Here is a 72,089-nt window from a genome sequence, read left to right on the forward strand (position 1 = left end):
AAGGTTAAGTGACTTGCTCAGAGTCACATAGCTAGTAAATTAACTCAAAATCTAGCCTGGCACTCTATCCACTGCTCCACCTAGCTGCAATTTTTTTTAGCGAACTGGTGCTCAAAAAATATATGCACACCGACTACAACATTACAAAAACAAGTCAGAATGGAGACAAAGAAAAATCCCATCAAATAGAACAGTCAATATTAGTAACATTGTCAAAATTAAAGGACACATCCCATCTTTCTGCTCACAATCAATTAACTCTTTTCACGAATGCATTTTGCATGTGGGAGAAGGTAGTTTGGGTGTTTGTTAAGAAGTAAATCAATAAATGTTTAAATTTTTAAAATTGAAAAATAAAACAATTATCAAGAATTCTTGTTCTGCTAAATAAAAGGTGGTGAATTCTTAAGGAAAAAAATATACACATATATACATATGTTTATGTGTGTGTGTGTGTACATGTATGTGTGCGCGCGTGTGTGTGTGTGTGTGTGTGTGTGTGTAAAACTGGGCTGCCCCAGGAAATCGTGAATTCTCTGCCCCTGGAGAGGTTTAAATAGAAGCTGAGAGCTTGTTAGAGCTGCTGTAAAATGGAATGGACCACCCCCATTGAGGGTGAAGTTGTTTATTTTCTTTTCTGCTCTGATAATCTTTGATTCAAAAAGATGCCATTTGCCAACTCTGAAAGTGGAACTATCCCTCATAACCCTCCTTGTCATGATGTACTCTTACCTGGCCTTTTCTTCAGCCCTGCTTCTGGCTGCTGGTGCCTTCTTCTCACTCCTAAATTATCTGAACACACCCCAATGAGCCCTGCTCAAAGACCCCGATTTGTGAGGAGGAACAAAGCTCCTCTTTAATATATCAGTGAGTCACTTCCTGTGAAACCAGCTTCTACATCAAAGGTTCTTAACCTGAAGTCCCTGAACTTGGTCAGATAGATAGATAGATGGGTAGATAGATAGATAGATAACTGTATTTCAACATAATTGGTTTCCTTTGTAATATGCATTTTATTTTATGCATTTAAAAGCATTACTCTGAGGAAGGGTCCTTAGGCTTTGCCAGACTTTGTCCATAATGCAGAAAAGATTAAGAACACCTGTTTAGGGTCAAATAGTTGGTCCCAGCACTTGGACTTGAGCAAACAGTACTTAATCCATTCAGATCTTCTAAACAGGAAGAGAGTGGGCTTTCTTTGAAGTAGTAAATTACCTGGCATTGGAAGTATTTGAGAAAAAGTTTGGATTACAACTTGAAAAGGATGTCATGATGAAGATTCTGCAACATAAGGGGTTGAAGTATATGACCTGTAAGGTTCAATTTCTAGTTATTTTATAGCATTAACTAAGGTAAAAGTTGGTAGAATGTGGTCTAAAGGGAATCAGGAGACCTAAGTTCTAGTCCAGGGGTGGAGAACCTGTGGTCTTGAGGCCACATGTGGCCTTCTAGGTCCTTGGGTGCAGCCTTTTGATTGAGTCCAATTTTACCGAACAAATCTTTTTATTAAGGGAATTTGTTCTGTGAAGTTTGGATTCAGTCAAAGGGCTACACTTGAGGACCTAGAAGGCCACAGGTTCCCCACCCCTGTCTAGTCCTTATACATCCCTTAACTCACTACATGACCTTGGGTAAATAGCTTAACTTCTCTAAGACTCAGTTCCCTGATTTGTAAAATAGGTGATAGAAGAAAGTGACCACTAAAGTCCTATTCAACTCTGAATTTCTAGTTTCCTCTGAAAATTGTATGGTTCCATAGGAGCCAGAACTGGAAGGGAATTCATAAAATTCACAGTGAGAAGGCCTTAGCAGCCAGAAGCAGGGCTGAAGAAAGAACCAAGTTATAGGACGGGATGACAAGGCAGGCTATGAGTTTCTATTCCAGTTTCTAAATTTGCTACAGGAATCTCTTTGAATCAGAGACTATCAGAGTTGAAGGATTAACCTCTTTGCTTTACAGATGAGGAAACTGAGGCCTGGAGAGAAGAAGCTACTTGTCGAAGAACACACAGGCTATAAGTAGCAAAGGTGAGATTTAAGCCCAGGTCCTCTGACTCCTCATCAGAACACCTGTTCAGAAACTTCCAAGTCACATGACCAACAAGATGGAAGACTGAACATTTTCTCTAGTCCTCATGAACTCACAAAACTCCTCAAAATAAGAATTAGGCACAAAAATAAAGTAACTATAGCTGTCTTCACAGAGATAATGAATTAACAGCAAAGAAGGCTAACCCCAATTGCTTCACCAAAAAAAAAAAAAAGTTTTGGGGCAGCTAGGTGGCACAGTGGATAGAGGACCAGCCCTGAAGTCAGGAGGACTTGAGTTCAAATCTAGCCTCAGGCCAAACACTTGATACTTACTAGCTGTGTAACCCTGGGCAAGTCACTTAACCCCAATTGCCTAAAGAATTAAGGTCTTTCCAAGGTCTCAGTTTGTCTAAGGCAAAGCCCATTCAGTAATTAAAGGCTAGGTAAGAATTGAGGCAAAAGATAACCTAGTTTGCATTCATAAGGAGTCAATATGGGGAAGGAAGATCCTCAGAGTTTCCTCTGTGCATCTATTCCAGAAGAGGAACTATAGGAAAGTGGAAACATGCTCTGCCTAGGGCAGCAGAGTTCTCTACTGCAGCCAGGAAAGCAAAGAAAAGAAAGCACTGGAGCAGGATTCTAGCAAGTATGGGGAGCTGCACCAGACCTGAAGGAAAGGTGACTGGTATTTAGCTGCAGCCAGTTCATCTCGCCCCCCAGAAGTCACATGGAGCAAGGACTGAAACTCCTATCAAGGTGGGAGGAGTCAGAAAATGAGCAATAGGGGAATATAAAGGGAAAAAATAAGTTATGTAAGGTCTTAGAAGGAAGAAAACTCCAGTTAAAAACCTTGAGAACAAGCAGATAAATCAACAAGGAAGATTTCAAACAGGAGGGGAAGATGGTCACCAAAAACCTAAATGAATCTAAACATCTTTAAATAAATATTGCAAGACAAATGAAATTGAGTCAATACCTGATAATATAGAGGACCTAAGAGAGCATGGAACAACAGTAAGATGTTCCTGAATAATTGAAGAAAAGAATAAAAATACTGAAAAGAGAATTTTTCTTCTGCAACCAAAAATAACTGATAGAATAGACAAACTTAAATCCATGGTGGCAAATCTCCCCAAAGAGACAAAAGGAAAAACAGTGGATGTGGAGGGAAATGTACTTAAGTAAAAGACAATCTAGAGGAAGAAAGTAAAAATGCAATAGTATAAGAACACATGCTTTCTATACAGCAAAACATGATTTTGACAACAAGATGCACAGAAACAGTTTAAGGATAACAGGTTTTCTAAAAGAACAGTTTAAAAAACCTAAAAACCAAAATGAAAGAAATAATACCGAAAAACTGCCTCAAACTTATGAATATAGAAAATAAAGTGTCAGTTGAAAGAATCCACAGATTGTATCGAGCAAGAAAAATAGCAGTACCCCTCAAACCACTAGACCTACTTCCAGCTCAGTCCTATAGTCATCATTAAGGGGAGAGAGGTCCCACCTTCTTCAACATCACCAGTAACAACAGCCAACCAAATGCCAACAGCAGATAGTCACAAGAGCACCCCTCACACCACCATTCCTGCCATTTTCTGAGGAGATGCAGGAGACAGCATTTCCAAGCAAGTCAAATCACCACCTTGACCACCATTTCTCCTCATGAGAATAGTTCAGGACCCTGAATCCAAGAGCCTTGGAAATAGAAATGCTTCCATTTCAGTTCTCTCAGCCATCATTCTAGGATGCAACCCTTCTAGAGATATAGCCTGACAACTGTTCTTGTAGCTACTGCAGCCACTGCTACTGAAGAGCCAGAAAAGAAAGCTCTTGCCACCAAAATCCTTGGCATTTCAACATCACAAACTGATATGTTAACCGAGGAAAGATCGCTAAAGAAGAGATATTAATGTCGATATTACCACACCCCATCAACTACACGCATACAAGACCTACATTTGGAGTCATCATCCATGAAAGCTGAAAACACAATCTCCTCACTGATACTTTGATCAATCATCACAGGACCCTGGAAGGCAAAGGTCCCAATGAACTGGTTCTTTACCCTTCCTGTGGCAGACAAAGTCCCAGCTCCTGCTCTTATTATCCCTATGATTCAGAGTAACCATCTGTCAAGGTGAAAATTCCCTCTACCCTGTTGCCTCACCCCATATTTTTATCCACCTCTGCCCTACCCTTCTATAGTCCATGTCTTCCTCGACTTCTCACTCCACTTTGCACCCTGGAATCCCTGCTTAATTGTTAACAAACTCCCCTTCCTCCTAGACAATTCCAGTTCACATTTTCTGTCTTATGGCAATAATGGAAACCCCTAGTTCCCTTCTGAAGACATTTCACTGAGGCATCGTGGCATGGGGAATAGAGTATTGGACTTGGGGTCAAGAAAACCCGGGTTTAAATATCACCTTGGAAACTTAATAGCTGTGGGACCCTGGACAGATCACTTAAATCTCTCTGGCCTAGTTTCCTCATATATAAAATAAGAAAGTTGGACTAGATGATCTCTGAGGTCCTAAACTCTCTGGTCACTTTTTTTTCAATACTGGGTACTCTTCTCAGCTACTTTGATAACCAGAAGTAGGTATATTCCCTGCTCTTCAGTGCCACTACCATCACTCAGCAGCCACTCCACCTAGGCCAGATCCTTTTCAAAATAATCTACCAGTCTCCTGATCATTCTTTTTCTTTTCTTTTTCAAGGAAAATGATAAGGATAATTTACATTTACAAAGCACTTTAAAGTTTGCAAAAAGCTTAACGTACATCATCACATTTGATCCTCACAGCTCAGTGATATAGATGGCATAATTATTCCCATTTTACAGATAAAGAAACTAAGGCTGAGAGAGGTTAAGTGACTTTCTTAGGGTCATATAGTTAGCAAATGGCTAGGGCAGGATTATTACTCCAGTCTTTCTGACTCTAAATTGCAGCTCTCTCAATATGAGCTATCATGTGGCTCCAGAAGTCTATTTGCATTTTAATGTATTGATCAGTTCTGCTGATTTCTTTTTGTTTTTGTTTTTTGTTTTTTTCATTTAAAAAAATACTATTTGTTTTGTTGGATAGCTCTCTAAGTGGGAGAGTACTGGGGAAAATTATGATGATGTAAAAAGAAAAGATTTCAATAAAAGTTTATTTAAAAAAAAAGTCTATCTTCAACCGATCACAGGTTCTTCTCAGAATCCACATGGCCAACTCTCCATCCTTATCCTCTTGAGGAGCTCGACTAACTCCTCAATCAATGTGTTAATGCTCTCTCCCTCCTGACATTACTTTATATTTATTGTCTCTGCATGTGTTATATCTCCCTCCACTCTCCAATAAAAGCTTCTTGAGGACAGAGTCTATATCACTTTTTAATTTGTATCCCCATCACCAAGCCCAGTACTTGGCACATAGGAGGTACTTCACAAATGTTTATTGTTCAACTGAGTTAGGGCTCCAAATGATCTTTCCCGTGTTATCTCATACTACTCTCCTTCATGTAGTCTATGCTCCAGCTAAATTAGGCTACCTACTTTGCCCCTTTCCCATCCACCATCCCAGGGATAATGAGAGTCTTTGCTGTCACTATCCCTCAGATGCACTTCCTTTCTTCCCCATCACACCCATCCATTCAATCTTCTCCCACTTCCATGGCCCAAAGCCCCATATTGTTTTAAAATCATTTCTATTTTTCAAGGTCCACTAAACATTCCTCTTCTTCTAGGAAGCCTTCTTTAAAAATCAATCCCCTTTCCTCTAGAGAGAATCGTTTCCTTTTTGAATATTCCCTAATGATTTATTTTTTCTGTGCTATGCATGTATCACATTCTAACTTAAACTACAGTTATTTAATACCTTTCCTCTCTCCCAATTAGGTCATGAGCTCCTGGAGAGCAGGTTCCATGTTTTATTCATCATTGTATATCCCAAGGGCCTCATGCATAGTAGCTACTTAATGTTTGTTTAATTGAATTTTTTATTAATTGATATAGAACTTGAGAGTCAAGAAACTTTGGCATCAATTTATCAGGTAATCCTACTATATCACCAACAACATATGCACCATAGGGTTTGAAGTTGGAAGAAATTTGGTCCAATTCCCTCATTTTTAAAATAAGGGAACTGAGGCCAAGAAAGTGCCTTGACCAAGATTGCAGGGGTAGAAAGAGATATAGGTCTCTTGAGTCAAAATTCAATGCATTTTTCCACCAAATCACAAAGTGAATAGAATGTATTCCTTCCTTACCTCTACTTTCTAGAATCCATTCCTTCATTTAAGGCACAACTAAGGTGCTATCTCCAACATGAGGCCTTTCCAGATGCCCCAATTATGAGTATTCTCTCACTGTTACAATTATCTCATATATACAGTTATCCCTTCCACATTTCAACTTGCCCCTCCCATTTCAATCTACCTCCAGTGGACATAAGAAATTTTTTGACAGTTTTGCAGAAGCCGCAAATGACATGTGAAGGCCAGCAAGCAACACAGAAAAAGTTTAGAAACTCAGAAATGCATAAAATATATGTATAGTATTGTATGACATAAACATACTTTATCATTTAATACCATAATAATTCAGATTTCTTTTATGGTATGAAGGGAGGGCCAAAATATTTTACATAGATTTTTTAAATTATGGGGGTGCTGTGCCCTAAATCCATCTGCCTCCCAAGTGGAAGGGATAACCATACTTACTTCTCTGCACACTAACTCCTCAGAGCAGAATGTAAGCTCTTTGAGAGAAGGCACTGTTTCATTTTATCTTTGTATCCTCAGCACCTAGCACAGTGCCTTGTACACAGAATATACTTAATAAATGATTGCTGGATTAAAAAATCACATCTGCCCTACCTAAGTCATAGAGTTGATATGAGGGTCAAATGGAACAATATTTGCAATCACTAAACAAAAGTAGGGTATTAGCCTGATTGTCAAGGATTGCTATGCTACTGACTCCTTCCCTGTAATAATACTTGAACAAATTAAGACTTAAAGCTCATCTTTATTCACCATACCCAGCAACAACATTCCTGCTATCGCCAGCCGTTATGTTCTCCGATCTCAGAGGATCTCAATTCTCACAGAAGCTACATTTAACAAATTACACACACACACAAAAAAAAATAGTGGCTGGAATGGCCACATGGTACAGCAGAAGAGACTGCTAGATTGGGACCTAGGTTCAAATCTTGGTTCTGACGCTTGCTACCTGTGTACCAAATCACTCAACCGCTCTGGGTATCATTTTCCTCATCTGTAAAATAGGAAGGAGTGGGGAAAGGGGAGCAGGGAGAAAGGACTAGGTAGGTGATCTCTGAAGTCCCTTCTGGCTCGAACTCTAGGCTCTTATGATTTCTGTGGCAACTAGGTGGCGCTGTAGACAGAGGAATGGCTTTGGAGTCCGGAAGACCTGCGTTCAAATCCAGTCGCAGACATGTACTAGCTGTGTAACCCAGGGCAAGTTACTTAACCTCTGTTTGCCTCAGTTTCCTCATCTGTAAAACAAGAATTACAATTGTATTTATTTCACAGGATTGTTGTGAAGATCAAATAACAGTAATGTTTATAAAATGCTTTGCAAATCTTAAAGTACTAATATAAAAGCTAACTACTATTATTACTGAGCACTTTTCACACAAAATCCCATTTGTTCTTCATAACAACCCTGTGAGGTAAGAAGTATAGGTATTATTATCCCCGTTTTACAGATGAGGAAATAATAATAATAATAGCTAATGTGTCAAGAGCACTTCAAGAGTTGCAAATCAGTTACACAGGTTATCTCATATGATTGGTCTTCAGAACAACCTTATGAAGTAGGTGCTGTCATTATCCCCATTTTGCAGATGAAGAAACTGAGGCAGGCAGGGATTAAGGGAATTGTCCAGGGTGACACAGCTAATGAGTGTTTGAGGCAAGATTGGAGTCATCCTGACTCTAAGCCCAGAAAAAGAAACTGGGAAAGGTTAAGTAATTTGCCCTGGGAGCTCATAATACTTAGAGTCAGGATTTGAACATGAATATCTAGTGATTCAAGGTCAAGCATTAAGTTCCCTGAGACCTGGGTCTATTTCATATTTTTCTTTCCCTCTTCACAACACCTAGCACAATGGAAGCAATTAATAAATATCTGTTAATTGGTCAATTAATACACCAAGTCTGCCTCTTGCTCACATGCCAGCAAAAACAAAGCTGGTTGAATTGAATGGTGTAATTTGATGGGTTTTTAAGTCTACACAGCACCCCAAAAAAATCATCTGCGCTGAATTTTTCTAGGTGCAAACACTATTGTTTTAGCCTCCTATGAACAAAACAATATTGTTCCCACCAGCTAAGAGCAAAGAGGAATGAGCTCATGAAAGTGAGTGCCAGACTAAATTACCATCCTGCGTGAAGAACAGAAAGAGTATTTATCTTTACCTTGGACCGTGCCCAAGATCAAACCCTGCTGCACCTCCATTCGGGCTTCTCTGGTTCCTTCTTCAGACTAGAGCAGCCCAGAAAAAAAAAAAGAAAGAAAGAAAGAGACACAAATTCCACTCCATGGTTACTCCTTCGGCAGCCACCAGAGGTTCCCAAAGCATTAATAAGACAAGAGAGACACGCCCTCTTCCCACAGATGAAATTGCCATCTCACACATTTGCATGACATCTCCCCCAGTTTCCAGCTTGCCAGATTGCCTGGACATGCGGATGCATAGTGCTCACTGACATTTTAAGGAGTCCTAACCCCATGAATAAACAGTCAACATTTCAGTTGGGACTTGGGTTATCCTCACCTTGTAGAATGCATTCCTGTGGGTCAGAGTCCTAAGCTAAAGCATTCCAGCCTCACCCATCAGGAGGGGAGGAGAGCTCTGTTGGGGACTGGCAAGAAATGAGCCGACCTGCTCAGAAAGAGGCTAGTGTTTGCCATGGAACTTTAAGGAAGAAGACAGATCTTTGGATAGGGGCGACACCATATGACTCATAGACATTTAGAGTTAGGAGATCACCTCTTCTAACCCCCTCTTTTTAGAGATGAAGAAACCCATGCCAAGGGAAATTGAGTGACTTGCCCAAGGTCACCACCAATTCCAAAGCCTGGGCTCTTTCCACTAGACTTTGCCGGCACCTAGCACAGTGCCATAAATGTTTATTGAATGAATGAATGCCAGCTTAATGGCCTTAGTCAATCACCAGAGTTTTCAAGAGAAAACACTGGTTCATAGGAACACAGACTTAGAATTGCAAGGACCTTTTAAAGTCACCTCATTAATGCCCTCCCATTTTACAGATGAGGAAACAGATCCAGAAAGGTTAAATGATTTGCCTATGGCAACATAAGTACTAAGTAGCAAAGCCACGATTCCAACTAGGTCCTTACCCTGACTCAGAATTCAGCAGTCTTCCATTGTGCCACCATGTTGACATGTTGGCTTAAGGGACACGAAAGGGAACAGGAATCCACAGGTTATTCCCATCAGTTACACAAATACCCAGTATAATCAGCCCCAGAAAAGAATAACTGGTTCTCAGTCTTCTTTGTCTGTCTTCTGAATGTTTACTTTGAGACTAGTCATCGTCAGAAGAGAATCCTACAGCAACCATCATCCAGGGACCTACAGAGGCCATTGTCTTACCTCGAAGCTATACTGTACATGACACCCAGGATCATGGGACTTGGGGTCTTAGAGATTGTCTAGTCAAGGAGTTCTTAACCTAGGGTCCATGAACTTGTTTTTCAAATATTTTGTGAAAGGTATAGAATATCCCAAAAGTCTCAGTGCAGTTTTAAGCAGTCAATAAACATTTATTAAGTACCTACGATGTCCAGGCACGGTGCTAAGTGTTGGGTACACAAAGAAAGGCAAAAGACAGCTGATTCCAAAAGGACTCTTGATGAAAAATGCTATCCACCTCCAGATAGAGAACTGACAGACTCTGAGTGCAGATTAAAGCATGTTTTTCTTTTAATAAATTTTTCTTGCTTTTTTTTTCTTTTCACAACATGGCTAATGTGGAAATGTTTTGCATGACTTCATAAGTATAATGGCTATTGTATATCTTGCCTTCTCAATGAGTAGGGGTAGGACTGGAGGGGAGAGAATTTGGAACTGAAAAGTAAAATTAAAATAAAGAAAATGACAGTCAAAGAGTTCATAATCTAATGGGGAGGAGATGACATGCAAACAATTATGTACAATCAAACTATATATAGGTTAAATTGGAGATAATCAACAATTAAAGGGGAGGAGCAAAGGCTTTTTATAGAAGGTAGGATTTTAGCTGAGACTTGAGAGAAGCCAGGGAAGCCAGGAAGTGGTAATGAGGGAGGAGAGAATCCCAGGCATGGTGGAAAGCAAGCAGGAGTCAGGAGATGGAGTGTCTTGTTTGAATAACAGCAAGGAGGTCAGTGTCACTGGATCAAAGAGTTTGTGGAGAAGGAGGGGAACATAACATATAAGAAGATTAGAAAAGTGGAAGTATGCCAAAATGGGACTTTTTTTTTCATTTTTTAAACTCTGAACGTAACAAACACAAAATAAATGGGCATTTCTATAGACAGAGGATTACAGAGGAAGATGGAAATACATTAAATTGTGGGTCTCCGTTATATACAGTTCGTTTTTCTTTTAAGTATATAATCAATTCAAAATGTAACTTTCATGATTGTCCTACTTGTCTATGATTCTTTCTAGCTTTCCTTTTATTCTTTTTCCTTTTTTGTTAATTATCAATAATTGGTTAATATAAAAAAATCAAATTATCATTTATTTTCCCTATCACCTCCAAAAGAAAGGTAGAGGGGCAGCTAGGTGGTTAAGTGGATAGAGCACCGGCCCTGAAGTCAGGGGGACTTAAGTCACTTAACCCCAACTGCCTTTAAAAAAAAAAGGGAGAAAGAAGGAGAACTAGGTATCATATAAACATAATCAAGCAATACAAAGGCTATATACAAAAATATGCTTTTTTTCTAATTTTTTAACATTTTTATTTAAAGTTTTAAGTTCCAAATTCTATCCTTTCCTCCTTTCCTCCCCTCCCTCCTCCCTGAGATGATAAGCAATCAGATATAGGTTACACATGTGCAATTATGTAAAACATTTTCATATTAGTCATTTTGTATAAGACTGAAATAAAAGAAAAAATTAAAAGAAAGAATTTGAAAAATAGCATGCTTCAGTCTGTATTCAATCAATAGCAGTTCTTTCTCTGGAGGTGGATAGTATGCTTCATCATTAGTCCTTTGGGGTTGTCTTGGATCATTGGATTGCTGAGAATAGCTAAGTCATTCACAGTTCTTCATTGAACAATATTGTTGCTACTGTGTACAACATTCTCCTGATTCTGTTCTCTTCACTATGCACCAATTCATGTAAGTCTTCCCAGGTTTTTCTGAAATCATTCTGCTTGTCATTTCTTATACCACAATAATATTCCATTACAATTATATACCACAGCTTGTTTATGCAGTCCCCAATTGATGAGCATCCCTTTGGTTTCCAATACTTAGCCAGAACAAAAAGAGCTGTTATAAATATTTTTGTACAAATAGGTTCTTTTCCATTTTTTGGATGCCTTTGGGATGTAGACCTAGCAGTGGTATTTCTGGATCAAAGGATATGCACAGTTTTATAGCTCTTTGGGCATAGATCCAAATTGCTCTCCAGAATGGTTGGATCAGTTCACAACTCCACCAACAGTGCATTAGTGTCCCAGTTTTCCCACATCCCCTCCAACATACAACATTTTCCTTTTTTGTCATATTAGCCACTCTGATAGGTGTGAGGTGGTACCTCAGAGTTAATTTGCATTTCTCTGATCAATAGTGATTTAGAGCATTTTTTCATATGACTATAGATTGCTTTGATTTCTTTGTCTAAAAACTGCCTGTTCATATCCTTTAACCACTTATCAATTGGGTAATGACTTGTATTTTTATAAATTTGACTCAGTTCTCTATATACTTGAGAAATGAGCCTTTATCGGAGATACTTGTTACAATTTTTCCCTAGTTTTCTGCTTTCCTTATAATTGTGGTTGCATTGATTTTGTTTGTGCAAATTTTTTTATATTTTTTAATTTTTATATTTTTAATTTTATAATTTTAATTTTTTTAATTTTATAAAATCAAAATTATGTATTTTACATATTGCTCTCTATATCTTCTTTGGTCCTAAATTCTTCCCTTATCAATAAATCTGACAGATAAACTATTCCATGCTCTCTTTTTTTTGTTTGTTTTTAGGCAATTGGTATTAAGTGACTTGCCCAGGGTCACACAGCTAGTACATGTCAAATGTTTGGTCTGAAGCCGGATTTGAACTCAGGTCCTCCTGACTTTAGGGCCGGTGCTCCATCCACTGCGCGACCTAGCTGCCCTTCCATGCTCTCTTAATTTGCTTGTGGTATCACCCTTTATGTGTAAATCATGTACCCATCTTGACCTTATCTTGGTATACAGTGTGAGATGTTGGTCCATACCTAGTTTCTGCCATACTGTTTTCCAGTTTTCCCAGCAATTTTTGTCAAATAATGAGTTTTTGTTCCAAAAGCTTAGATCTTTGGGTTTATCACATACTAGATTACTATGGTCATTTACTATAATGTAATTTGTACCTAATCTATTCCACCAATCCACCACTCTATTTCTTAGCCAGAACCAGATTGTTTTGATAAGTACCACTTTATAATACAGTTTGAGATCTGGTAAGGTAATGCTTCATCATTAGTCCCTTGAGATCTTTCTTTTGCATTTCTTTTTATTGATTCCCTTGATATCCTCAAGCTTTTGTTCTTCCAGATGAATTTTGTTATTACTTTTTCTAGTTCTATAAAATAATTTTTGATAGCTTGATTGGTATGGCACTGAATAAATAAATAATTTATGTAGAGTTATCATTTTTGTTATATTGGCTTGGCCTACCCATGAGCAATTAATATTTTTCCAATTGTTTAGATTGACTTTATTTGTGTGAAAAGTGTTTTATAGTTGTGTTCATATAGTTCCTGGGTTTGTCTTGACGGGTAGACTCCCAAGTATCATATATGGAATTTCTCTTTCTATCTCTTGCTGCTGGATTTTGTTGGTAATACATAGGAATGCTAATGACTTAAGTGAGTTTATTTTGTATCCTGAAATTTTGCTAAAGTTGTTAATAATTTCAATTTCTAGTTGGCTCTCCAGGATTCTCTAAGTATACCATCATATCATCTGCAAAGAGTTAGCTTTGTTTCTCCTTTGCCTTTTCTAATACCTTCAATTTCTTTTTCTCCTCTTATTGCTAAAACTCACATTTGTAATACAATAGTGCAATACACCAAATAAAAGTGGTGATAATGGACATCCTTGTTTCACCCCTGATTTTATTGGAAATACATCTAGCTTATCCCCATTACATATAATTCTTGCTGATGGTTTTAGATAGATGCTCCCTAGGTGTCGTCCTTAACTATAGTACTCTCTCTCACCCCCCTCTTCATATCCAATATGTTGCAAAGATCTATTTTCTCTCAGACACTGCTCCTACCCTGGTATAAGCCCTCATCTAATCATGCCTTGTTGTTTTTTTTCAGTTGTGTCCAACTCTATGTGACCCTTTTTAGGGTTTTCTTGGCAAAGACACTGGAGTGGTTTGCCATTTCCTTCTCCCATGAATTTGACAGATGAGAAAACTGAGGCAGATAGGGTAGAATGATTTGCCCAGACACCTAGTTTCAGATACCTACCAGTTGTGTGACACTGGGCAAGTCACTTCACCCTGTTGGCCTCAGTTTCCTCATCTGTAAAGTGAATTAGAGAAAGAAATGGAAAACCACTTGAGTATCTTTGCCAAGAAAACTCCAAATGGGGTCATGAAGAGTCAGACATGACTGAATAACAACAACAACTAGGATGTAAGCTCACCTTCTCAAGGCTCACTAAAAGGGTCTCCCCTTAATACACTTCCAGTAGCAATCAGGATGATGTACTTTATCCAGTTCCCAGATGATTTTGATTTCTTCTGCTAGTTTTCTATAGTTCAAAAAGCTTTTCATTCCACGTAGCTTGGACATTGTAAATATCTGCTATGGCCACATCTATTAAAAACATTGTTTTTAAATTTCTATGAATTAGTATCATGTTTTGTTGTTGTTGTTATTTCCAATGTACAACCTCTACTTTAAAGTGAAGTCTCTTCATAGCTCCTACTCAGTCCATAAGATTGACTACAAGCCTGGGTTGTATGGCTGACACAATTCAATTTGTCTCAATTCATTTATTAATCACCTACCACAGGCAAAGCTCTATTGGAGGCATTAAGACATAGAAAGTTTAGACAAGACCCAGCCTCTGCCCTGATGGAGCTTATGTAAGGGGATAAGTAAGGGGATAAGACACGACCACAAGTAAATATAAAACATGGTATTACAAGATAAGTACTGACTTCCGTGGTTCTCCAGGCATAGGACCTCATTGAATATTTGCTGGCAAAGACAGGAACATCTAGGATAAGTACCTGAGACTCACACCCTGACATGATGTGTGATATGGTCAGAATTGGGTATTAGGCAGATTAGTCTCCTCCAAGGGATGGCAGGATGCCATTGAAAACTAGCTTCTTAGCCTCCTTTGCTTTCTGTTCTAACATAGGACTGACCTTAGGGAAATATTTGAAGCAAAGGACAGACTCATAAACATCCAGTTTTCAAAGAGGAATCCTCATGAGTGAAGTCAGCATCACTGCTGCAGAGAGGGAATAGAAGGGAGTGCTGAAATCCAAGCAAGACTTTCCCGTCGATGGTCAAGATTAGTCACATGCTGCTACATCTAGGATATTCCCTGAGTCTGTTCATTCCTTTCTGATCACTCGTTTCTTTGGGATATCCCCTGAGAGAGAAGTTATGTAGGAAAGAAAGCCCCAGGAATTAGTGCTGAATCATTTTCCACCAGTACTTACTTGCCTGTAGTTTCTGAAGATTCTTGAAGCACAACCAAAATAAACATCTGCCCAAGTGCCTTTATGCTGAGGATTATAAGGGCCAGATTGATCTTCCTAATGCCTGTTTCTGGTTGTATCACATCATGTCATCCCAAGTCACTGCTCAGAGACCTATGATGGCTCCTCGGGGCCTACAGAATCAAGTCCGAACTCAGTCTGGCATTCAAAGTTCTCCAGGAGCTCATTCCTCCTACCTTGTGACCTTGAGGGAAGTCATATTACTGCTCTGAGCCTCAGTTTCCTCACCTGTAAAATCAGGGGGTTGAACTACAACAATGATCATACATTTAGGGCTAGATGAGATCTTAGAGATCATTTAGTTGAATCAATCCCCTCACTTCAGGTAATAAACATTTATATAGCACCTACCATATACCAGGCACTGTACTAAGCACTTTTTTTTTACAAATATGATCTCAAATATTTTATAAATATTTTTTATTTTACAGGGGAAGAAACTGAGGCCCTAGAAAGCTAAATTCCTGGCCCAAGGTCACACAGATAGTAAGTGGACTAACCCCAGGTCTTCTGACTCCAAATCTAATTCTTGTCCCCCTACACCATGAGCTCTGTAACCTATGACTTCCAATCTATCTTAGCAGTCTTGTCACATGACTCCCCTCTATATACCTTATTCTCTAGGCAAACTTAGATGCTTGCTATCCCCTCTATAGGAACATATTCTTCTGTTTCTGCCTTTGCTCGTGTTGTTCTCTAGGTCTTCTCTCCTTACTAGCCCCTTCCATCACTGTTTATCTAATTGTGACTCATGCTTTAAAGCCAGTGGTATGATGGTAAATGTTTAACAACCAGCTCTCCCCCCCAAAAAAAAATGGTGTGCAGGGGGCAGCTAGGTGTCACAGTGGGTAGAGCACCAGCCCTGGAGTCAGGAGGATCTGAGTTCAAATACAACCTCAGACACATAACACTCACTAGCTATGTGACTTTGGGCAAGTCACTTAACCCCAATTGCCTCACCAAAATAAAAAAATTGTGTGCAGGACACACTTTTAAGTTTAAATGTTTTCTCCAACACTTTCTTAAATCTAGATAATCAACAAAACAATAAATCAAGCCCTGATTGGTAGGGCTTTCTAATTTCCAAAGTATAAAATGCTCATACTAAAAATTTAATAATCAGCTCTTGCTAGTGTATTCAAACTGACTCCAACATACCCCTGTTTAAAACTTATTTGAAGTGTCTCCTTAATTACTTGAATCATGGGGATTTAGAACTAGAAGGGACTTCAAGATCAACTAATCCAACTTCATCATGTACAGGTGAAGAAATTGAGGCTAAATGACTTGCCTGAGGCATTTGAGTATTAAGTAGCAGGTTTAGAGAATGAGTAAGCAGCCAGGTGACACAGTGAATAGAGTGCTGGGCCTGAAATTAGGAAGACTCATCTTCTTGAATTCAAATCTGTCCTCAGACACTTAATAGCTGTGTGACCCTGGGCAAGTCACTTAACCCTCTTTGCCTCAGTTTCCACATCTTTCAAAGGAACAGGAGAAGAAAATGACAAACCACTGCAGTGTCTTGCCAAGAAAACCCCAAATGGAGTCACAAAGAGTCAGATATGACTGAAAAATGACTGAACAATTGGAGAAAGGAAGCTTCACATTCATGCCAGCACTTTTTGTCTTAGCAAAGAATTGAAAACAAACATCAGCTGGGGAATGGCTAAACAAATTGTGGTATGGGAATATACTATAAGAAATACAAGACTGTACATAGCGTTTTGAAAAAATATTTAGTTATTTCAATATGCAAGACTATGTACTATGTGCTGTGAACTGCCCAATGTCAAGGTTGGAAGGAACCTCAGAGGTCATTTCATTCAACTCCTATCTGAACAATAAATGTCTGCAATGTCTCAGGTAAGTGGTCACCCAATAAAGACACAGTTCCTATTCTCAAGAAATGTCTCATGCTAGGTTGCACAAGCTCATGGTCCCAGTAAAAATCACCTTGAAAAAAGAAACCTGGGAATAAAGACTTTCCGAATCAGAGAAACAGGTCAGAAAAAAACTGCTCTGTGTCCAATTATCCTTCTTATCACCAGAAAGAGTGACTAGAATACCTCAGAAGAGGTGATATTAAGGAGCAATTAGATTTCCCAGCCAGCCTCTTGTCAGTCCATCTTCCAAAGATTTCCAGTCTGATAGCTTACCAGCACTTTAAAGTGACTTTATCTGAAACCATTGGCACTAGGAGTTATGATGGTGACACCACTCATGGGTCCATGGACATTCCCCAGGAAGAAATGGAGGAGCGTTCTTTAGAAAGCCTCCATGCCACCTGTCAAGCCTTGAAGAAAGGCTCCATGCTACTGAATACTGACAACAAAATCAGTGCACCTTGACCTGGTATGGTGTAACCATGACTGAGAACCTTTGTTGCTATAATCACCATCAGTGCTGTTACTCATAAGGACTGACAGCAAAACTTCCTGAAGGTCAAGGCAGTGAGACTCTGGCATTTTCCATAGAAAGTATTTGAGATAAGAATGAGATTTGTTGACCTTGTTAGACAAGTCGTGTTAACATCTCCCAGTTACAGTTTCCCCATTCATAAAATGAACAAGGTTCGTCTTCATAATCTCTATGCTCTAAAACTATGAGCCTATAATCTGACTAGTGGTAGCTGGGTGGCACAGTAGATAGAGTGCTAGGTCTGGAGTCAGGATGACTCATCTTCCTGAGTTCAAATCCAGACACTTACTAGCTATGTGACCCTGGGTAAGTCACTTAACCCTATTTGCCTCAGTTTCCTCATCTGTAAAATGAGCTGGAGAAGGAAATGGCAAACCGCTCCAGGATCTTTGCCAAGAAAACCCCAAATGGGGTCACAAAGAGTTAGACATGACTGAAAAAGAACTTAACAGAAAATGATCTGACTATAAATCAAAAATAATTAAATTTACCAAAATTGATGTAATATCCTCTGTATGAGAGGCTATCTGGCAGAGTGTACTTGGAATCAGAAGACCTGGGAAGTGAAAATAGTGACATTTCCAAAAGGCAACATTACACAGAGGATAAAGAACTGGTCTCAGAGTCAGGAAGACTTGGGTTCAAATGTTACCGCTGAGAGTTAATGGCTACTGATTAAGTAGCCCCCAGACAAATCTTTAAGACTGAAAGTTGAAGAGAAGATATAAATCTGCATTGGTAGCAGAAATTCCTCAACAGGAACTCCCCGTACTATAAGCAATGAAATCTGAGGTCTAGCCAAAAAATAAGAGGGTTGTTGTTGGGAAAGGGTCTACTTTGTCAGACCTTCAAGTGCTATAACAATGCTAGCTATTATTATTCTTCTTCTTTATTAAGGCACTGGAGATAGACTCTGCCCCGAGGGGACATGTATCGTCTACACAAATGAGCTTAATAGAAGGTATGACTTGATAGGGAGAAAGGAGAAATCAAGATCTTAGACCTGAAGCTGGAAGAGGCCTTAGTAATTCTTCCAGCCTCCTTATTCTACAGAAGTAAGAACTGAAATTCATAAAGGTTAAGGAATCATCCAGAATCACACAAGCAGCAAGTGACAGAATGGATATTTGAACTCAGATCTTTGAACCCTAAGCTCATCATGCTCTAGAGTGAGAGAGGAGACTTAGCTGGGAGAATCAAGAAAAGGCTTAATGCTTCCTTCAAGACTCAACTCTAATCTCACCTTCTTCAATAAGCTTTTTGAACTCTCCCACATTCCTAGTGCCTTCCCTCTGTGACTACCTCTGATTTACCCTGGCTATTTCTTATATGGGTACAGTGGATAGAATGGAAAATAGAGTGGATAGTCATCTTCCTGTGTTCAAATCTGGCTTCAGACACTTACTAGCTGTGTGACCCTGGGCAAGTCACTTCACCTTATTGGCCTGAGTTTCCTCATCTGTCAAATGACCTGGAGAAGGAAATGCCAAACTACTCCAGTGTCTTTGCCAAGAAAACCCCCAGTGGGATCACAAAGAGTTGGACACAACTGAAACAACTCAACAATAACAAAAATATCTTCTACATTTGTAGTTAATTTTAAGCTCTTTGAGAACAGAGATTGTTTCCCTTTCTTTGTTTAGCCAGAACTTAGCAAAGTGCCCAGCAACATAGTAGGCCTTAATAAATTCATCTTGTTGTTTTTCATGGAGTAGGGGGTTCCCAAGCTGAGACTTGGAAGAAGAGAAAGATTTCAACAAGAAGAAGAGAAAAGGCCCTATACCTATTTCAGCACTTCAATGGCACTGTGACCTCCTTGAGGTGAGGGCTCCTTCCAACGGTGCAAATTGAAGCCCATCCACACCTTGTCCTCCTTTGCCACTCTAATCCATGTGTTCACATAAATTCATTAAACATTCCAAGGGTCTTCCTCCCCACCTTTTTTTTTTCTCCTCTCCATCTCTTTTTGATGTCATGTAGCTACAGGGCAGCTTATGGGCTAGTTGTATGCCATCCTTCACTGCCTACACATGACTAGAATGATTGATTGCTTTGTGTGAGTAATTTGTAATACATGGCAGCCTCTGCTATGCTTCCTGCCACCATTTGTGTCTCCATTGCCTTTTGGGTAACCTGTAATTTTGATTCCTTGGAAATTTTAGTTACTCGGTGAGTTTCAGAATATTGATATTGCAATATAGAATTGTGCATCAGGGAGAAGTCTGAGATGATTAAAAGCACTATAGATAAGTGGTCAAAGGATATGAATAGACAGTTCTCAGATGAAGAAATTAAAGCCATCAATAGTCATATGAAAAAATGCTCTAAATCACTATTGATTAGAGAAATGCAAATCAAAACAATTCTGAGGTACTACATCACACCTATCAGAATGGGCAACATGACAAAACAGGAAAATGATAAATGTTGGAGAAGATGTGGGAAAATTGGAACACTAATGCTTTGTTGATGGAGTTGTGAAATGATCCAACCATTTTGGAGAGCAATTTGGAACTATGCCCAAAGGGCTATAAAAATGTGCATACCCTTTGACCCAGCAACAGCACTTCTAGGGCTTTATAACAAAAAGATCACACAAATGGGAAAAGGACCTACATGTACAAAAATATTCATAGCAGCTCTTTTTGTGTTGGCAAAGAATTGGAAATTGAGAGGATGCCCATCAATCGGGGAAAGGCTGAGCAAGTTGTGGTATATGAATGTGATGGAATACTATTGTGCTATAAGAAATGATGAACAGGCTGACTTCAGAAAAACCTGGAAAGACTTGTATGGTCTGATGCTGAGTGAAGCGAGCAGAACCAAGAGAACGTTGTGCACAACAACAGCCACGTTGTGTGATGACTAGTATTGATAAACTTAACCCTTCCCGGCACTACACGGATCTAAGACCTCTCCAGAGGCGTCATGATGGAAAATGCTATCCACACCCAAAGAAAGAACTATGGAAGCCAAATTGTTATTTTTTTTTCTCTTCTGTTGAGTTTTGTTTCCTCTTTCAGGGAGCTTACGTTCTCCCATAACAGCCTCGAGTCACTTTTGCCCCCTTCCCAATCTCTTCCCCGGCTCCCTCTTGAAGCTATTAAAAGGTTAAGGAAGTAAAATAAGGTGGGCTGCGTTCCTTCCTCTCCCTTAAGAGTAATGAGGAAAGCCTCCCCTACGCGGCGACACCCCAGCCAGGGAGGAGCCTCGATTGGCTTTAGGGTTCTTTTAGCGTACCTTCTTGGCAACCCAAATCTTAACTAGCTCCCAGCTCCCAGACGGTTCCACCTTCTCCCGACAGAAGCAGCTTGGAAGACAAGTCTTGCAGAAAACGATTCCTAGATCAGGATAATACCAGGGTGCCTGTTAAAATTGGTTCTGCGCCAAATGGCCCAGCCCACAGAGTGCTGGATGCTTTTGTTTCCACCATCATCCACACTCGCAGAGTGCGAGAGTACACGCCCCTACCTCCCCCCACATTCCTGCCTCCCCCCATTTCCACACACACCCTACACTCTCAAAGTAAATCAAGTGGGAAATGCGCTGTTCTTGTTCAGGGATGCCCTGAAGCCTTCCAAGGGGAAGCACATTCCTGCCTGGAGAACACACGCGGGCACACTACTGGAGGAGGGAGGGGACTGGAAAATGTTAGAACCTGGGCCCTAGAGGTGGGAGGGCGGACAGAAAAGGGAGGGAGGGGGAAAGGGGTGGGGCAAGAGGAGGCACTGTGCAATCAAATCCTACTCCAGTCTCCCCTGCCCAGCCCCCCGTTCCTCCCTCTCCCCCACCCACCCCTAGAAACTCTAAGGCTAATAGTGCTTGCTGCAGTCTTCTCCTGTCGTTCCCGCTCAGCTGCTGCTTCTTGTTTAGGCAAGGTGAGTTCCTCTCTCTGGGTCTCTATCTCTCTGTGGTTATTCTGGTTACTTTGTCGCTTCCTCCCACCAAGGCGTAGATGGAGGGAGACACGAGCTAAATCCAGCCACCTCTAGGAAAAGCGGCAGAGCCGGCTGCGCTATCCAGGACCCCCAAGGCTAAAGAGCGCTCACTCGCTGCTCCTCCTGTCTGGAGTTCCCACCCGCCAGGAGCCAGGCTGCTCAGATCCAGCCCCGAGATCGGGCTGCACTTCCCAGCGAGGTCAGGGTTTGAGGGTGTCCTGACCAGGAGGCGCCTGAAGCCACTTGGGGAACCGCTGTTGCAGAATGACTGGGACCACACCCAGGGGCGAGCCGTGGCGCACCCCTTCCCGAACCAGGGCTAAGTGGGTGCTAGGCAGGGCAGGAGGTGCGATGCGGGAAGGGAGGGTGTCAGGGCACCTGGGACACCTGGAGGCTGGACTGCTGAGAATATGCCTGCAAGGATCCGAGCTGGAGTAGTGCCCCAAGATCTCTGGAAGAACAAAGGCGACAGACTGACGTTAAGCTGCCTTCCTTCTCCTCTCTAACAGCACCCTGCTCCCCGCCTCCATCTCCCATTCTCTGTCTGTTTTTTCTTGTCCTTCTGTCTATTTACATTCTCCAGTCACTCTACCCCTTACCCTGGCTGATCCTTTGCACGCGGGGAGCCATCTTTCTGGCAGTCAGCCTTCAGCCAGGAGTGGCTAAACTCTGGCCAGATGTTCCTCCAAAATTTATTCCCAACAAAGTGCCAAGTGAGGCTGCCTTAGGAAATCCTCCCAGGAATAGACGGGCGTGACCTTTGTCTACCAATTCGGGCAGGGAAGGTTGGACATTGATCTGAATTTAATGTGGGTCACTCCCTGGGGTACTAGAACGCTGCTAGCTGGGTCACCGCCTGGCTTCCCGCTCTGGATTTACACTCCCGAGGCGTTTTCTCTTTCCTAGATGCTTTGGGCTGGGTTTCCTGTTGTTTGTACGCTTGACTAGAAGGTGGCTGGCTGATCCTTACCCAGAGGGGAGGAAGGGAGACAAGAAAAAGGAAAAGGAGAGAAGAGAGGGAGGGGGGAAGATAAAAGAGATGGGGCAGGAATCAAAAACAATCTTAAAACCACCCTCAGAGCTGTTTGTAGGGTAAGAGGAAGCTACAACTAAAGCATTTCCTCTCCCCAGGGGAAACAAAAAATAAAGTTTCAATTTCACCCTGACCAAGTTAGAAAGTTAAATGTGAGAGAAGGGTAAAGAAAAATTACCTAAATTCAAAATATCAAGTTAATTTTGCCCAGTGGGAAGGAGACAAATAGACCCTGGTACACAGCTTTACTGAGTCATATGGGTATCATTAACTATAATAACCTAAAGGAATAGGGGGTGATAACTCCAGACCTTATTTATTACTGCACTATCTAAATTTTAGTTATGCAGCTGGGGGAGTTAACAGCCGCCTTGGGGGTATGGGAGTAGAAGGACCAGTTGGCCCGTTTGGGGTTGTTAGAAGACAAGTGGAAGAAAGAGATGGGGAGGAGCTAGATTCAAAGTCTTTGGAATGAGTGGCCCCTATCACCTCACCCTTCACTGTGGGCCTAATGGCTTCCAGGGGCTTATGTGAAGCGCACGTTGTTACTGGATTCACCTAGTGGTGGAAGGAAGGCTGAGTGATTCAGCAGCCAAGATCGTGTGGGTGTGGCCCTGGATCCCCACAGGTTTCTCTGGTAGTTAAGGCAGAACTGTCCCTAAAGGAAAAAGGAAATTGCAATTATAGAGGGCATTCCCCAAGAGGACGTCAGTTGACGCCAAATTTGAACTGTGATTTGAAAGAAGATCGGTTTGCTTGAATGGGGGCTCTGTAGTTGAGGACAGTGATAAAACTGATAGAGATCATGGCAGGGCTGCTAGGTTATCATTCATTCATTCATTTAGCATCTACTTAAGTGAGTAATTACTGTATGAGGGACTGTGCTAGATGGAGGAGAATATAGTTCCTGCTCTCACTTGTATCTAGTGTAGAGCTTCTAAACTGATTTTGCATCAAGGACCCCTTTGGCAGTCAAGCCAAGCCTTTGGACCTCCTTTTCAGAATAATGCTCTTAAATACATAAAATTTAAATACATACAAAGGAAATAAATGCTATCATAACATAGTTTCAGTATTTTTTAAACATGCTTATGACACCCAGGTCTAGAGGGAGATACAGATACAAAAATGAATGTCAAGTTGGCAGCAGCATGGTATGATGGAAAGATTGTTGATTTGGTGTTTCATTCCAAGTCTTTCCCTGTGTCCCTTTAGACAAATCACTCAACTTCTCTGCAAAGCAGTTGTTGGGCCAGATGACCCCTAAGGTCCCTTCCAACACTATAAGCTAGGATCCTATTAAAAAGTAGTATGTAATTGGCATGTAAGAGAGAAATAAAGACCTATGGGGGTGCATAGGAGGAAGAGATGACTTCTAATCTAGGGAAATAGGGGAAGGAAGACTTCCTGAAGGGGAGGAATTGGAGTTTGGCCTTGAAACATAACTAAGATCTTAGCAGGCAATAATGAGGAGAGAGCATTCCAGGAGCAAAAGGTACATATGTGTGAAAACACAAGGTAAGTTTGGGGAACCAGAGGAACTAGCTTTATAACTGCTTGTCTGAGAGATACACTGGCAGGTACTTTTTCTGGTTAGAAAAGAGGCCAGTGGTGGCTGCAGATTTTTTTCCCCCTGCAGCTTGAATTTCAATCTTTAAGTTCGAGACTCCGTATCCTGGGCCTGGGGGTGAGGCCAGGCCCATGGAAACACTGGCAGTAATAACCTGATCTTTGCCTCCAAGGTATTTCAGCAAATTGCGAAAGACACATACTACCGTGGGTGGGGGAGAGGAATGAGTTCATAATTCATTTCAGATTTCTTCCTCAGCCCCACCCCTGCTGACTGCTATCCAATTTTCATCCTCTTCTAAGAAATAATACTTCTCATTTGCAAGAGGCTAGTTTCTTACAGCATAAATCTGCAGTGTATAGATGTCTTTAGGGGAAAGTCTGAGATTAGCCAGCTAGAGTGAGTTCATATATGTTTGGGCAAGAGAAATCTTATTAGGTGATACTTTTTGCAGGATGTTTCAATTAATGAGGCAACCTCTAGCCTACTAGCTTGTACGGTCTCTCAGACCCTGGGTTGGGTGGGGCTGAGATTGGGTGTGCCCTTGCTCAGCTAAAAAAAAAAAAAAAAAAGCCCATCACTTAGAGTGTGCTTGGATCCTAAGTGAACACAGCCCCATTGTTTCCATGGTATTCTGCATATGTTAGCATTTTGAGCTCAGTGCAATGCCAGGATATTCAATGATGTATACCATAGGCCATAGCCACCCCTTTAACAAAGGTTTCCCAGTACTTAACATCCATTTGCTGAGTAGCTCCCACCTGCCAGCCCCTAAATGGATTGAATATCAGAGGATGGTAGGAATCAGAGTGCAGATACATAACATCTTTGGAGAAATACGTAGGCTGATGAATAACTGATTTTTTTTTATTTAGCTCAAAAAGCATCTGAATTAATTCCTCTAATTGAAATTTCAACTTCAGTATTTCCTCTGATTTCCTTTTCAGATGTTTCCTCTGCTGCTCAAGGTTTTGACAACCTGCTTTGTGTGGCAGGGCAGGAGATAGATTGTACTCAGACCCACAAAAATCAACCCAATTTTTCTGAACCCCTAATAGGCCTCCCTGTTAAAGACCAGACTCTAGAATTCCTTCTAGTTTCAGCTCTGGAACCATTACTTTATGATTTCCCGATGGCAAAAGCAAGAAAACCTCAAACATGTTAAATGGCTCTTTGTTTTTGCTGAAAGTTTTCACTGAAATGCTGCCAACCTCAGGCTGGGCTGGGTGGGCTACAGGAAAAGAGGGACAGACGAAATGCATGAGATGAAAAATGGTGATGTTCGTATGACTTCGATTTAAAATTAGATCCTCCGCAAGGGCCCAAAGTTTTTTGAGTTGGTCTTGTTTTGTTTTATTGTTTGCATTTTGGTTTGGTTTTTGTTTTGAGCTGGGGCATGGAAGCTCTTCAGCAGTACCTCCCAAAAGAAGCCCCCAGTACTTTTTAATTCCCAGTTTCCAAGAAGTAGGTTCTCATCCATTTCATTTGCATGGAAGGAGTATGTTAAATGTAGTACTGATAACCTAAAAAGAAAAATACTCAGGACTGAGGCCCTCCTGGAGCTCACAGTCCAAGAGAGGCAGGGCTGAGTACAACAAATGGTATCCGAGGATCTGGGTTAGTATCCTGGTTATTAGCTGTGTGACCTCGGTCAAGTCACTTCCCTTTTCCATGGCCTCACTTTCCTCACCATTAAAAGGAGGAAGTTGGACAAGATCACCTCTGAGACTTCTTCCAGCTCCAAATCTATAGCAAACATGTAGAACATACTGGCAACGGCAACCGAGGAACATTAAACAGATGCAGAATGGACAGTAGATATACAAAGGTCATAATTAATGCAAACAATGAATCCTCAGAAGTGTTCTGAAGTATTGAAATTCTCAGTATTTGAGGTTATAATTATGTAAAATATGATCTTCGGTTCCAGCCCAGTGGAAATGTGTTCTGTGAATATAACCATTTCCTGAGTAGGGAGTCATTATTCCCACTCATTGGGACCTAACTCTATAGAATAGAGGAGTTGATCATATATGGATTCCTATTAAGGTTAAAAAAAAAATCCTAAAGGAGAAAGGAAGTGTGAAAAAATTTAGAGAGAGTGGAAAAACAACATTAAAAGGAGGAAAAAGTAATTTCAAGGGTCTAATCAGACCTGTTTGGCAGGATTCGTATTTTCCTTCATTTCTGGAACGTGTTTTTTCTGCCTGCCATCCTGGGGCCCTTCCTTTCTCAGCCCCTCCCTTCTGTTACATCTGGTTCAAGACAGTTACAGTACCCTAAGCTCCATCTAGTAGTCTTCCTCATTTCCTAGTCTTGACTAAGGAGCTTATTATGCATGCTCCTTTCCTTTTGGGTTCTGTAGCAACAGCTTAAGAGGTCCTTTTAGATTTGGAGCCAGAAGCTCTGGGTTCAAATCCTAGCCCTTCTGCTGTGTCACTTAATCTCTCTGGGGCCTCAGTTTCCTCCTCTGAAAAATAAGGAGACAAGTTGATGAGCCCAGGCTGCCTCAGTGGAAAGAGGGCTGGATTGAGAATCAACGGCACTTTTAAACTCAAAAGCATATGGAAGTGATTGTTGATAAATCAAAATAAATTGATAAAAAATAAATAAAAGAATCAACCCCACTATGAATCCTGGCTCAGCTGTTTACTATGTGCGTGATGTTGGACAAGTCACAGGATGTTCCAGGGTCTCAGTGTCCTAATTTGTAAAATGGAAGTGGATGAGCTTCCTTCCTCTGAACTGCCTTCAAATTTTATACTTCTAAGCTAGTCAAGGGCCCTTCTTCAATCCCTGTGACCTTTTCCTGTCAGCTCCCTTTAAGGTCTGCTTCTGGGTAGGATTTGAGTTTTCAATATAAAACGGAGGAGCCCCACCCTATCTTCCATCCAGAGTAGCTCAGCCGGGGAGGATGGCTATTCGAATGGAAACAGAAGGTTCACTTCCTCTGAAGCGCTGCCACCAAACTGAGCAGAATTGGAAAGGGTCAGTTTGCCTGAGCCCCGCCCAAATGGAAAGGTTTCGACTGAGCTGATTCAGACTTTGCAGCTGCCAGAGAGGGAAGCAAGGGGGGCCCCCAGCAAGAACTGCAACATTCTGGTGATTCATCCACTAGTCAGGAGGGCAGCTTAAGGCACAAATTTCCTCCGCTTCTTTATTGGTTTTGAAGTCGGCCAACCCCCTTCTACATAACACAATTCCCCAACTGTAGTCCTTAGTCAACTCCCACTGAAGCCAGGGTGAATGATTGTATTCAAAATTCAGGCCTTTTGTTTCAAGAGTTCTTTTTTCATTTCTTCACCATAAATCTGACTTTTCTGCTTTTTCATATGGGGGGGTGAAGAGAAAGCAATCTGCAAATTGCTAAAATCTCAATGCCTTTGCTGAATTAAAAAGCTTCAGGAAGGAAGATAGGCAAATTCCACTTCAGATGTTTACTTGGCTCTGTGTCAAAGTCACTTTCACTTCTCTGTGTCTCAATTTCCCTTAAAATCCCTTCCAGCTCTAAATGTATGCTACTATAAGCAGGATGCAATGGTCTGGTGTCACAGTCTATCAGCAAACTTAAGTAAGAGCCTATTATGTGCCAGGCGCTGTGCTATGTGCTTCAGACACAATGAAAGTCAAAATATTGCCTGTTCTCAAGGAGCTCAGTCTCAAGAGGGAAGAACCCCTTACAGAACCAGAGTTCAGATTATGGATCTGCCACTTAGTGTGACCTTGGATGAGTCACTTCTCTCATAGAGATCAATTTCCTCATCTTTAGAATCAGGGCATCACCATAAATCCATGAAAAGAAGACTTAAAAGTGCTTATGACAAGCCAGGCTCCAGACAGAATCTTTGAGAATGTCTGATCTCTCCTGTCTTAGAAAAGACATTCATAAGGTCACATTGTTTCAAAGACCGCAGCAACCACAAATAAATCCTTTCTACAGTATAACTGACAGGTAGCCATCTAATCTCTGCCCGAAGACCCCCAATAAGGGAGCTCACCACCTCAGAAGGCAATTTGGAACAACTTTGATTGATAGAAAGGTATTTTTCCTCCCTACCATCAGGCCTAAATTTGTTTCCTTGTAACTTTCCTTGTTCCTGATTCTACCCTCTGGGACCAAATGGAACAATGCCAATCCCTCTTCTATCTAGCAGCCCTTCCAAGGCTTGAAGAGTTATTGTGTTCCCCTTCCGTTCCCCAGGCTAAACATTCCCAGTTTATTGGATCATGGGTCTAGAGCTCGAAGGAACTTCCAGAAGCCATTTTCTCTAATCACTTCTTTTTACAGATTAGGCAACTGAGGCCCAAGGAGGTTAAGTGACTTGTCTAAGGTCACCCATGCCAATAATTTACCATAGTTAAAAAGTGATTCTCTGGTTGCAAAGTTTACAGAAACCTGCACCTGAAGAAAAGTCAAACAGGGTTAATTTATGTACTACTTTATGGAGAACATTTTCCAAAGAAAATATTTTGTTGTACCTCATATGAATAAATGGGTGGCAACATTGAATTCATCTTTATGATGCAAGATGCATGATCTTGCAACAGAAGCAACAGAGGTGGAATGGTATCCAGAGTCAGTGCTCTTTCCTCTCTACCATTTATTTAAGACAAGTCATATGTGGCATGATCTCAAGGCCAGCCTGACCACCCTTCACTGGAGGCTCTTCAGTGTTTTTACAGTGTCTTTGCAGTGTTTTTGGAGCCCAGAACTGAACACAACTCAGAGATGACCATATTCTCTCACTTAATGAAACCTAAAGGTTGTTAAAAAAAAAAAAAACTATTCTCTGGGAATATTCTACCTTTATCTATGATAAAGTGGAAATAGAGGAATTATACAGTAAACTGAAATTTCTAGGAGTCTTTAGAAATTAATAGGGATGAGACAGCAGAACTGGTTTCAGGGGATGCCTAGGACTTTGAAATAAAGGGTTGTTGTTTTGCTTTTTTTTTTTTTTTAAATCTCTGTGGTATGCCTATTTCATTTCCTGAATTCAAGCTATTTTAGATTTAGGGTGGAGTAACTGGACCTCCTCTGATAGGTGACTCATTCTCATTTTAATTCTCTTAGAGAAGACAAATGGTCAAAAGCCCTCTGGAGACTTTAACAGAGACAGAACCATTGTCACCCAAAGCAGATCCTTTCCATTAATTCAGTTGTTTCAATCTGTCCTACTCTTGACCTTATTGGCATTTTCTTGGCAAAGATGTTGAAGTGCTCATTTTACAGATAAGGAAAGTGAGGCAAACAGAGTTAAGTGACTTGCCCAGTGTCACACAGCTAGTAAGTGTGCAGCCAGATTTGAACTTAGGAAGATAAGTCTTCCTGTCTCTGGCCCAATGCTCTATCTCTTGTGCCACCTACCTGCCCTTAAAACCCCTTCCAGGCCCTCTCAAGTCTAGACTCAGATGTTCTAGCTCTGGGTTGTACTTTGTCTATTTTCAAAGGATGGGAGGGAGGGTCCAGGAGAGGGATCTCCAGGATATTTCACTGCACTGTAGTTGTCACTATTCTCAAGTGAAGTACCTTCCTAATTAGACCTTCCTGGTTCTGTGGCTCAAAAGGCCAAACATGGCACACTGGCTTCTGCATCTCTCTGAGCATAAAAATGGGGGATGGGGACTGGCTGTTCTTAAGTGGAATCAATCTTCTTGTTCACCAGCTTCACCTTGAGCTCTGTAAAGGAGATCCTAGAAGGGATCCATCATTATTGAATGTGTATCAGCTGGTTAATGCCAAGCAAAAACCACAACTTTTTTGTGGTTTTTAAGTGGCCATTTGAATGTCTCTCTTCAAAACCTGTCACCTGTTCTATATCCAGTGATTAATTTGGCAAGGAGGCTTTGGTCAAGGTCTCCATTTATTTCTGCCAAAGCATTCTTTCTGAGTCTTGAGATTCCTCCTCCCCATTCATTATGCTCAACTAGTTAAAAGTCATTTCAATCAAGCATTTTAACTGTTACCATTCCTAGAAACATGTTCATTCACCTTATCCAGCAAGCATTTATTAAATGACTATTGTGTGTCAAACATTATACAAGTACTAGGAATCTAAAAACAAAATAGTCCCTGCCCTCAAGGAGCTTACATTCTACTGGGGGAAACAATATATACTCAAAGAGTTATACTTCAGTTGATCTGTGATTTCATCAATGAGGATGTTCCTTCCACTGATGCAAATTGCAACCCATCCACTCCTGCTCAACCTGGTGACTCTTTGTCCATGTGCCCCCTACCCAAGTTCACCACAGAGGACCCACCCAAATTGGCCTTCCTTCTCTTGGCATCATTAGGATTCCATTGGAACACATAGGCTGTCCTATACCACACTCTCAGCATATGACCAATTCATCTCTCTTCACCATCCACTCCTTTGATGCCATCCTTTATTCCTGTTCTTCCTAGCTCCTAATTTTTAATACGTTGCAACCTACCTCACACCTACCATATACAAAATGTACCCAGATAAAAATATCATAGTTCTTTCTCTAGTGCCACCAAAAATTGGTTTCTCCTTTAGGAACTCTAATCAACAACAATCCAGCACAATCCCAGAGGACTAATGATGAAGCCTGTTACCCCTCTCCCACAGACAGGTGATGGACTTAGAGTTCAGATTAAGACATAAACTTTTTGGACATGGCTAATGCAGGAATTTGTTTGCTTGAGTATACATATTTGTTACAAGGGATTTGCCTTTATATTTTTTCCTCAGGGGATGGGAAGGAGAGAGAGGAAAAAAAAATTTCTGTTCATTGAAAAAAATTTTAATTAAAAAAATAAAACCCCAAGGGGAAAAAACTTGTCTCTTCCTACAACATATTAAAGTAAATGATTACCCATAACCTACCATAGAACCTAGGCAATACAGCTGCAACTCTTTTATTTGGATAAGGCATGTTATTTCATTGTAAAATATGGAAATTTATTGTAGTAACAAGTTACAGCCACCATATAAATAAGTGCCCAAGGATTTCAGCAAACTATAGTCATTTGCAGGAAAGTATTCCCCCCACTGCAGTTAGATATAACTAGATCACAAAGATAGGCTTAAAGGGTTGAGTTTTCATATCTGTTAACAGCATGGCTATGTGGGTTTTTGGTATTTAGTCACAGATAAAAGCTTGATTAACAGACACCAAGGAATATGATGAAATAGCTTTCCTTTCAGTAAATTGTTTTGCCAACTAAAGGGGGATGGGAGGAAGGGGTTAGAAGACACATACAGGAAAACCAGGAATAACATTTATCCTGCTTTTCCTAATAATTATAGTTAGATCTAGCTGAATTAAGAGGGGAAATGGTGGCAGCCCATTCAAAGCTGTAAAAACACACAGTGTTTGTGTCTGACCTCATTAGAGCCCAAAGCTGGTGCTGTAGAGACACTTGTCTTGAGAAAAACCAGCATATAGGTTATATAGTCTTACACCTACTGGGCTTAAACTTGGAAATGAACTCTGTGTGTTGGGCATCTTTGAACAGGTTTCAGAAGACATTGCCAAGATGCCATCTCAAATGGAACATGCCATGGAAACTATGATGTTTACATTTCATAAGTTTGCTGGAGACAAAGGCTACTTAACAAAAGAAGATCTGAGAGTTCTCATGGAAAAAGAGTTCCCGGGATTCTTGGAAGTAAGTACCAAAGAGGTTAGCCTCATCTAGACTCATGTTTTTTTTTTGTTTGTTTTGGCTAGGCAATGGAATTAAGTGACTTGCCCAGGGTCACACAGCTACTAAGTGGCAAACGTCTGAGGCCAGATTTGAACTCAGGTCCTCCTGACTCCAGGGCTGGTGCTCTATCCTCTCTGCCGCCTAGCTGACCTTCATGTTCTTCTTTTCCTATTCCATCACTCCCTTCTAGCAGTGACTATGGCACAGGCCTTTCCATTTATTCAACAATGACTTGATAAGTGCCTGATGTATACAGGAGTAGGTGGGGGGAAGTTTGTGCAAAAATTAAGACAGGATTCCTATCTTCAAAGGGCTTGTACTCTGATAATAGTAGCAATAATAGCTGAGTTTATCTAGTACTTGGAGGTTTGCAAAATGCTCTACATATATGATCTACTTTGATTCTCACAAGTAGCCTGTGAGGTAGGTGCAATTATGATGATGCTTATTTTACAGGTTAAGTGATTTGCCCAAGTGCACACAACTAGTAAGTGCCTGAGATAGGATTAGAACCTGGTCCTTTTCTGATACTATATCCAATATTCTTTCCACTAAAAACTGTAACACAATATGCACTTCAGCCAATGGCATAAGAAGAGTCAAACCAAATAGCATCCAAGGGTGTAAAGTCACCAAAGGGATAGTATATTGAAAGAAGGCAGTAAATGAGTGAATTGATTCACCCAATTTCTCCTCAAAATCAGGGTTGTAATCCCCACATCCTGGCCAGACTCCATAACTTAAATTGTCCCCCTGAAATCCCTCTAAGGAGATAAGATCTTTCTTCTTTCCCCAGTTCTAATCTATAATGATGCTGAACTTCTCCTTAGTGGAAGCCAAGCTTCATTCCATAAGGAATAGCTTTTCCATGGAAAATGGAAGACCTTTTTGCCTGAAAATGCAATGAGATTAGAGAGCCATAATTTAGGATACTGGAGATTTAGAGATGGAAGAGACTTCGTGTCTCCCAACATTTCCACTATGCTGTTTCTTTTTTTCACAGTCAGACATGGCTTGAGGGCTATATTTGGGTGGAAGTCCCTGTTCTTCAGATATTGATTGGCTCAACCTATCTCAGGAGATAAGGCTGATCAGCAGGTGAAAATGGGCACAGTGAAACATTAGACCCTCAAGTGGGCCCTTCGTTCTCTGGAACAGTCATGATTACTGGAAAAGATAATTACTGTGCTTGATGTTGAATAATTTAATAGCTTCTAGAGGATGAAAAGATAGAAAGTTAAAAGGCTCCCGGCTGCCTCTTAGCATTTGTCCCCAGGAAGTGGTACATTAGTAAAGCAGATGACTCCTTTTTTATAGGCACAGAGTGAAAGCATAGGGTATTTTGACTAGTATTTTGTTTAAAACAATATTCTGATTGATCTCAGAGATTATGAAATTGCCCATTTTATTGTATCTATTATTGATTACTTGGGTATTATGACAGATGTCCCCAGGTTGATGAAAATGAACAGTGGAATAAAGAAAACAAATCAATCCACTGATAAGCATTTATTTAGCACCTACTATATGCCTGGCTCCAAAAATAGGATGAGCGTAGGGAACAGGGCTTGTGATTTCAGTAATACAGGGAACTCTTGGACAAGGAAATTCTTTTACCTATGCAGGTTTGCACTTTCTTTACAAATTACAGTCTTAAAAAGTTGCCTAGAGCACTGAATGGTTAAGTGAAATAGTCCCGAGTCAAACAGCTAGTATGTCTCGAACACAGAGCTCAAACCTAGGACTTCCTGGCTCCCAGGCCATCTCCCTATCCTCTTATATCAAGGCTGCCTCTCAGGCACTGGAGAAAGAAAAGAATTAAAAAATGAAATTGTCCTTGTCTTCAAGGAACTTACAAGCTTGAATCTGTTCTCTGAACCCAAATTCCCTTCCAATCTGGCATGGTATCTGGAGAGATGCTAGACTTGGAGTCAGGAGGACTTGGGTTCAAATCTTCCCTCAGTCACTTCCTAGCTGAGTGATACTAAGAAAATTACTTAACCTCTCTGAACTTCAGTTTCAGAATCTGTAAAATGGGGACAATCATAACAATGACCTCACAGGATAGTCACGAGGATCAAATAAGATAATGGTGACATAGTGTTTTGCTAACCCTAGAGTGCTATATAAATGTGAACTGTCATTATCCTACTTGTAAAAACCAAAGCAAATCTCTTCTGGGCCTGTTCAAGTCTAGACTCAGATTCCCAGAGATGGGCTAGATCTGGATTGCCTTTTGTGTGTGGTTTGGGGAGTGAGGAAAGAGAAAGGGAGGAGTTTTCCCTGGGGTATTTAGCCTCCTTCTGGATATTGTAATATTAACTTGCTGTTTTCCTCAAGCTTAGGGCCTTCCAAATCAGTCCTTCCTGGCTCTTCATAAGCCAGTCTGTGACAGACAGCTAGCCAAGGGCCCTCTGGTTGCCCTGTAGCTTAGATCCTGAAAAATAAGGTGGCTTCTAACATGGAAACTGCACAAGACAGAAAGAGACATTTGAGGCACAGACATTTACTACTAAAGGGTGACAGGTCCAGAAAGGATTTATTGACGTTATGAGGTCATGATTCCAATCTACACCTTTCCCATCCTTCCTATACTGCATGCCCTTTTGTTTTTACAAGTTGGTTCCTTGCATCATCTAAATATCACCCACCAGTCTCTGCCCAAAGGGAGAAAGTGGGAGCATGGCCAGAATTTGTGAAACCTCTCCCCAAAAGCAGTCAGCTTCTCAGAGAGATGGAGGCAGATGTCAGACTTCATTTCCTTGCTCAGGTTTTGAGATTCAAGCTCTTGAGGGGAAAAAAAGCCTCATCTTTGACTTTCTGGATTTCTCAGTGAAAGTCAGAAACACTCGGCAAGCCAACTAAGGGTTTTAGTAAAATGTGGGGAACATTTGTTCCCATGTATGCTCTAGTGAAATTCAATACAATTTCATTAGTGTTTCTGTGGAAGGTCTAGAGCAGGGAATCTTCACACCTCTTTTGTGTCATGGACCCCCTTCGGCAGTCTGACAAAGCCTGTGAACCTCTTTTCACAATCATGTAAATGTATAACATAAAATACATTGGATTCAAAAGAAAAGTTATTGAAATACAGTTATCAGAATATTTGTTAAAAGTTCTTGGACCCCAGATTAAGAACCCCTGATTCAGAGGTTTCCATAGTTAATGATGAAACCCCATGAGAACATAGGATCGAAGATCTTGAGCTGAAAGGGACCTTTCAAGACCAACATTCCCATTTTATAAATGAGGAAACTGAGTCCCAAAGAGGTTTAAATGACTTGCCCAGGATCACAAGAAGTAGCCATTGTCGGAGTTAGGATTCAAACCCAGGTTCTCTGACTCCATAACTAGGATTCTTTCCCCAGCTCCATGAGAATGCCCACATGTAGCACTTTGAACTGATAGAATACTACAGAAAAAAGTAAACAAATCACCATGAAACCAGGAAGAACAAAGAGCCACCTTTCTAACCTCTGCCAGAGGTCATCTTTTTACAGGGGAGGAAACTGAGGCCCAGAGAGGTGAAACAGTTTGCCTGAGATTACACAGATAGGAAGTAGCAAAATTAAGACTTAACCCAGGTTCTGTAACTTCAACCTGAGCCCTCTTTTCTTTTTTTAATATAAAAAAGATATAAATAAAAATTTATTTTTAAAAATGAATATTATAGTCACAACTTGTTAAGGAGAGAAAAAAAGAAAAATTTATTGTAAAAAAAATGCAGTTGTACAAAATAAATTCCCCCTATGGCCATACATAACAATATCTCATTCTGAACCATAGCTACATCCATCACCTCCCTATAATGGGTAGCATGTTTCATCATGAATCCTCTGGCATCATGAATGACCATTCCATTGATCACAGTTCTTATAGCTTTCAAAGCTGTTTTTCTAACCCTCTTTCCACTCCACCCATCCTACTCTTTCCCTCTGAAAACTAGTTGATCTTTATAGGTTCTTTGAAAAATCAGGATCCAAAAATTCAGGTACTTTGTCTTTAATGGGCAGTTATACAGATCTAATAGCTAAGTCCCTCTGTCTGATAATTGATTCATATGCTTTTGCTTCTTGTGATTCTTTTTTTTTCCAGAACCAGAAAGACCCTTTAGTTGTAGACAAGATTATGAAAGACCTGGACCAGTGCCGAGATGGAAAAGTGGGCTTCCAGAGCTTCTTTTCACTAATTGCCGGGCTGACCATCGCATGTAATGACTATTTTGTCGTACACATGAAGCAGAAGGGGAAAAAATGAACCCAAGCCAAGGAACTCCTCCTGATCCCGATCCATTGCAGTATCCTCAGTGGCCATTTTCAAGATGTCCCCATATAGCTACCCCTAGGATGAGGCAGTTGCATGAGCAGATCCAGGCCTTTAGAATGTACAAATGAACTCCAGGCTTACAATTTGACAGCTAGGGAAAGAAAATACAAATATATGTCAATAAGCTTTTGATTTTTTTTTTATATTATATGTACCCTCTACCCCACAATAAAAAGAAAAACCATCCTTTTTTAATGTCTAATTTGGGTCGGCTTGTTTCTTCAGAAATTTTGTTTTGCTTCCTTACTCATCCCACAGAGCTCAGAAAGGCATTTTGCCCTTGGCCCACTTCCCATCCACCCCTGGCCAGCTGGCTCAAGTGATGCTCTGTCACCATATTCTACAGAAGGAGAGTGGGTTATTTTTCCAAGTTCTGCCTGATTGCTCAGCAACAGAATGGAGCCTGCAGCTGTGTCCATACCAATCACCCAGGAAATAGGGAACATCTCTACACAAGGGGATCCCAAATGTTAGGCTCATGAATATAGCCTCCCCTTGTTAGAAGAAAAAAAATACTCAAAACATGCCCTTCAATCCTGCCTTTTATAAGCGTGCCTAAGAGACACTTGGTTGTACTTTTCATACCAAACAATATCAGTTGAAAATATACACAGTACCTCAAAGTTTATACATGTTATAAATAATTAACATCTTCATAGAACTTTTAGGTTTATGAAGCACTCATTTGATCCTCATAACCCTGTGAGATAGGTTCTATTAGGATCTCCATTTTACAGTTTTGAGAAACTGAGGCTGAGTGAATATTAAGTGCCTTAACTGATTTCATACAGCAGGTAGAAATAAGGTAGGACGTAAACTCAGGTCTTCCTGACTCTAAGTCCCACACTGTATTCCCTATGCCACCTAGCTGCCTCTATGCTATCTAATTAGATTTTTAAAAACAATTTGAGGCATTATTCCCATTTTACAGAGGAGGAAGCTGAGTCTCCAAGAGGTTAAAAACTCCCTATGATTACACAGGCATCTAGGTGGCACAGTGGATAGACTAGATCAGTGGGCTTGGAATCAGGAAGACTCATCTTCTCGAGTTCAAATCTGACCTCAGACACAAGCTGTATGACTCTGTTTGCCTCGGTTTTCTCATCTATAAGATGAGCTGAAGAAGAAAATGACAAGCCATTCCAGCATTTCTGCCAAGAAAACTCCAAAAAGGGTCATGAAGGGTTGGACACAACTAAAACTACTTAACAACAACAAAATGACTACAAAGCAAATATCAACAGCAGAAACTGAACCCAGATCTTCTCCTGACTCCTATTTCAGTGCCCTTTCTACTATACACAATGATTCACAAAATAAACCAAAACATTTTTTCAGTAAAGATCCCTAAAACAATGGACAAATGCATTCAAGTCCTAGGCCAGTGGGAGGAATAGAATCTCTCAGTAAAATGCCCATTAACATTCATTGAGTGCCTACAGTGTGCAAGGCATTATACTAGGCACTAGGGAAACAACCAGGCACAGCCTAACAAATTTTGTAGAAAGGATAAGAGAATCCCTTTTCTTAGCTAGTGGATTCGAGCAGAACTAAGAGAATTCAACAAGAGGTTCTATGTGACTTTTTCCAACTTCCTACTAGGGTTTTGTTTTTTTTTCTGTAAGAATAGACACTAAAGCTCCCAGGAAAGGAGGAGGAGGGAGCTCTAGAGCATCCACCCCTTTGTAGCCACCAGGATGACTATTGATAACCAAAAGGCCCACTGTAAGCTTTCTCCTACCCAAATAAGTTATATCTTCTCTTTTCCACTGATTTATTTATCAAAAAATACAGATCTTGTTGAGTCTGCAATGCATCTCTTCCAGGTCAAGTGTGATTACATGTTGGGCAGGGTAATCATTGCTGATCAAGTGGTTTGAAGCAGGTACAGCCAGGACACAAAAAGATATCACAGGGTTCCCCCGGCCCCAAATCCATGACAGCCTTTCATATCAGTAACCACTTTATCTAAAGGCAGAAAGTCAAGTCATGGTCTAGGCTAAATTCTCCTTCTTTGCCTGCAGCCCCCTTCTCCCATTGGTAAGTTCCTCCTGAAACCTCCATTTTGAGGAAGGGCCCAGACCAACAACCATCTATCCTCTAGTACAGGGGTGGGAAACCTGCAGCCTCAAGGCCTCATGTGGCCCTCTAGGTCCTCAAGTTCAGCCCTTTGAATCCAAACTTCACAGAACAAATCCGCTTAATTAAAGAATTTGTTGGGTAAAACTTGGACTCAGTCAAAAGGCCACACCCAAGGACCTAGAGGCCACATGTAGCCTAGAGGCCACAGGTTCTCCACCCCTGATCTAGACCTTGCCACCATGCTTCTTCCCTGCTTTCAGCTTCCTTTTATTTGTTAGAATATAAGATCCATGAGGGCAGGGATTGTCTTTTTTGTTTTTTGTTTGTATTTATATCTCCAACACTTAGCACAGTGCCTGACACACTTTAAACACTTCATAAATGCCTCTTGACCTGACTTGCCCAAGGTTGCACGGTAGGAACTTGACAGAGTCAGAATTTGAATGCATGTCTGGCCACTCCAATTTGGACACTCTTCCTACTAAACCATGCAGCTTTCCTCAAGGCTGATGGTGGGGGGATTGGTAACTCCAAGGCTACCCAATTGTGTAAGAAATGTCATAATTCTGCAAGTAGGGATTAATCCAGGGGAGGTTACTCCATGGCAGGGGTGGAAAGAGAGGAGGCCCAAAGGAAGGATAAGACCTCTTCTCCAGGTGAAGGGTCATATAGATAATCTCTAGCCCCAAAGGAAATACATCCCAGGTTACTGAATGAACTAGCAAATAAAAATTAATGGTACTTCAGGATTGGAGAAAGGCAAGTGAACTAATTTTCAAAGTTGGGGGGGAGGAGAAAGAATAGAGTCTGCAAACTATAGGTCAGTGAGACTGACATCAATTCCTTACAGAATTCTAGGAGGTATTGGTTGCTGTCCTTTGTTCTAGAAGAAGACCAAAATGACATCACTATGCTAGAGTCAAGTTTCAGTCTGTCCGATCGGCTGATCAGCCCAAAACGAGTTTGAGAAATGGCTAACAAAGGTCATTCAATAAACATTTATATAGCACCTGCTATGTGCTAAGCACTAGGGATACAAAAAGAGGCAAAGGATAGTCCCTGGCCTTAACAAACATACAATCTAATGTCAGGAAAAGAAAGAAGTGATTACAAAGAGTCAGCATAACTTCAGCTGGACTAACCCCATTTTCTTTTCTTTTTCTTTTTTTTTTATGAGACTATTAGACTAGGAGTTGGGGGAATGGGGAAGGGAATAAATATTTATATAGTTCCTACAATATGCCAGGCATAGTCCTAAGCACTTTACAAATATTTATCTCATTTGATTTTCACAAGTGCTTACATTTAAGGAAACTGAGGTCTTCTTGACTCCAGGCAAAACACTTTATCCATTGCAATGCCTAGCTAGGTAGTACATGGGATTAGAGTGTTGGACTTAGAGTCAGGAAGATCAAAATTCAAATCCCGTCTCAGACACTTACTCTTTGACTAAGTGACTGGGCAAGACATTCTGCCTGCCTCCGTCTTCTCATCTATTAAATGGGGTTAAAACAGCACCTACATCCGAGGATTGTTATGAGGATAAAATGAGATTGTGATAGGTTGTGCTGAGATGACAGAAAGGGCAAGTTAATGATTTCCTTTCCCAACTCCACACACGTCTATACTCCCACCCCCAAATCAAGTTTAATGGGTTAACCCAGGGGCTAACAAATAAATCAACTCATCTAAGATCTCCCCTTAGCACCTGGGTATACAAACACACACACGTGTGTGTATACATATATATATATATATATATATACACATATACATATACACACATGTATACTATATATGTGTGTATATGTTCATATATATTATCTTCTATCTATCCTGTATCTCCCTGGAACACACATAGTTATTGGTACATTGTCTCTGCCATTTGATTGTGAGCTCCATGAGAACAAGGGCTATTCTTTGCTTTTCTTATTATCCCCAATGCTTAGCACAGTGCCTGGCACAGAATAAGCACTTAACAGATGTTTGTTGACTGACTGACTATATGTAAGTTCTTTGCAAATCTTAAAGTACTATATAGATGTTAGCTATTATTAACATAAAGTATGAGTTAACAGTGAAATATAGCAGCCAAAAATATAATACAATCTTTAAGCTATATTCAGAAGGCTTGGTATCCAGGGCTATGGTGCTGGCAGTGTGCTGGATTCTGCCCCAGTAAGACATCAGTTCCCATTTTATGAGCATCCCATTTTAGGAAGGGCATTGATGATCTGGAAAAAGCTCAGAGGAAGGTGAGCAGGATAGGGAAGGGTTGTAAGATGTATGAAGACTGGTTCTCCAGCCAGAGAAGACATACAACAGAGAACAGTCAGAGGAGACATACAGCATACTAGCTTGCCTTCAAGAGTATGAAAGGTTGTCATGTTGAAGAGGGATCTGACTTTGCTGCTTGGCCCAAGAGCCAGAACTAGGAGTGATTAATGGAAATTGCAGAGAAGTGGATTTGGGCTCAATACCTGGGAAAGCTTGGTAACCATTAGAACTCTCCTGAAGTGGGCTGGGTTGCCTTAGGTTACAGTGTCCCCTCTACCTGGAGGCCTTTAAATAAAGGCTGAATGATTATTTGTCACATGAATTATAGGATGGATTCTTGGTCTGGTACTGGTTCAACTCTATGCCTTCCAACTCTGAGATTCGATGACTCTGGGATTCCACTGCTTTACTTTAGTAACATGCTCAGTATGAAGCTATCATAAGGAAAATATACCTGTTACTGCATTTTTTTTTTAAATCCCATAAATTCACACATGAAACAGAGACCTACAACATGTCCTGGTGAGACATAAGTAGGTCTTCCTAGGCCACACCCCAAAGGTTTCAAGGCGGCAAGCTTTGGCAAAAGATACTGCTGTGTATTTAGAGGTGGCCAAGGGCCAGTGCTGTGCCTACAGGTGGCCACCAGTCACCATGGTGAGCCCTCTGGAAAATTCCAATGATGTTGCTGAGTAACTCCACAGGGTTATAGGGGCAGTTCTCACTTCTCTCCACACCCAAATAGGACAGGAAAAGAGAACAGCAGTGGAGAAAAACAATCTGAAGCAGGCACCAGGACTAACAGACAAAAATATCCAACTCTCCTTTCTTTCTTTTTTAGTCCTGATTCCCTGATAAAACAAGACAAGACAAAGATATGCTAGCCCCAGACCTATCCACTCACCCAATTCATTGTGTGAAATTGGGCTACTCATTAACCTTCTGTCTCAGTGTGACTGACTGGAAAGTGGTTATTACAAAAACTTTTCCTATCCCATAAGCCCAGAAAGATGGTAATAAATATGCATGTACTTATCCAATCAATGATAACACTCAGGAAGATATTATGGGAGATATAAAGAAGCATAAGGCCTCAGATAGCTTACAACTTAGCCGGGAAGATGAGACAAACACACCAGAAAAATGAAATAGCAATGTAAGAAAACATCATAAGAGATATTACCAGATGGTATATTGTTGTTGTTGAATCATTTCATTCATGTCTGACTCTCTGTGACTCCATTTGGGTTTGTTTGTTTGATTTTAGAAAGACACTAAGATGGTTTGCCATTTCCTTTTCCAATGCATTTTACAGATGAGAAACTGAGGCAAACAGAGTTAAGTGACTTGCCCATGGTCACACAGCTAATAAGTGTCTGAGACTGGATTTGAACTCAGGTCTTCCTGACTCCAGGCCTGGTGCTATATCCACTGGGCTACCTTGCTGCCCAATCACTCTATCAACAAGCATTTATTAAGCACCTATTATGTGCCAGGCACCATGCTAGTTGCTGGTGATTCATACAAAGAATGAAACTATCTCTACTCTCAAGGAATGGTACAAACATTGGATTGTGAGCTGCTCCAAGGACAGCTTTTACCTTTTTTTGTATCTCCTGCACTTCACACAGTGCCTACCACGTAATAAATGTTTATTCACTAGCAGATGAGTTCAGGGGAGGGAGAAATCATTGAAGGCTGGAGTGGTCAAAGAAGCTGTCATGGAAGTGGTAGGACCTGAAATGGGCCTGAAAAAAATGGGCAGGGTCTAGATCAAGAGAGAAAGAACTGGCAGGAGAGGGGAAGACAGGGGTGGGCAAAAAAGAAGAAAACAAGTATTTATGTAGCACCTACTATGTGCCAGACCCTGTGCTAAGAACTTTACAAATATCATCTCATTTGATCCTCACAACCTGGGAGATAGATATTATTATTATCCCCACTTTACAGTTGAGGAAACTGAGGCAGACAAAGGCTAAATGACTTGCCCAGAATCATACAGCCAATAAATATCTAAGGCTGGATTTAAATTCTGGTCTTCCTTCAGGCCCAGCTATCCACTAGCTAACACCTAGATGGGATTCCAGGAAGCAGTAAGAGTAGAAGCAAAGCCTCAGTCATATACTATATACCAGGTATTCAAAGCCAGTGAGCAGACCATTGTAGCCAGGATAGAGTGATCAATCAGAGATTAGGTAGGGACAGATAAAAGGGATTGCACATAAAAGGGCTTTGTGGTTCCTGGGAAAACATGCATTCTAGGAGCTCAAAGTTCTGGTAAAAGTCTTTTTCATTATTGCTGCTTTGTGAGAGTTTGAGGAACAGAGACCACTCCCATGTTTAAAGGGAGAGCACCCAGATATTTGACATACTTCCACATAGGAAGTCAGCAGAGACCACGTTCTGCTCACATTCTTTCCTGTAATGATCATATTCCACTCACATTCCAGCTACAAAAGAGAGAACAGGGTGGGGATTCATGCTCATCTTTCAGAAAGGCCTCAAAAGGTGGGGGGAGGGGGAGAAGCATGGAAGAAAAACCACATTCCTTAGGGGCTGTCAGTGGTCGTCTGAGGCAATCACAGCCTCTGCCCTATGGGTCTGGAAAAGATTGGAGAGTTTCCATGAATTTAATTCAAGCCAGAATAATGGGGAGCAAGGTCAGGGAGGAAAAGATTCCTCCCCCGCCCCAGGATGCTGGCCGTTCTCATTTCCCAACAAGATTTCCCTGAATCTCATCTCCCTGACCCACAAATACTGCACATCAGTTCAGCTCCAAATGGAAGTCTGGTCCTAATCCAAAAATCGATCCGTAGGTCTGGCTGTTGCCCATACGGTCCTTAAGTGCCCAGGCTGTTCTTTCAACCTTTCCTAGGCTTGTTTGTCAACCAAGCTGACAAGTATCTGCTGGCACTTGACAGCAAATGAGAGGGGAGTGTCATTTATTTGCTTGTTTGTTTGTTTGTTTGCTTTTTGAGGAGAAGAGGTAAGATCTGCCTTTGGTCTCAGCAATGAGGGTTCTGCCCTCCTCAGTCATATCAATTATGCTAGTACTCAGAGCCTGGTGAATATGAGTCAGTAATCTGAGCTCTATTTCTTAGTCTTTAGGCCAAAGGAATTTTTAAATGTCACAGTATGGGGGTTTTGGAGAAGCAGTGTGGCTTAATAGACAGGAAGCTAGAGTTAGAGGCAGGAAAAGCTGGGTAGCTGTGTGAATATGGCCGTGTCATTTTACCTCTCACTTTCCAAATATATAAACTACAGATGATGATATCTGTTGTGCCTACCTCACAGAGCTCTTCTGAGACTCCAATGAGATAATCAATTTGGGTAAAGTGTTCTGCATAACTTTAAAGTGCTACATAAATGGCAAAGAGGCAGAATGGCATAACGGCATCAGGAAGTCTTGAGTTCAAGTCCTTACTTCTGACACATAGACCCTAGGCAAGTCACTTAAGTCAGTCTCAGTGGTCTAGGCAAGTCTCTAACTAACACCGTATATTTCAGAATCCTTAGCCCTGTCAAACATCAGAATGGATGTGGTTTTATCAGTACAAATGACATTAAAGAAGAGCCCCTATGGGGACAGCTAGGTGGCACAGTAGATAGAGCACCAACCCTGGAGTCAGGAGGAGCTGAGTTCAAATCTGGGCTCAGACACTTGCCACTAAGTAGCTGTGTGACCCTGGGCAAGTCACTTGACCTCATTGCCTAGCAAATGAAAAAAGAAGAAGAAGAAGAAGAGGCCTTACCTTGCTGCTGCACCCTAAGGACCATAGGACCTTTCCATCTGACTTGAAGCTACAATCTCCTGTTTGTGTTACTGCCAATATTAGAATACGAGCTTCTCGAGAGCAGGCTCTGTCTCCAATTTTCTAGTTGTATCCTCAGCACCTAGAACAGTGTTTGCACATAGTATGTGCTTTTTTTAATTCATTCATTTATAAAGGGAGTTTAATCACTGAGAATTCCCTATACTAGTGAAATCAGAGGTCTGCTCCAAAAATTAAATATCAATTATTATTTCTTTTTTTTTATGGGGAGAGGGTTGAGAGGGAGCCAGGATATACGTGAAAGCGGATAGTAAACAAAGATGAAAGGACAGGATGCAAACTGAGGAACTTGTATACATGAGAACATCCAGGTCAGATGAGGGAATTAGATTAGATAATGTATAAGTTCTCTTTGAGCATTCTGTTCTAACATCTCTCCCAGAGCTAACATTCTATGTTCTAATAATCCTATGTTCCAAGGTCTCTGTTTCTAAAATCATGTTTTGTGCTCTCATGTTATATAATTCTAAGGAAATGACTTATTCTGGAAACCTGACAATCTCTCATGTCCTCACCAAGGGTCCCTGAGTATGCAAGGCCACAACCTGGGATGAATCCAAAGCCCATTTGTGCTAATTAGCAGTCTGAATCACTTTAGTACAGTTTAACTGAAAGTCTCTAATCTGGATATCAGTTCATTATCAAAAATGCATAAGCCACCAATGAGCCATTCAATTAAACTGAAAAATGCATAGAGAGAAATGCTACACATTTTCAAAAAGTGGTGAGAGGAAGTGGCACTATCTTATCTGCCTTTACCCTCTTCATCGTCACACAGTGGAAAGTGTATGGACCCTGGAGGCAGAGTTCTTAGGCTCAAATTTGGCCTCTGACATACATGATCTTGCAAAAGTCACGTCACCTCCATAGACCTCAGTTTCCTGAAGGGGTTGGACTGGGCACTCTCTGAGGTTCTGTCCAACTCTAGATACGCGATCAGAAGAAGTACCTTGAGGAAAAGAATCATGTCATATATTTTCCCTAAGACAGTATTGCCAACAATGAGGTATAAGGTAGCATTCAGGTGGATGTAGAATGAAGTAATATCAGAACACTGATTTTTTTAATGACCTATCCCAGAAGACCTGGGTTCAAAGCCTGATCCTCTTACCAGCTGTGTGACCTTGGACAATTCACTTAAATTCACTGAGCCTCGATAGCTTTATGTGTAACCCTTGAACTTCCTACAGAAATAGGGCCATATAGTAGCAGGCTATTTCTATACTAGGTCATAACAGGTACATAATAGAGATTCAGGATCCAGCTTTGTGCACAGTTTTTAGAGTCTCTCCCCTTTTTCTATTACAATGATTAAAAAGTTTGAGAGACACCATTTCTGGGTAATTTAATCATTTTATTAACAAGGCCAGTAGTTTGTTAATAAAAGGATGGTCATTTGGCCATCTCTCTTGAACCAATGCCTATTACTTATACAAAGATTTGGAGAATTAGATTAGAAGTGTTTATTAATACCCGTTTGTATACCCCTCCACTCATATGAAGGATCCAAAAGATTTCTGAGATCATAGCTTTAGAGCTGGAAGGGACCATAGAGATCATCTCTTCCAATCCCCTCATTTTACAGAAGAGGAAATTTGAGTCACAGGGAAGGTCAATGACTTCCCTTTGGTCACATAGATTGTAAGTGACAAAGGTGAGATTTGAACCAAGGTCCCCTAGACTCCAATTACAGTGCTCATTCTGCCATAACTCACCATCTCTCTCCTCAAAGAAGTATTTGAAGAAACAGGCAAAAATAACAGTATAAGACAATGTTTGAATGAGGGTAAAAATCAGAAGTACATCCAGGGGCTAGCAATGCAGGATACAGAGATTTCAACAGATTTCATGCAAAAAGTGGGACTTGAGGTGGGTCCTAAAGACTGAGTAGTATTTGGTTTGGTGGTAAAGACATTCTGGTAAAAAGATCAGCATGGCCAGAGTCAAGCAGGCAGAAATAAACATGGTTTGAGCAAGAGGCAATGAATTTGACTTGGCTAGGAGAGAGGATTTCATGATAGGGAGTAATCAAAGACAAGACTGAATGAGTAGGGTGGGGTTGAACCAGATCTTGAGTGTCAGCCTGAGGAATTTGAACTTTAGAAACTATAATAACTTTATTCCTATCAGCAATAAGGAATTATCAAAGGATTCTGAACTGGGGGAGACTTGATGAAAGTTGTTGTTAAGTCTTTTTTTTCAGCTGTGCCTAACTCTTTTCGACCCCATTTGGGGGTTTTCTTGGCAAAGATAGTGGTTTTCCATTTCCTTCTCTAGTTCATTTTTATAGATGAGGAAACTGAGGCAAACAGGTTTAAGTGACTAGTCCAGGGTCACACCGCTAGCTAGTAAGTGTCTGAGGCCAGATTTGAACTCAGGAAGAAGAGTTTTACTGACTCCAGGCCTGGCAAGCTGCCCTTGAGAGGAGTACTGTTTTAGTAACATGAGATAGTCAATAGAGTGCAATGTGTAGAGTCAAGAGGATCTGAGTTAGAGTCCTACTTCTAACAGTTCCTAGCTGTGTGACCCTGAGCAAGTCAATTAACCTCTATTTGCTACAGGCAACTCTCTAGGATGTATTTTCTAGGTTGCAGAGAGGTAGGGATCTTTCATAAATAGTAACACTCTTCTAAAAGTCTTATGTACAGGTCAGGTGAGGCTAGGAGAGGCCAGGCCAGGCCAAGCCCTAGTACAAAAATCTCGGGCGAACAACTACCCCAAGAGTTTAGGGAGGGGACAAGGAATCAATGAAGGAGTCAAAGAAAGAACAGTTAAAGCTTCAGGATCAGGACAGCAGCCCACAAAGACCCAAGATTTCAGAGTTGGAAGCACCTGAACACAATCCCCTCTACAAGCAGTCTAGCAAGTTCACTCTAACAAGGGCCTGCTGCTCATTCAATCTTTGCTTAACCTCCATTGAGAAGGAACTCACTACATCCTAGGGCAGCCCACGTCAAGTTCCATTGTTTCTGATTTCCCCTTGTCTAGTCTGTTCCATTAATTAATCTATTTTTTAACTAATAACCAGCTGGCTTTGATGACTGCTGCTTTATATTAGAGTTTGAGGTCTGGAAGTCCTATTCCCCCTTCATTCCTATTTCTTTTCATCATTTCCCTTAATAATCTAGATCTTTTTTTCCCAAATGAATTTTTAAAATTATTTTTTCAAGTTCTATAAAGGATTCTCTTGGCAACTTGATTGGTACAGCATTAAAAGTATAAATTAACTTTGGTAGTATTGTCATTTTTATTATTGGCATGACCTAGCCATGAACACTGAAATGTTCCCCCAGCTATTTAAGTTGTTCTTTATTGCTCTAAGGAACACTTTTGTAATTGAACCTATACAAGTCTTTTTATGTGCGTTGATCCCCAGATATTTTATGCATTTTGTAATTATTTGGAATGGGATTTCTCTTTCTTCTTGGGTGTAATTATATAAAAATGATGTTTACTTTTAAGGGTTTATTTTGGAACTTGCAATTTTGCTGACAGTGTTGTCTCAATTAGTATCTTGCTAATTCCCTAGGGTTTTCCAAGTATACCATCTTCTTATAAGTAAATAGGGATAGTTTTAACTCCTCTTTACCTACCTTTATGCCTTAAATTGCTTTCTCTTATCTTATTGCTATTCTAAGCATTTCTAGAACTATATCAAATAATAGTGGGGACAGGGGGCATTGTTCCACTTTGGGGCAGCTCTAATCATTGGGAAGTTTTTCGTTAAATCAAACCTGAATTTGCTTCTTTTTAACCTCCTCCATTCCCCCTTACTTCTGCTCTTTGGAGACAAGCAGAATAAATCTAATCCCTCTTCTGTGTGTGATAACCCTTCAAACTAACAATTTGCCAGCAATTTAGTACAGTGCCTAGAGCACATAGTAGATGCTTTATAAATCCCTGTTGATTTGATGACTTTAAATAATCTAACATAGCTATCACATCCCCACTAGGTCTTTTCTCCAAGCTAAACATCTACAGTTCCTCCAACAGGTAAAGTACCTGAGGCCAAATTTGGACCCAATTCTCATATGGCATGATTTCAAGGCTCTTCACTATCCTGGTTGCCCTCCTCTGGACATAGTCTGGCTTGTCAACATCCTTCCTAAAATGTTATGCCCAGAACTGAGCACAACACTAGGGGATCAATAGACTGCCACATAGTATAACCATTCCATTTATTTACTCAGGTGTACATTAGTTTTTCCTTGGTTTTGAAACCATATCACACTGCTGACTCATATTGAGCTTGCAAATCATGAAGACCTCCCTATTTTTTCAGGGGAGCTACTGTCTATACTGAGCTTCCCCTTTACTTGAAAGCTAAGACAGTCTATTCTCTCCATTAAGAGAGGTGAGGGGTGAGCGTCAAATTGAGGAAGGATGACATTTGCAAATAAACCATTGGATTTGTGATTAGGAGGTAAGAGCTGTAAGTGTTGGAGCTAGAAGTCAGACTGTAAGAGGCTGAGGAATGTGGGCAGGAAGTGGAGGCACAACAAAAAGACCATGTTTTCAAGAACTTTGACAGGGAAAGGAAAATAAAAGGAAGGACAGTCATTTGATACCATAGAAGGTTACGGGAACAAATTGATATAAAAACAAACAGGGATGGAGGTGCATTAGAATCACAGAATCTGTCACAGAAACAGAGATGGAAGAGATCTTAGAAAACATCTAATTCTGCTCCCTCATTTTTAAGATGAGGAAACAGAGCTTGAGTGATTTGCCCACGGTCATACTTAACGGTAAAAGAACTAGAACAAAAACCCAGGTCTCAACTCCCATTTAGGCTCTGTTTCTAGTCCACAGAGGTGATCTGAAGGAAGGTAAAGTTATAGATAGCTTCATGCATGCATTAGTCATCTTCAATGGAAACTGAGTCAAAGAGGACCATGTACCTTACTGGACTTTAGAATCTTGACTCAGACTACTCTCATAATGTTGTTAGAAGCTGACAGGCATTCAGAAGATTTTAGAGGTAGCAAAGTTGGATGAATTTTGGGAGCAGTGAGTAAAAGAGAAATTCTTGGGAAACCAGTCTTACTTCCGACTCAATTTGAAAATCAAAAACCATCTTCTCCAATTTGTTCATCTTGCATATGCAAATGTATAAGCCTGCTGGAATATGGAAAATTGATGCAAGCAATTCAATTATGTTATATCCTGGAAGGGGTGAACTTTCAATGACTGGAATCAACCATACTGAGATTGTATCTGACCACTCTACACAATCATTTACAATTGAAGATGCAATGAATGCACATAAAATGTTTAAATGTCAATTTCAGCAAAGATTTCTTAAGCACCTACTGCATAAAGACAACTGTGTAATATGTAGGGGGAAAGTTTAGATAAAATGTAATTCCTTTACAATGGAGTAAGGACAAGGATACTGGAGCTAACTACAATACACAATAGTACTTAATCATGCATGCAGATATGCAAAACAAAGAGTTATGTGAAGTTCCAGGGAAAAGGTCCTCTCTTACAGTCAAAATTGCTAAAGGCTTTCTGGAGGACCTAATGCCACTTGCTTTGGGCATTTAAAAAAAAAAAAGGCAAGAATATGATAAGTGGATAGAGGGTAGAGGTTACATTCCAGCTATTGGGAAGAGTACGAACAAAGGTTCAGATACAACACAGGGCATGTTCAGCAGGCTAAAAGTTCAATTGGGCTGAAATGTAGAATTCATGATAGGAATTAATCCAAGATAAGGCTGGAAAAATAAGGTTGTACCCTATTGTGGAGGGCCTTAAGTGCCAAGCAAAGGAGTTTAAATTTCATGAAATTTGTATTTATTTTGTATAATAATGTAATTTTAAAATATTTTAATTTAAAAATATTTTTTCAAGATACTGTTGTATTTTCAACTATTTTATTTTAAAAAGCAAATTTAATACTTTTATTTATAAGCAATTATTTTAATATTTGTGAGTATTTTAATTTATATTTCATAGATTTATAGCTCGAAGGAGCTTTAGAAGCCCCTCATAAAATAGAAGAGGAACTAAGGCGCTGAGAAATGAAATGATTTGCCGCGGGTCACACAGATAGTAAGTACCTGTGCTCAGGGTTGAACCCACGTTTTCCCTGGCACTCTTTCCACTGCATCATGCAATAGGAAACCAGGAAAGAATTTCAGAGGAATGGAATGTTGCATAAAGGAGATCAATACTGCAGGGTGAGAACGGATATTTTGAAGAGAGTAGATGCAAAAAGACTTGTTAAGAAGCTTCCATTAAGAAGCTGAAATAATAGTCCAGGTAAGTGGAAATGACAGTCTGTACGACGCAGCTCCAGAAAAGAAACAACAGGTATGTTAGATTTTGCGGAAGTCAGGTCACCTGAACTTGGTGAATGAATGGCCATGCGAGATAGGGAGAAGGAAGATTTATGACAGGGTTTCGAACCTGGGAAGTGGAAGTGCCACAGTCAGAAGAGAGAGAGTAAGAAACCAAAAATCTCAGCTGGGAACAGGTGGGATTTAAGGTGCGATGGCAGTCGGACGAGGCTGTAAAGCTCAGGACTGAGGGCAGTGGTCGAGACTCGGTGTCCCGGAAGCTAAAGGCTGTCTGGGGCAATTGATCTCTCCGAACCTGAGAGTTCAAACAAAGACCTTTTATTAAAAACATTTTCCCATACCCTCAGGTAAAAGCAGTTCCCAAGGTGGTTAAAAGGCAACTCGGGAAGATATAAACAGATAAAAGGCACAGGAAGCCAGCAAAACTGTTAAAAGCAGCCAGCAAGGAAGCTCTCTGGGAACGTCGGCAGCTCTCCTTCAAACGTCTGAAAACTGTCTTAATATTCTACTGTTGGGTCCAGGATCAATCCACCCGAGGATGAAGTGAACCCGAATGGGCCCAGGCCTTCACAACCTGTCCATGCTCCCAATATCTTACCAGCTGGTGTGAGAACGTGGAAGGAATTAACTCACGCTGTCCCGGTTTCACCAGTATCCTGGCTCACAACTGTGGGATTTGCTTTCTAACAAGTTTTATAACATAAACTACCCAAATATACTGTTGTTTTATAACAAAACACTTTAGAAAAAAAAGTTGCATTTCCGCCACTTGCTATTATCGATGGCGATGGCAAAACACAAGTTTTCTGGAAATCAACAGTCTGCCACAAAATAAAACCAGATGTATTCATCTTTGATATTTTCCAATAATAGCCTTAAACACAATGCTTTCTGTCTAAAAGTGTACTGAGTGTGATATACTTCCTAATCCTCCAGAATCCTATTAACTGCAAGATCTGCAGCCAATATTCCCTTCAAACTGCAGAAAATAAGAATGTTTTAAAATTATGTCTAGAAAGCGACACATATTTTTTTAAAAAATAGAAATATTATTGCAGTTATTTTTTTCCCAAGTAAACATCACAAGTTTTGCTTGTCAAAATCAGTTAGCAGAATGCAAAACACTGAAAGCAACATTTTCCTCCTCTTTAATAAATCTGTCTTCTTTGTCTACTAGAAAATCACTGGCTTTCATAGAAAATTGATCAAAACTGCAGAGGGAAAAGTCAGTGGACAAAATCACATTTTCTTTGGTTACAAAGCTAGAATAATGATATGAACAGTTCCAGGATTAAAGGGAACTAATCCAAGGGAGTCTCAAGTTCTTGCCTTATTGTTTAAACAATAGGGAAAGGTGAACTGAATGTCAAAATGACAAAGACCAGAAAGAACTTCAGTTTGGAACAAACTGAAATACATGATGTATTTTGACCACAGTTTCAATTAGAATGATTCTCTTTCTTCTGTTGGAGTTATGTGAACTATTAGGTCTTACTTTAATGTTTCTTATATTAAGAGTTAAAGTCCATCCAATCTACCACCCAGATCTTAGCTATGTATCATCTGAAAAAAATGGCAAAGAGTGGTGACTTAAAAGTTTCTGAAGTTCTGGAATTTCTGCTTTGTTCTCATACCCCAAATCCCATCCCCAGGCAGGACTGGAGTAAAAGACAAATGAATTACATGTGCCTGGCTGACTTGTTTGCTTGCATTCTCTCAGTCCAGACCCAATTGATTTATAGTCTGAAATTTTCTTTTAATTCTCATCAGACCCCAAAGTCAGGAGCCCAAGTCTCTTCAAATTATCCAGGGAGTATCACTTAATAAAACTAAAAAGGATAGATCCCTTTAAAATAAATTAAATAAAAGGTAGATTTGTGATGAGGAGACAGTTTCAACCATAGTCATGCCCTAAGTGACCATGCAAATCAAGAAGTATTACACAAAAGGGGTGGGTGGAGGTGGTAGAGCTAATGATCTTGACCCTGCTCCCTCCCCAGCAACCAAATCATTGCACTCCATTCTCTATTTCTTTATTTTCTCTTTATTTCCTCCTCCTGTCCTTCTTTCCTTCCATAACAGGGATTTATTCTTACCACACACATGTAACCTACATGAAGGGGTTACCTCTCAGCCTGCTACTTGTCTCATAACCATTTTCACCCTCATTAACCCAAATTCTAAGATAATCAAGGTGTATGTTGGCATATTTCTTTATTAATGGCTAAAATTAAAACATCCCTTTTATTAATTGCCTCCAAGCCCCCCAGCTTATTAAATGATAAACATTTTTAATTATAAACATTTAAATGAAAAACCCATTTTCCCCTGAGTAGCTTCTCGTCTCATATATATATATATATACACACACACAGAGAGAGAGAGAGAGAGAGACAGTGTATGGGGTGCTCAGGGAAGACTAGTACCTCTGGTGTGAAACCTTGCCAAGCCCTTTTCAAGGCTGCTTAACTTGGTATTCACCTTCACCCAACTCTCACCTGCAGCTCCAAGAAGCACGCTATGATGCACAACAGCCACATTCCCATAAACCTGTCTAGTAGATAGACTAAACCAGGGTGAGGATAACTGATAGGCTTCAAACCTTTCAGTGAGGTAGGGCGATGTCTACCCCAAACATGTGAATGGGCAGGCAGATGAGAACAATTTGTACTAACTGCCATGAAGGTGACTGAAGCAAGTACTGTGGAGTGCTTAGAGCTTAACAAGACAACAAAGATGCCAAAATCATCCACTACATCCCAGGCCATCACCAGTTATCTTGACTGTTGTCTTGCCACTTTGACTTTGATGACTTGGGAAGAGAGAATGAGGCTTATGGATGACTTTGTGCAACTCTGCCTCACTTAAACCCAATTCACACACGTCAAGACTTGTGATATCATTGGTCCTCTTTGAAAATGAAGGATGACCAACCACAGATAGCTATACCTATACATACACATGCATATATACACATATATATTTGTGTAGTTATGTATACCCAGATACATATAGCTACACCCACACATAGACACATGTATGTACATACACACTTTTAAAAATATATATATATATATATACACACTATATGTTGTATATGTATATCCATTCATTCATTCCCTGCCCAGAAGTTCCCTGAGGGTAAGGAATAAAAGTCTTTCTGTCTGTATTTGTATTCCCACAACTTTAGTATTCTCACAGTGCCTGTCATATGTATATACATGCATATGCATAATATACACATGTACATATGTATGTATGTGTACATACATATAGCCAGTAACTGCAATGTTTATTTAAGCTTAGAATATTTAGTGATATGATTATGTGTATACATGTATGTATATAAGGATATGTGTATATAAATATACATATGTATGTCTATATATACATATATGTGTGGTATGTGTGTGTTTATACATGCAGATATACATATATATAGATATATACATATACATATTCCAAAATGTCTGAAGTTTAATTAAACATCACAGTTACTGGTCATATAATTTATTCACAACTAATAAAGCAAAGGAATAAATCACAATTTACGATATTTCAGCTATGAGAAAGGTCACATTCACCTCTGCTTCTCTGGCCTTGTCGCATCTGGAAGGAGCCCAGCATTCAGCTGTAAGGATAGCTGCCAAGGTCGTTCCATAATTCTCTTTATTACAGGATTTCACAAAATAAAAGTTCAAGGCGTTCCATCGTGTGAAAAGTCCTCTTCATTCTTTCTGTCTGTACCTCATTCAATCTATCTTAAACTACAACAGTTCACTGTCTCTCCAGAATGCAGTTAGACCAGACCATCTTGGGACTGTGACAAGAGAGAGGCAGATAGAGCCAGAGAGACAGAGACAGACAGAAACAGAGTCACAGAGGCAGACAGAGAGATAGAGACAGAGAGGCAAACACAGAGACAAAGAGAGAAAGACGGTTGCAGATTCTTTGGGACTGACTTCAGAGAGAAAAAGAAGACTTTAGGAGCTAAAAACATGAAGAGGAAACCCAGCTCCTCAGTGTGTGCCAGATTTCTAGCTTGCTGCTGGGCAGCCTTTTATCAACCGATTAGGAATCTCTTGCAAGTACAAAGAGATATACAAAAAGCTGTACACTTGGCTGGAAACACCATTTATGCTTCCTTCCTTTCTCCATTCCTTTCGTCTTTCATCTTTCATTTTCCCTTTCCTCCCTTTCTTCCTTCCTGCTGTTCTATCCCCACACCACCCCTAGAATATTTCACTTGTCTTTGTATCCCTACAGTCTGGTATACGGTAGGATGCTTTTTGATTAATTGATTGAGTGATCTTCTAAAAAGTAAACATGGTGTAGTAGAAAGAGTACTATACTTTAAGTCAGGAGAGACCAAAGTTGGAATCCCACCTCAGACACTTATTAGCTATATAACCATCTACAACTCACTTGACTACTGTAAACCTTAATTCTTTCATCTGTAAAATGATGATAATAACACCTATAGTAGCTGCTGCACAGGATTTGTCATGAGGCTCATGTGAGATAATTTTTGTAAAGCAATATATAGATGTCAGCTATCATTTCTTTCAAAAGAACCCTAGAATGCCTAAGGTTCCATGGGGTATGGTTTGAAAGAATCAACCAACTCAGGAGCAGAGTTTCTTGTCATTGTCAACAAGGGCTTCAGAACCTCAACACTGAATCATGTAGACTGAAAGGGCTGAGGGGGTCCCCCTCCCTGCTCATCTGCTTGACTAGAGCCCTGCTTAGAAAGAGCAGGGCCCCTGAGGGAAGCCAAATGTCAACAGCCTGGCTAAAAGAATGCTGACCTGAGAGGCAGGAGTCCTGGGTTCTCATCTCTTCTGACACTAATTCTGGACCTCTTTTCTCCTCCAGAAACAACAAGGTTGGACAAAGTGGTCTTTAAGGTGTCTTCTAGCTTCACAGCCCCATGACAGGGAGATGTGGGTTAGGTGCACAGCTAGTGAGTGTCCCCAGTGCTGCCCACAGCTAGCTCCTTACCCAGATTTCTGCCACCTATATAAAAACAGGCTGTCACTTTAGTAATTCATTATCCAGGGAAAGTGTGTTATATATGACCATCACATGGTGCTACCTTCAAGCCAGCCACCAATCACGTGGCCTTCCAGGGGTTATTCAAGGCACCTGTGTTGACTTTCCCTAATGACACAATATGATCACAACTCACCAGAAGACTCTTAGATGATAAATTCTAATGAATCTCCTCCTCCTGCCACTTTGAACTTGCAAAGTGCAGACTTGATTCAAAATTGATTTATGAATGTGTATGGAAACAAGAAAATGGAACGTTTCTCAGAAATACAAGAATGATAGAAATCTAAATTTGGCTCTCAGTCTCTGTCCTACATTTGGACTTTATTATGCCAAGTGAACATCTTGAATGTTCACTCTGTCCCTGACTTTCTCACTCTGGAAGTCCTTGCTGCCCCTGCAGCCCTTTCCTCTGATTGGCTGTTCTTCCCAGAACCTTCATTTTAAGGAAAATGCCAAGGTCAGCCATGTCCCATGTCTTCTTTCCTCTCCAAGTTCCATTTCCTGACTATGGGCTTTTTCTACTATGTCCCTGTGGGTTCCTTATCCAGCCTACACTCCCCCCCACCCCCTAGCCCCACTTCAGTTTCCTTTTGTGGGTTGTTTTCCCCCATTAGATTGTAAGCTCCTTGAGGGCAGGGAATGAATATCTTTCTTTCTGCCTGTATTTCCCGGAACATTAGCAGTGTCTGGTACACATTAAGCACTTAATAAATGCTTGTTGATTTGGAGAATCTCCTGCTCTTTCAACTAACCTCATTCATAAGATCTAGACAATTAACTTTTTAGTGGCAACATGATTTATTAAAGCAGTAAAGTTTGAAGTGTGTCTTTTATCCATAAAGGGTAGGTTTGTATAAATGTGACTCCCAGGGAAGAGTGAATCTCTAGAGAGTCTTGTCTGCTCCTCTCCAAGCAATACTTGGGTTCTAACCAGAAGGGGAGCAAGAAATGGGGGCCACAAGGCTTTAAGACCTCTTTTAGCCTACTCTTTCTGTATGAAACAACTACTTTAGCACTTACTTATCAAGAATAGTTCATTAAAATAGAAAGCTATTCAATCATCAAAACTACTTGGTACTGACTGAGAAACAGAGTGATGGATCAGTGTTTTGGTTAGGTACCCAAGACACAACGGCCAATGACTATAGCAATCTACTGTTTGATAAACCCAAAGACTCCAGCTTCTAGGATAAGAACTCACTATTTAACAAAAACTGCTGGGAAAGCTGGAAAATAGTATGTCAGAAACTAAGCATAGAACAACATGTTACACCCTATACCAAGATAAAGTCAAAAATGGGTACATGATTTAGATATAAAAACTGATACTATAAGCAAACTAGGAGAGCAAGGAATAGTTTATCTGTCAGATCTATGAAGAAGGGAAGAATTTTTGACCAAACAAGAGATACAGAACATTATTAAATGTAAAATGGATAATTCTGATTACATTAATTTGAAAAGTTTTTGCACAAACAAAACCAATGCAACCAAGATTAGAAGGGAAGCAGAAGCTGGGAAACAATTTTTATAGCCAGTGTCTCTGATAAAGGCCTCATTTCTAAGACATATAGAAAGCTGAATTAAATATATAAGAATATAAGTCATTCTCCTATTGATAAGTGGTCAAAGGATATGGACAGGCAGTTTTCAGAGAAAGAAATTAAAGCTATCTATAGTCATTTGAAAAAAAGGCTCTAAATCATTATTGATTAGGGAAATGCAAATCAAAACAACTCTGAGGTATCACATCATACCTATCATTATCTAACATGACAAAACAGGAAAATGATAAATGTTGGAGAAGGTGTGGGAAAATTGGAACACTAATGTATCGTTGGTGGATTTATGAACTGATCCAACCATTCTGGAGAGCAATTTGAAACTATGCCCAAAGGGCTATAAAACTGTGTATACCCTTTGACCCAGCAATAACACTTCTAGGTCTGTATCCCAAAGAGATCATAAAAATGAGGAAAGGACCCACATGTACAAAAATATTTATAGCAGCTCTTTTGTGGTGACAAAAAATTGGAAATTGAGGGGATGCCCATAAATAGGGGAATAACTGAACAAATTGTGGTATGTGAATGTAATGGAATACTATTGTGCTTTTAAGAAATGATGAGCAGATGGACTTTAGAAAAACCTGGAAAGGCTTATATGAATGCTGAATGAAGTGAGCAGAACCAGGAGAATGTTGTACACAGTAACAGCCACATTGGACTAACCTTCATAGACTTGGCTCTTCTCAGCAATGCAAGGATCTAAGACAATTCCAAAAGTCTCATGATGGAAAATGCTATCCACATTCAGAGAAAGAATTGTGGAGTCTGAATGCAGATTGAAGCATACTATTTGCTCTCTTTTGTTGTTGTTGCTGTTTGGTTTGGTTTCTTCTCTCTTGTGGTTCCTCCCATTGGTTCTAATTCTTCTTTACAACGCAACTAATGTGGAAATATGTTTAATATGAATGTATAAGTAAAGCCTATATCAAATTGTTCACCATCTTGGGAAGGGGGGAGGGGAGGGAGGTGGAGAAAATTTAAAACTCAAAAGCTTAAAGAAGTGAAGGTTGAAACTAAAATAAGTAAATAAATAATTAAAAAATAAATTAATTAAAATAAAATAGAAAGCTATTAAATGGGGGAGGTGAGGGGAGCAGTTCAGGTTGGGAGTGGGATAGCAGCCTCCCTAGCAGCAGCTTCATGGTTTCCTGGGGTCTCCACTCATGAGAACTAGTACCCCTGGGTCTCTGTTTCCCCCAGGCCAGATTCTTTCTGTTTACATTACGTGTGGTTTATGGTACTTGCCTCAGGTACGAAAATTCCTTGTTACAACTCTGCTGGATACACATCACCATTGCCTTGCTGATCATTGTGCAGTGATTCAGAAAACATGACTATGTCCTACCCATCTTCTCCACACGCCTACTCAAGTTCCTAATCTCCTAAAAATTCTTCAACCTGGGGCCTGTGCAAATCCCAATATGATCTTTCATTGCTTCTTTCTGTTCAAACTCATTTATAAACAAACCTAGTAAGTCAGGGTTATTCTATAACAAGGGTTCTTTTTTCAGATCATGGGCCCTTTTGGCAGCAGCCCTTCCCAGAATAATATTTTTAAATGCATAAAATAAAATACATAGGATTCCAAAGTAAACCAGTTATACTGAAACACAGTTATCAGAATATTTTTTAAAACAAGTTCTCAGACCCCAGGGTTAAAGAATGACTGTCTATTAAAAACACCCAATGGAAGTAGCCCTGGCTTTCTTGTCATTTGCAATCCACTTTGCATCTGCAACCCTGCTAGGTTTCAATTCCAGGGAACAAGATGACCCCAAACCTTGGTGCCCCCCAATCCTGCTTTCTAGCCTCCTTTTGTGTTGTCTTCCCCAATTAGATTGTAAGCTCCTCTAGGGCAAGAACTATCTTTCTTTTTATTATTTGTATTACCAGAACTTAGTACAGAGCCTGGAACATAGTAGGTACTTGATGCATTTTAATGAATTGAATTTGTATCAACAACTATCTATAAAAGTTCTGCCAGAAGAGGATACAAATAAACAGGGTAACTTAGTTACTACCCTTTTATATTTACTATACACTTTAAAAAAATTAAATTGTACATGACAGAACTTCACAGTTTCATATAAAATCCTCTTTTTTGTTCTTGTTTGTATATTGAAATATTCATTTTTGTCATTGTGGAGTTCAAAATAAAATGTCAAATTAAGGGGAAAAAATCCTGCCCAAGTTTCTCTGTAGACTGGCATTTCTCTTATGCTTCTCAACGTTAAATTCCTAAAGGATCACAGGGGCAATGAGGGTGTGGTTATAAGGAAGTCGATTTATCTGTTCTAATAAAGAAGATAGTGTCTTGTTTGTGCGTTCTCCCAGAGCCCAGTACATTGAGTTCTTCATAAATATCCAATTGTAACCATGATCATTTTGCTTCTATTTGCTGTACTATGCTACAAAGTATTAGCAAATGGACTAAATGCTGAATGTGAAAGCATTTGTGATTTTTCACATTGTGAACGAAGTTGTTTTGGTTTTCTCTGCCTTCTCATCTGGGGAGAAAGTTACTCCTTTAAAAATAATCCTTTTTGAAATCTGACTAAATTTGGAGGACTATTTAATTTTTTATTTCTAAAATTTTCTTTCCCTTAATCTTACAATTTTTATCCTCAGAATGGCACCACAGGCATAAGGATCTCCCCTTCCCTTCCCTAAATATCATAGCATCATAGATAGAAGGGATCAGGAAGACTAGAGATGGCCCAGGATGCAATGGGGGACCTTCAAGCTAAGGTCTTTAATGGGTCTCAGTTTGACTGATGGGTACAATCTCCCACAGACTCACATGCCCGTTAGGGAAGAGAACAGATTTTGGAAAACTCATATTGTGAGGGTGGGAAGGGTTTGAACATTCATCTTTCCTGAATCCACATAGCTCTATTTCCCTCAGCTTTCTGGCATAGTCTAGGAACTCCACTTCTTCTTGCCTCCATCTTTCATCTACTTCCACCAAGACTGAGAAGTTCACCTCACCTCCCTATCCTAGCTGTTGTCTGCTGATCCCAGCCCACTGGTGACGCTTTCTGTCCTTTCCCATCAGTCTTCCTCTGGTCTTTGGGCTTCTTCACCTCCATCACCTGAGGCTTGGACCTACAGAAATGTTACCATTCTTTCACAGTGTGACTGCAACATGCCCCAAGCTAGTCGACATATCTTCAGCTCTGCTGTTAAACAAAGCCATAGTCTTCACCCAGTGGCCAGTAAGAGAGCTGGTGAGATAGCTGTTAGATTTCTTTGACTCAACCCTATGAGATAGGCTAAGTAAGCTTGATTCAGGTAGCATGTCCGGCCCGCTACATGGCTGCTCACTAGCTCCTTCTGAGACTGGGGATAAACATCCATTCATTTGTCCTTTCAACTCTTATCATGCTCCCTGGTAACTAGCACCCAACCATGCAAATGACCCTGAAATTCTAACAAACTTTCATAATACATGAGAAAAAGGAGGTTGGAGAAAGAGAAGGAGAGAGAGGAGGGAAGAATGAGGGACAAGTAGCAGTCTGCCAGCTTCTGGCACCATAGCAAAGGTCCCAATTCCCCTAACATAGAGAGAGGAGAGAGAGAGAGAGAGAGATCCAGACACACTACTTTCCTTCTCACTAGCAGCATGTTTCAAACCCAGAGAAAAAACTAGCTATAACTGAACATAAGTTCAACCATGGAGTGATAGTACAGAGGGCAGGTGCAATAGGGCAGAGGACAGTCCATCTGCGGAGGGCACAGAGGACAGAACACCATGGATGCAGCTGCCCCTCCCCCACCAGAGAGGATGTCCCTCTGTTCCTTACCTCGAGGATAGGGGTGCCACAGCAAGGGATCTTCTTGCATTTGACCAGAGGACTGTGAGAAATGGCAGTCACTCTCTCTGAGGCAGGATTTGAACCCAGATCCTCCTGATCCCAAGTCTAGTATCCCATACATGATCTGTGCTACTTCTCAACTACCACAACATGTACACTTTCCCCAGATCCCAAACCTGGTGTTTGATCCTTTCTTTAGCATCCATTTCTGACTCTTGGGATCTGCCAGTCATCTTTGGTGTATGTCTGGGGGACCAAGTCTCATTCACCCTATGCTAATTGTGACTCAAACTAAAATGTGACAAAACAGATATATTACATTCCATTTCCTCCCCACAAAAAAAAACCAGCTCCCCACACCACTAAGAACTATATCCAGCTTCAAAAACAATGTCATTTTTAGTTCCTACTTCTTCTGTCCTCCATAATCTGTTTTTTCCTTTAAAAATTTTTATTGATATCTTTTGTTTTTACATCATCTTAATTTCCCAATATATTCTCCCTTGCAAAAAGTCATCCTTTATAACAAAGACTTTTTTTTTAAGTGGGGGGGAAGCAATTCAGCAAAACTAACCAACCCATCAACCAAGCCAGACAGTATATACAATGTTCCGTCCCCATAGTCCCCCACCTCTTCAAAGAAGGTTCTGTCCCTTTATATCTGATCGGTCACAAATTCTTTTAGGTTCTACCTTCATAATGTTTTTCCATCACCTTTCCTTTCCATCGCCACTTCCATCACCCTAGTTTAGTCCTTTTAATTTAGATAATATCCTGTTCTTTGCTTTCCCAGCCTCCAGTCTCTTCCCAATCCAATAAATCCTGTTGCATGCTGCCAGAGGCTTAATATTCTATAAAATCTTCATCATGCCACTCCATTGCTCAAAATCTTCAATGAAACCTCACTGATTATATTTAGCCTGGCATTCAAAACCTTTCACAATGTGGTCCCACATCACCTTTTTCACTTCACCTCCCACTACACTACCACAGACGTTTCCTCAGCCAGCTTGGCCTCCACATTATCCCTTGAATAAGCCTTAACTTGTCCTACCTCTTTCTCTTTGCTCATACCATTCACCCAACCTACAATGCCCTCTCCACTCCAAGAGTATCTGTTAATCCAGATCCTACCATCTTTCAAAGGTCAGCTCAAATCCTATTTCTTCTATGAAGCCTCAACCAATCCAACTCAGTTTTATAAACATCTATAGCATCTATTATCTGTATTTCCCCATTAGCTACTTACCATATACTACTCTGCATTACAATTCGATTTAAATGCATATATCATTAGGTTGTAAGCTCCTTGAGCCAGTGACCTTTGCCATGGTGCCAGAAGCTGGCAGACTGCTAGCTTGTCCCTCATTCTTTCCCCCTCTCTCTCCTTCTCTTTCTCCAACCTCCTTTTCTAATGTGTTATGGAAATTTATTAGAATTTCAGGGTCATTTGCATGGTTGGGTACTAGTTACCAGGGAGCAAGATAGGAGTTGAAAGAGCTGATGTATGGATGTTTATCCCCGGTCTCAGAGGGACCTAGTGTGTAACCATGTAGGGGACAGTGTTTTGACTCTTTTTGTGTCCCCAAAACATAGTACCTGCACCTGTTGCTGCTCAGTGGTTTTGCAGTGTGTCCAACTCTTCATGACCCCAGCCTAGCACAAAGTAGGCACTTAATAAATGTTTATTCGTTGATTGATTGACTAATACATACCTTGTCTTTCCAGAGTCCTTGAAGACAAGGACCTTATCTTATGCATCTTTATAAACCTCTACAACATCAGCATAGTGTTTTACAATAAGTGTTTGCTAAGTTGTCAATAAATACATATTCCAGGCTTCTAAGCTTCAATGATCTGTTATCTCATGGAAATGGGGATGCTTTTAATAAATTCACAGAAGGCATTTTGTCGGAGGAGAACCTTGAAGGTTACATTTTGTGGTAGCAAGTTCAACACTTTTTTGTTAACAATGAATAATAAACACAGCAGCATTTTTATATACTTTCTATCCTTCAGTTGAGTGAGTGATTGTGAAGACATGATTTGCTGTTGAAAGTCATCTGTTAAAGCCTTCCTTTGCCCCTTTCTTATTTTAGTAGTAGCCAGCATTTATATGGTGTTTTAAGGTTTGCAAAAAGCTTTAGATGTGATTTACATATGATGTAGGTGTAGATCATTTTGATAAAGGTTTTCCAGAAAAAAAGAAGGTAAGCAAATGGATTGATGATTATTAGTGTTTTCTTAGCTGCCTTTTGGGGGCAATGGTATCAGTTGTAATTATTTTTCTAACCATTCAGTATCTTTGCTTCTTTGAGATGGCTTGAAAATTGTTACGTCGATGCCTTCAAAGTTGTGTTGCTTCTGGGTACACTTGGTCTCATTCAGTAGCAATTCTCTACTTCATATCGTTTAGTGAGATTTCCGTTTCCTCATAGTGTATTCAAATCCAAATGTAGTGGTTCCATTATCATTAACGATGAGACTAGATCACTATAGAAAGACTGGCAAATGTGGTCCAGTTTTTCATCTATTTGTTGTCTTCATTCTAGTTTCATATATGAATGTTCTTGGTATGATCTGACGTAAATGGGTATTTATGCCAAACTTTCTGCGGACTAATTTACTCTCCACCCTTTTCTGCTTTTTGTTATTTTGTAAGACTATTTTTCTTAATCTTCCCCCATCCTCCTTTATAAAGTTTTGCAAATGAGTTTATATTTTAAACTCATGTTGTTCTTTGTTGCCACATCTCTGTAGTAGTGGGAGACACCCTCACCTAAGGGTCTCCATTTAGCAATCCTAGTTTCTGGGCACATTGTGGGTCAGAATCCTCTCCAAATCATAACTGACCCCTCACCATGGTTTGTAATTTTATGAATCTGCCAGAAAAAAAAAACACTTAGTTCACAACTATGGCATTTAATTAAACTACAAACTAATAAAAGTAACAGTGGAACATTTCTCCAATAAACTTTGAACTTGCTCTCCTACAGACACATAAACAGTAAGAAGAGTAGACCTGCCTAGGGATGGAGGGTTTGCACTTGAGAGCTATGGAATACATATGACCAGAGCACTCACATGGAGGGGAAAGCACATAGGAGAGAAGTGATGAAGGTACACATATGGAGGTGCAACTCATATATCCATTACTTCAAAGCTCTCAGTATCTTCTAGGTATGTTATCACACTGTAGGGTAAATGTTATTGGATGTTTTCACTGCCCCATCTGATCTTTAGCTAGATATATAGATATATATATATAGATATATATATAGATATATATATATATACACACATATACATCAATTCATTTTAGTTCTTTGGTCTTATCTTATGAGAGGGAGAGAGAAGGAGGGGGGGAGAGACAGACAGAGAGAGAGAGAGAGAGAGAGAGAGAGAATAGACAAATATCCCAGTTTCTACTTCCTGAAATGGAAAACTAGTTAAATAATGCTGTGGTATGGAAACTGTTTTCAATAAGTCTTCCGTCTCCCCCGACCCCCTACACCCATCATGCTCCTCTCTTCCATATAAATAGCAATGATTATGCTGACTAAAGACTATTAGGTTACTTCCCCCAGAGCCTGATCTCTCTCAGGTTTCCCTACAACTCTCCCTTGGCAAACTGAGATAACATTTTTTGGCTGAGGTCATTCCTTTTGTCACTTTCCTTATGATGAATGTTTAATTAGTTCATCTTCTGTAGGTAATGGGAATAATCAGAAATAATATTCCACTATTATCTATTTTCAATTATCTATTTTCATTTCCATTATCAATTTGCAATTTTTTTGTATCAAAAACAAGTTTGAATAAGTCAGGTTGGAGATACTGTAATTGTAAACATTATCTCCTCATTCTCATCTTTGTCCTTTCCATTAACTTGAAGTTGGTTGTTAGCTTCGGTTTTGTATACCATTGCAGAATCTGAGAGTTAGAAGTGACCTTAAAGGTTTTCTCATCCAATCTATACCTGAATGAGAATCCCTCCTGTAACATCTCCGAAAAGTGGTATTCAAGCATCTGCTTAAAAATCTCTAGTAGGAGGGAACCCAATACTTTGGTAAGCAGCCCGTTCTGTTCTGTCAGTTGAACTTTGCTGCAACTTCTACAAATTGAAACAGCCTTCACTAAAAATCAACCCCTAAACCCCTAAATTCGGCTCAAGAGCCGAATTGTTGCCTGCTGAGTACAAGCAAATCAAATGTAATCCCTCTTCCAATCAATCAATCAAACATTTATTAAGTGCCTACCATGTGCCAGGATCTGTGATAAGTGCTGGGGATTCAAAAAGAGGCAAAAGATAGCTCCTGTCCTCAAAGAGCTTACAATCTAATATGCAAACAAATGTATACAAAACAAGCAATACACAGGATGAATAGGAAATGATGAACACAGTGAATGCACTAGAATTCAGAGGGCTTAGGGAAGTCTTCCTGTAGAATATGGGATTTTAGCTGGGACTTAAAGGCAGCTACATGATAATCCACATGATAATCTTCAGATATCTGAAGACACATTCGATAAGAGAGCAAATGAGGTAATACTTATAAAATGCTTTGCAAACCTTGGAGCAGCTATGTAGTACAGTGAATAGAGCACTGGGCTTCAATCTGAGTTCAAATCTGGCCTTCAACACTTACTAGCTATGTGACCCTGAGCTTACTAGCTGTATGACCCTAAGCAAGTCACTTAACCCTGGCTGCCTCAGTTTCCTCATCTGTAAAATTAGCTGGAAAAGGAAATGGCAAACCACCCCAGTATCTTTGCCAAGAAAACCCCAAATGGGTCATGAAGTATTGGACACGACTGAACGACAACAGCTTGGAAACCTTTAAAGTGCTTCATAAATGCTATTATTGTTGTTGTTATTATTATTATCATGACCTTCCCCAAAGCTTTCTCTTCTCCAGGCTAAACATCTGCTTTTCCTCCAATCAATCCTCATACCAAATGATCTCTAGTTCCTCCACAATCCCATTTACCCCCTTTAGATTCTTTCCAGCCTGACAATGTCCTTGCAGAACCAAATGCAATGATCCAGGCAAATTCTATTGGGAAAAATTCCTTATATATTATATATTCATTATAACTCCTACCAGAAATATAGATAGATAGATAGATATAGAGATATAGAGATATAGATATTTGCTTTTTGGTGAGGTAATCAGGGTTAAGTGACTTGCCCAGGGTCACAAAGCTAATAAGTGTCAAGTGTCTGAGGCCACATTTGAACTCAGGTCCTCCTGTCCCCAAGGCTGGAGCTCTATCCACTGCACCACCTAGCTGTCCCCAGATAATATTTTTAATAGTGTGTTTTAAAGAGCTGCATAATGACCCAGGTCATAGGATCATAGATTTTGAGTCAAAGGGAGTTTTAAGGGCCATGTAGTCTACGGGGTGGAGAATCTTCAGTCTCAAGGCCACATGTGGCCTTTTAGGTCCTTGGGTGCAGCCTTTTGACCAAATCCAAGTTTTACAGAACAAATTCTTTTATTAAGGGGATTTGTTCTGTGAAGTTTGGATTCAAAGGGCCACACTTGAGGACCACACATGTGGCCTTGAGGCTGCAGGTTCCCTATCCCTGGTCTAATCCCTTCTTTTTGTAGATGAAAAATTGAGGCCCAGAGATGTTAAATCACCTAAGTGGTCATCCACAGAGCTGAGCTTTAAACTTTGATCCTCTAACTCCTAATGATAGCTAGAAAGTTTGCAAAAGCATTATATAGATATATATATATATAGATATATAGATATATATATGTATATAAACTCACTTGATCTTCATGACAACCCTTTGAGGGAAGTGCTATCATCATCCTCATTTCATAGATAAGAAAACTGAGGCACAGTGACTTGCTCAGAGCCACACAGCTGGTAACTACGTGAAGCAGAATTTGAACTCAGGTCTTCCCGACTCCAGGTCCTCTACCTTTATCCACTGTCTCCCTGAAATATTTTCCAACATTCTTCACTGAACCACACTGCCTTTCCACATAGGTCTTTATTTTACCAAAATCAATTCTGCAATCCCTATACAGACTAAAAGGGCAGCCATAGCTCCCTCTAACAACAGAAGGAAAAGAAGGAGGAGAAGCCATCTATGCCACAAATGAACAACAAAAAAATAAAACTCCTCAGACTTGACTTGTTTCTGATTTTGGAGCATAAACCATGGGAGTTCAAAACAACTTTAAGTCTGGCTAATTTAAGTGAAAACAGTTGTATTCTCCCAACCCAGCCCACTGGTGTGATTCATCGCCCATCACCCATCCCCCTCCATCTAAGTGTTTTACAAAATACTTTGCAGTTACCACAACAACGAGAAGTGAATCTCTCTCAGTTTGGGTGTGGCCAAAGCTCTATTGCTTCCTCCCTGTCCCTTGGTGGGGTAGGGGGTGATTGGTAACTATTAGTTTATTTGTCTGGTTGTAAAATTGAGTTGTGAATCACAGGAAGGAGCAGCTTGGCACTGACCAGCTGTCAAACTATGTCAAGAGAAGCAAGGAGAGAAAAAAATGTGATCCCTAATAACATTGTCCCCTCCTGAAGGCAGCATTCAGGAAATATTGCAGGAAGGAGAAAATTGGGATGGGTGAGGAAGGACCTTGGGGGAGGTAATGAGAAGCATTTCGTTTGGATCTGTTAAGTCTTTAAAGAAAATATAAATCAGGGTTAACTATTAAAATACACCATGGTTGAGTATTAAAATTTACAGAGCAGAGAATCAGTAAGTTGGAATGACCTTTAGTTTAGGTATCTAAGAAACAGGAACCGCTACACATCAAAGACAGCTAAGTTGCTGATCTGGAATTCTAAGATCTCCCTTCTAAGACCTAGGAGTCTTCCAACTTGGCAGTGTGGTGCAAGGGAAAGAGAACTAGATCTGGAGTCAGAAAAACTGGGTTCATATTCTGGATCTACCAGTTAATACTTGTGCCTGATTTTGAACACATTATTTAACTTCTCTACCTTCAGTGTTCTTATCTGTAACTTTGAGAGAGTTGGGTCAGATGACATCTAAGGTCCCTTCCAGCTCTAAGTCAATGACTCTAGTATGGTGTAGAAGAGATTTCCATAGAGGAATAGATTGGACCAAATGGCTTCTGAGGGCCTTTCTAGAGCTGAGATTTTATTTTAACTATGGCCATCCAACAGAGCACAAGTGGGTAGGTAGAGATTGTTTCATTCTTTGTACTTGTATTCCCAGTGCCTAGCACAGAGTCTGGCACACAGTACGTGCTTAATAAATGTTGTTTAAGGGTGATTGATTGATTGGTCATTTCCAGTATTATATCTTTTGACCAGGGCACTTCCCATGATATACTGAGCCCGGGCCCTGGGACACTTAAGGGGATATGGACTCATCATTGAAGGATTTGATGCTTTGGGTTCATATAACAAATTCTAGATATTCCATGGTCCAAGCCTTCCCCATCCTACCCTGACTGCCCCAAGGACAAAAGCAGGTAGTCCTGTTATGACAAAGCAGTGTCAGAAAGAATTGGCCACTGAACCAAGAAGAGCCTCCTACAGAGTAAACTTTGAAAAAGAATGACTCCTTTCTCCTCCTCCTCCTCCTCCTCCTCCTCCTCCTTCTTCTTCTTCTTCTTCTCTCTCTCTCTCTCTCTCTCTCTCTCTCTCTCTCTCTCTCATTTAGAGTCTACCCAAAACAGAGTAGAAAGCTGCTCAATGTATAATATAGATCAGTTATGGGACAGCTATTTTTCCCCACACAAATGCTAAAGACACAAAAGACTCATCAGCACAAAAGAAATAGAAAACAGAAAGTTAGAAATCCTATTATATTCTCCCAAGAAGGAAGATGATATTTAAAACATCAAAACATGAGATATTTTGTGAGACTGCTGAATTGGTGCTTAACTTATGACTTGGCTGTGCTCTGTCCCTCGAGGTCCATGTCTTCTGGAAAGTCAGGTCAGTAGTTGTGTTCTTCTGCCTATCGGTAGTTGTCTCTTGCTCCATGAATTGCTGTAGGAACTTTAGCAGGGCATGTCTTTACAACCACCACTGACTCAGGAATCCAATAATTCAGAACTCATAAACTTTAAAGGTTACCTCCAAGGTAGGAAATGTCAATCTGAGGAATATTGATTGGTCATCTTCACCCAGAAAAAGAAACACAAAGCAGAAGAGGCAGCCAGAGACCCAGGCTTAAGCTTGCCAGGTGGGATCCTCCTCTACCTCTCATAAGAAGAAAGAAAGAAAAGAGACAGAGAGACAGAGAGTGAGCACACCAGACCCTTATTGGTGGGTCACTCCACCCCTAGATGGTATCTCAGAAAATATATCATATCTTCTGAATGGCCAAAGTTATCCTTGATGCTTTTACAGGAAGCACATGGCTGTATACACAAATTTCAATAACCGGTTATCCCATTTGATTAGAAAATTAAGCTAGTGAGCTCAAAGTGATGGGCTCAAACCTCCTAGAAGTAAATCAATTAGCTTTGTGTTCAGACTTTAATCACCCCTGTCACAAATTCATGCTGTTGATCACAAGAAGATTTGAGAAGATGACGTAGAAGAATCAGCACAAACCCATCAATTGTCATTGCTGGAAACACAGCCCATACTACTAGAATTGGTTCAAGAGCAATGATCCCTCCTAGAATATGAGATACCTGTTCACCTTTCATTGATTTGGCTCTCCAATCTCTTACCACCTAGCCTGACACTTGAAGTCAGAAGACTCAGTTTCAAAATCTGACTCTGATACTGACTCACTGTGTCATTTCACATCTCTGAGGCTCAGTTTGCTTATCTGTAAAATGGGCATCATCTACCTCATGCTACTGTAAAACCCAAATAAGATCACATTCACATATGTCAAGCACTTTACAAACTTTATTGTACTATATAACTGATAATTATTTTTAATTTGGAAAATCATACTCCTACCTCCTGCACTCCTATTCTAATTATTCTTATTCTCCCCAGTTCCCACTGCAACCTGGTTCTCCCATTATCTAGCCCATTCCTCTTTGCCATTAGGAACCACTATGCTGTTCTGAACAAACTTCCTCTAGATTTTGAACCTTTCACCCAACTCTCTTTAATAAGAACCTGGCCCTACCCTGAGGATACCACATCTCTTGGATAAAAGCAGAAATGGAATAATAATAATAATTAACATTTATATAGGTGTTGCTATGTGTCAGGCACTTTACTAAACACTTTACAATAATTATCTCATTAGATCTTCACAACAACCCTGGAAGATAGATCCTATTACTTTCCTCATTTTACAGATGAGGAAACAGAAGTTATGTGACTGGCCAGGATTACACAGCTCCTAAGTATCTTAGGTTGGATTTGAACACAATCCTTCTTGACTCCAGGCTCAGTGCTCTGTGCACTATGGTACCTCCTACCTGCCCATATTTAGCCAATTGGAGAATGACATAAAACTAGGAAGGATAGCTAGTACCCTGGGCCATATTTGATCAGATAATATAATCTGGCCAAAATCCACAAAGAGCTCAACTATCTAGAATGTTGGGCCAAAACTAATAAAGCTAAGATTTAGTAGGCTCTTCCTTCAGTCAAGATGGCTGCCTGAATGGATGGAGACCACACCACTCCCATATACCTACACCAGTCTGAAATTCACACCACAACAAATAAGGATCAGTAAATAGATATGGAGGGGGCAGCTAAGTGGTGCAGTGGATAAAGCACCAGCCCTGGCGTCAGAAGGACCTGAGTTCAAATCCAGCCCCAGGCACATAACACTCGGTAGCTGTGTGACTCTGGACAAGTCACTTAACCCCAACTGCCTCACATAAAAAAAAAATAAGTAGATATGACAGGCTCAGAATTGGAAATGACACTTTAAAACATTCTTTAGATAGAGCTTAATTGAAGTTTAACAGTACTCCTGAGACATAGGCATTACAAGCATTATTATACCAATTGTCCACATGTGGAGACTGAGGTTCAAAGTTTAAGTGATTTTTCCCAAGGTAATACAGCTAGTAAGTATTAATTCAAACCCAGGACTTCCTAACTCCAGGGGTTGCCAGGCTCAATTGAGATAATGGATATTGCAGACTTTAAAGCATTATGTAAATGTCAGTTGTTGTTGCTGTTATTATTATATATTACATATTATTAATATTACATATTATTACATATTAGGCTTCTAGTTTGGGGGTGACCACATTCCCTGAGCCTTCTACTGAACTCCTGCCAAGATCAAACAATGTTTATAGAGAAAACAGGAGTGTGCTGGTAAATATTTAACCACTGGCTTCTTTGGGGACAAAAACATACACACACACTTTCAAGTTTAATCTACATTAACGTTTTCTTAAACCTAGAAAGTCAACTAAACAATAACTCAAGTCCTGATTTGTATCAATTGCTGATTTCTGCGGTGTAAATGCCCCCATTGAAAATTTAACAATCTGTTCTTCCAAGCAGGTTGAAGCTGGCTCCAGTATATACTCCTGCCCAACCCCCAATCCAAAACTCCACCCCACCCCCCACTCCATGATGCTTCTCATTGTACACCTACCATAAAGACACCACCATTCTATGATGAGTAGGAACTGCCTCCATTATAGGTATGACTGGGTAGCGACGTCCTTGGCGATTGCCTGAAGCATAAAAAGTTGCCTAAGACCACACAACTAAGTAAGTATTAAGTGGGATTATAGCTGATTCCCAGAAACCTACTTTTGAATGTAATGGTTTATCCTGCCTGAATTCACACCAATTGGCTTAAAGACTAGTTGTGCAGATCTACTCTCTACATTTTCACCTGCACTCTCCTCGAGGTTACCAGGAGAAACTTGCTATGCTAGAAGTATTTGCTTGCTGGATGACTGGGAAACCAAAGTATAAAAGACGGCTTTGCTTATCTTATAAATCTGTTTTGATTGAATGGTTTGTTTTACAGCCAAAGCGGCCTGGAAGGAATGCTAGAGAATGGAAGGTGCTGTTAGAATCTATTCTTAAAGATTATTGAGGTCATAGCTCTTGGATCAGCTACAAAAGTGGAGAAGACAGGTTTCAGAAAAACACAAGATCTAAAGAAATTCTCGTTTGCTGTAAACAATCCTGGGTTGCCTAACCTTTGGGCACCATTGTTTATTCAATTCAAGACAACTTTCACAACACCACTCCCA

The 72,089-nt window shown here is 40.3% G+C and overlaps 1 protein-coding gene across 1 annotated transcript; it reads left to right on the forward strand.

The window, feature by feature from the left end:
• Positions 1–21,235: 21,235 nt before the first annotated feature.
• LOC114043338 (protein S100-A10) lies at positions 21,236–36,165 on the forward strand. Its single transcript, XM_027862416.1, has 3 exons — positions 21,236–21,328; positions 31,478–31,630; positions 35,765–36,165. The coding sequence occupies exons 2-3, from the start codon at positions 31,499–31,501 to the stop codon at positions 35,924–35,926; spliced, it is 294 nt and encodes a 97-aa protein (XP_027718217.1). The 5' UTR covers positions 21,236–21,328; positions 31,478–31,498; the 3' UTR covers positions 35,927–36,165.
• The last annotated feature ends 35,924 nt before the right edge of the window (positions 36,166–72,089 follow it).

The sequence above is a fragment of the Vombatus ursinus genome, unplaced genomic scaffold (assembly GCF_900497805.2).
Source record: "Vombatus ursinus unplaced genomic scaffold, bare-nosed wombat genome assembly UNPS02014768.1, whole genome shotgun sequence".
Classification (NCBI taxonomy): domain Eukaryota; kingdom Metazoa; phylum Chordata; class Mammalia; order Diprotodontia; family Vombatidae; genus Vombatus; species Vombatus ursinus.

Coding starts and splice junctions, on each gene's coding strand:
- LOC114043338 (XM_027862416.1), top strand. CDS start 31,499: ATGCCATCTCAAATGGAACATGCCATGGAAACTATGATGTTTACATTT. Junction 31,631..35,764: donor AGTTCCCGGGATTCTTGGAA/GTAAGTACCAAA, acceptor TTTTTTTTCCAG/AACCAGAAAGACCCTTTAGT.